The sequence below is a fragment of the Amphibalanus amphitrite genome, unplaced genomic scaffold (genome assembly GCF_019059575.1).
Source record: "Amphibalanus amphitrite isolate SeventyFive unplaced genomic scaffold, NRLGWU_Aamphi_draft 000463F_arrow, whole genome shotgun sequence".
Classification (NCBI taxonomy): domain Eukaryota; kingdom Metazoa; phylum Arthropoda; class Thecostraca; order Balanomorpha; family Balanidae; genus Amphibalanus; species Amphibalanus amphitrite.
This window is the reverse complement of record NW_024881957.1, coordinates 1-59,835: the sequence shown is the minus strand read 5'-3', so window position 1 is coordinate 59,835 and position 59,835 is coordinate 1. Positions and strand designations below refer to the sequence as shown.

The 59,835-nt window shown below is 50.2% G+C and overlaps 3 protein-coding genes across 15 annotated transcripts; 1 reads left to right on the top strand and 2 right to left on the bottom strand.

Annotated features, from left to right (window-relative positions):
• The first annotated feature begins 3,642 nt into the window (after positions 1-3,642).
• Positions 3,643-49,925, top strand: LOC122391949 (transcription intermediary factor 1-alpha-like). 8 transcript variants are annotated; one of them, XM_043386310.1, is made up of 15 exons: positions 3,643-3,728; positions 5,318-5,634; positions 5,914-6,113; positions 6,322-6,411; positions 8,449-8,594; positions 35,069-35,179; positions 40,436-40,630; positions 41,085-41,188; positions 41,639-43,290; positions 43,492-44,398; positions 44,707-45,415; positions 47,186-47,354; positions 47,910-48,056; positions 48,261-48,401; positions 48,727-49,925. In XM_043386310.1, exons 2-15 carry the CDS (start codon positions 5,319-5,321, stop codon positions 48,841-48,843), a joined length of 5,004 nt encoding a protein of 1,667 aa, XP_043242245.1. In that variant the 5' UTR covers positions 3,643-3,728; position 5,318; the 3' UTR covers positions 48,844-49,925. The 8 variants fall into 8 exon arrangements, with proteins under 8 accessions (XP_043242245.1, XP_043242244.1, XP_043242247.1 ...); XM_043386309.1 differs by having other exon boundaries at positions 47,183-47,354; XM_043386312.1 differs by lacking the exon at positions 47,910-48,056.
• On the bottom strand, positions 35,319-39,941 carry LOC122391952 (uncharacterized protein K02A2.6-like). 6 transcript variants are annotated; one of them, XM_043386322.1, is made up of 5 exons: positions 38,591-39,941; positions 38,173-38,492; positions 37,676-37,839; positions 36,844-36,941; positions 35,319-36,007 (listed from the first exon to the last, which is right to left on the bottom strand). In XM_043386322.1, exons 2-5 carry the CDS (start codon positions 38,447-38,449, stop codon positions 35,950-35,952), a joined length of 597 nt encoding a protein of 198 aa, XP_043242257.1. In that variant the 5' UTR covers positions 38,450-38,492; positions 38,591-39,941; the 3' UTR covers positions 35,319-35,949. The 6 variants fall into 6 exon arrangements, 5 of the variants coding, with proteins under 5 accessions (XP_043242257.1, XP_043242253.1, XP_043242254.1 ...); XR_006258431.1 differs by having other exon boundaries at positions 36,844-37,041; positions 38,173-39,941; XM_043386318.1 differs by having other exon boundaries at positions 38,173-39,941.
• A 40-nt stretch (positions 49,926-49,965) lies between the features above and the next one.
• LOC122391960 (C2 domain-containing protein 5-like) lies at positions 49,966-59,488 on the bottom strand (the record flags this gene model as incomplete). Its single annotated transcript, XM_043386340.1, has 15 exons — positions 49,966-50,874; positions 51,210-51,356; positions 52,389-52,517; positions 52,826-52,980; positions 53,361-53,463; positions 54,125-54,334; positions 54,978-55,076; positions 55,934-56,028; positions 56,221-56,323; positions 56,792-56,941; positions 57,307-57,391; positions 57,740-57,858; positions 58,172-58,319; positions 58,717-58,885; positions 59,377-59,488. Coding segments are annotated over 15 exons (1,896 nt in total), but the record flags the coding sequence as incomplete, so codon positions are not given.
• Between the last annotated feature and the right edge of the window lie 347 nt (positions 59,489-59,835).

The following is a 59,835-nucleotide window of genomic DNA, read 5'->3' as shown; positions in this document are numbered from 1 at the left end:
CTTAAAATAGACCCACCAGTGCACAGTGGGGATTTCTCCGATCTAGCGCCTATTAATTCAAAAAATATTTTTTGGATTTTTGTTTATTTTTTGTGTCAGTAGGGCTAAGAAATGTCTGAATTTTTCATATATGGCATTGTTTTATCTGTATGTCCACAGCAAAACTAGGAAAAATGCGCCCAAAGTTCACACTCATGCGTGATTACTCAATGGGCTCAGCAAGGCCCGAAAGTATAGCTCAATTTCATTGTCCTGTCCTGTTGGTTTTAATCTTGCGAGGTCTTAAAGTTGCATATCGTCTGAAAGGCACCTTTATTAGGAATGGAATGGCAAACAGAAAGTACGCCACAACCTTACTAAGGTCACAAAAATGCCCTTTACAAAAAACCCTTACAGACACCATATTGAAGGAATGATATTCTAAATAAATGTAGGAAATCAACAATGTTCTCCACACTTTTCCACTCCGAAATATATCCTATCGAATTCGCCACTTTCTTCTGCACAAGACAACGCCTAGTTTGGCTGCCGAAACTTGCCTGAACACGGAATATTCACATTAGAGTATCTTAACACCCCACTCGAGGAGCGCTAGGGCAAACAGCACGATATAGGTATGTTCCGGACATAGGCGAATAATTTTACTTCGTGATTTATATGATGCATATTTTCTGAGACACATTCATTAGGAATAGGATGACAAGCGTAAATTATACATACCGTAACCTTATTAACCATCGCACTTGTGGGGAGGGGGAGGGGGAAGGGGTCGGATAAAACCCCATGGTTTTCCGCAAATTACTCGCGCAAAAAGCGGCCGATCGCGCGGAAACTTTCGGTACCCTCGAGATCATCAATTTTACATCTAACCTAAAAATTTCATGACTCTGACCCAACTGACCTTTGACCTGCGGCATATTTCTCGAGACCATGTTTGGCCGGAATCGCGATTCGGCGTATGCCAGCTCACATTATCCGCGGTTTCCAGTCTTTTTGTGGTTTTAAACGTTGAAATATGTGAAATGATGTTGGTCCCATGCATAATGGTGGGAGTCAAGGTCACGTGAAGGTCAAGTCAAGGTCATTGACCTTTTGATGACCTTGGTTCACTTTTTCGAGTTTTACTTGTTACTAGGGTAGTTTTTGGTGCTCATTTCAATTTTAGCAGCCATTTGAATATTTACGAAGTAGTTCTAGTGCCTTCGTTTCATATTACGAAGCTATCAGTAGTAGGTGACACTTCTATGGATGGCCGGCAGGACGCGACGCCTACTAATTGATCTAACCTGACCTGACCCGACCTGGCCTAAATGCATAAAGACATCGTCTGTGATCAAAACTAACATGAAATTCGTGATCAGCACCCCAAAATACCCCGTAACACCCTAACTTTGCGAAGTTTCAAGAGGTCTCGATTTCCCAACTTTAGTTGGGTCATTAAACTGACTTGGAAAGTCAGCTTATGACCTTGGACTTTGAAATTGGATATATTCGGCCTAATTTCGTCATAGGCAGCACGCTGGACTTTTCCGCGAAGCTCTAGCTTGATCAGGGGCCAAACGGCTGAGCGGGGGGTCCAATTGAACCCCATATACTATGTTGATTATGCACATTTACAGGTAAAATTCTCACCACGACACACCAGCCAACATCTGTGCACAATCTGGCTACAATTCTACCTATGGTTTGCCCTCTACGAATAAATACGTGCTAGATCGGAAAAATCCCCACTGTGCAGTGGGGCACGGGTTAATGGCCGTTCTTTTATGGTTCATATTAGTAATTTATAATTTGAAGTTGATTTTTGCTTTTGGTTTATATTTAATAACAAAATTCTGATTAAAAAATGTTTCCTAAGTCTTTCTCCTAGTGTATAAAAATACTACATCAGAATGTACCCATATTAGCCGCAACGCACGTGGACCCAGTCAGCCGTTTATTAGGGCTCTGGTGGGTAGTGCCATCTGCCGTCAGACCTAGAAACTCGGACCCACGTTCCCCTCCGTCCTGCAGCTGCATTGGCGGCGGCGCGCCGGCCACTTCCAGGATAATGCCGCCACTTGGCCGCCACCCACCCGGCAGGGAGCGCGCGCCGAGCGGAACTCTCACCGCCGCCGGCGGCATTGACGCGGCGACGGCCGCCACCTGGCATCCTGCCAGCACGCGGTTGGGCTCGGCGTTTCCCTGAAGGCGGCGCGCACTCAGCCGAGCGGCAGGGCCGGCTGGGAACGGACGCGATTGGCTGGCGGCTTGGACGGCCGCCAACTGCGCAGTCACCTTGAGCTCCAGTAGCGGTCAAAGGGGGTGGGGATGGGGAGGGGAGTTGGGCAAGGGGCGGTCGATTCCGGTCGGGCGTTGGTGCCAGCCAGCAGTGAAAAACAGATGAGGCGCCTGGGCGGCGTATGGACTTTGGACTTCGGAGGTTGGACTTGCCGGGAGATGCCGGGGTCTGGACTTCGCGGTATTTTTTGTAGCACCCGTGATGAGTCGTGATTTTTTAAACCAATCTTACAAGAAATTCACTACCTAAGAAAGAGTGGGTTGCCTTATTTTAGGGGTAACCGTTTTTCCACTTTTGCAGCTAAGTCGGCTAAAAAGTTATGTGACGAGCACAAAACAACGATACAATCATTGAGGAATGCCGTGGTGGATAGATAAAAAGAAAGGTGATCGAATTCCACAATATGTCAAAAAAACCTTTTCCCAGAGTAAAAAAGTTAGCCGCGTTGTCTGACTGGAGGTTTCATATTTAGTAAGAAAAGGAACATTTAACATTTATCCCCTTAGAAAATACCCGAGATAATCAAGCAATTGCACTGACCGATCCGGGGAGGGGGGGGGGGCATTTATAACCACGCCCACCCACCCCCCAAAAGACCCGAGACCCAAAAGACATTACGCCCATGACGGTGCACGGAAAGAAAAGGGCCATTTCGGCCATTTGCCCCCCCCCCAAAAAAAGCGTCCGGCTGGATCCGCTTATGAGCAATTGCACACTATGTAAACTCGAGATGGTGATTTCCTTCTGATGCATCTCGCAAATGTGTGCTGCTTACAGCCTCTACCGTGCCTAGCAATCATCTATTATTCTGGTTAGCAAGTGTCGACTAGTCGTTTTTTTTCTAGGAACGAACGCATTAAATCGATCACATTTCAATCAGCATGACTGACCTTGATCGATGTTGAAGTATGGCACTATCCGAGGAGACCGAGAGAACACTTCCAGTTGTTATCTTGACCTGGCTGTGAGTCACTGGAAGATTTATCAGCACAGAGCGGCTCCAATGACAAGCACAACCAGAGCCAGTTTCTGCAAATGTAACCTTGAGACGGCTATCGCCCCTTTTGATCTCTAGGGGCCCGGGCCGGGCCATCCAAGGCCATCTATGGGCCATCCAGTCCGCGCCCTTTTCCGCCGCTATCACCTGCGGTATCAGCCTGGCGGTTATTTTTAGCAGCACATCGCCAGCCGCCAACCAATCACCGGGCGCGCTCTGGAATATGCCCATATTTGGCGAGAGTTCCGCCGCGTCGGTTGACCAATCAGCGCCGACGGCTGAAGTCATGCCCTAATATGGTCTTGGCACAGCCGCGCGCATGCGTACCACCTGCCGATTACGTCATCTCCCGCGCCACCAGGCCGGGAAACGGCAGCAGTCGGGAACGCGCGGCGGTCGGGGTATGAGGTGACCGAGTGACAGGGAAGCGTGAGAGGCGTACGAACTGCGGTAAGTGAGACGGCGGAAAGTGTCATTGCATTAAAAAATGTGCATCTTCCCTATCCAAAATGCTTCGGTATAGCCGTCTTGTGCGCAATCGGTGTCTCCCCAGATTCCGTAAGTAACAAGCTTTTGTTGACTACATTTTGTTTGACGATTGTGATTCAACCATCGTGAAGGTGCACTTAGATTAAATTGTGCGGGATAGGAGAGACATTCTTGAAATCCTGATGTAATAAAGAATTTGTGCTCGCTTATCAAAGTACAATGTTGATTAAAATGGTTATGAAGGGATGATGCGTATCGCACGGCTTAATCAAATGTTCATTTCTTTCTAAACCTGTGGGCATGCTATCTTAAACTCGTATTGGCGATAGAAAAGCGCGTAGTATTATGATGCGTGCGAAGTTGCACCGACTCTCTGAGCATGATGGCCTCATGATTATTTCGTGAGTGTCTGTTGTCGTTTTCATGTCGATATCGCATTGGGACCATTGGATGGGCGACATTTCTTTTGTGCAAGATATTCAAGTCTCCACGAGGTTTGTTTGGAGGGGCTCCGTTGGAAAGAAGCTCTTCGCCTGGAATTGAGATGTTTGAATCCAAGTTACAACGTCAACTCTAAGCACGTCATCTGAAGATGCCTTTTGGCCTTTGGGCTGTCATTGGTGATAAGCATTGTCTGCATGACTGAGCCTCGGTGGCGCACAAGGTTGGTTATAACCAGGTAGTACATATATTCTTGACTGGTGGTGGTAGTAGTGACAAGTGATAGTTTTAAGTTGCGACCCTTGGGCCCCAATGACCACTGTAGTCCGGGCGCCAAAAAGAAAAGAAAAACGAGTCGCGACTCTGATCGCGATCTTTCCAGGGAGGGGCATTGTTGCAAGTACCCATACTTCCTGCGGCGCCCGGCTTCGATAAAAGTAGCGGCGGCGAGAAATATGGGCTCTCAGCGTTCGGAAAAGCAGGGAGGCTAAGCACAATTTCGCGCCAATTGCGCGCGGATCCAGATGTTTGTTGAATAGCAACACACCGTTACTTTTTACTACTGCAATGGTGTATCGACAGTAGAATCTGTTACTACCGCATAGCTGGTCAAAGGTCTGGTAAGGTGTGCGTGCGTTACCGATACTGACTCCACTCTCACAAGATATCATTTATTCCACTGGACAAGATTGCTTGCTTATCTTTCAAGTTGAATGTTGTTTGCAGTGCAACGGACGGTCGCTAGTCATCATAGCTAGTAATGTGTGCATAGCAGCTCATGTGACATGACAAGACACAATTGAAATTGTGGTATGGAGACGCTCCTGTCTGTACCTATCACGGTTGTAACTGCACTTTGCTCTATGATAGCGTGCACATCAGCGTCTGTACGGCGCCGGCTGCTGTCATTCACGAGCACGGGCTTGAGGAGAATGCCACGGCTGATGCAGGTTTAGATGGTAATTCTCATCGTGTAGACTAGAGGTGGGTGACAACATATCTTTGAAGTTTTTTTTTTTTAAATGAATATGGACATTGCTGTGTAGCCAATGGCTCACAATTTGTGTTACTGCCAGTGATTCGTTAATTGCTGCATTTCTTTTTTACAGAATGTCACGAGAAAATGCTCAACCCCGCTTGTCCAGCACGCCCGACGAAGAGAGGATGGTGGTCAGCGCATCCAGCGAGGCCCAGCCACCCACGGGTGCGGCCATTCATAGCCCGGGCCAGCCATGCTCAAGCACAAACCCAGAGACGGCTGACGTTATCATTGAAGAAGATTCCACGGAGGCCGTGTCGCGAGTGAAAGGCCTTCTGAGCTGTTCGGCCTGTGGTGTGCTCCTTCAGCATGGGGAACACACACCGAAGTTGCTGCCAAGCTGTCTTCACACAGTCTGTTCTCGCTGCTCAGAACAGGGCAATTCTGGTAAGTGCTTTAATTCTATTTTTGCTGTCTTTAATACCATTAACCTTTATTTTCTGAATTTTAGTGTATTTCGACTTAGCCAATTCAATTCCTGTTTTGAAATTTTAAATGCCAAAGCGCTTCACATTACTTTTTCTTAGTTTTTTTTTTCTCAAGTTGACACTGCCGTGGTAGGAATTGGTATTAATGCATGTAATTATGAAATGGCTTTTCACTTCAACCAAAGATGTATCCACACAAGCTTGACACAAGCCTTCCTATTTTACACCTGTCTTACAGAAGAAGGCTTCCAATGCGGCCTTTGTATGACTACGTCACCCGAGGTGCTCGATCATCCTTTGGTGGAAGAGCTACTGCAACGGGAGCACGTGCAGCAATGCGGCCAGTTTTGCGGACAGTGCGACGAACGTGGTGAACGGATGGATGCTGTCGGTACATGCGAACAGTGCAATATGGAATTGTGCAAAGTTTGCATCAGCGTAAGTGCTCCCAAAGCAACAGCTTGTTGAAAGCTTGCCGCCTTCATGCTGGGGCGAGGGCCATCTTGTTGTTCATGGCTGTGGCTCTTATTGGCTCTTATGGATGTTTTCTGCTTGATGATACATTCATGTACTTTTGCTTTATTGTACTCTACTTGGTATTTGTGCGGCTACCAGTACCGCTCTAACACTTTAACCCTTTTCACAGGCCCATCAGAGGACCAAGGCTACCTGGACACATAACATTTCCATGTTTGATTTTGTCTTCACGGAGCCACAATGCCCGAAACACAACAAGGTGAGTTTGCCAACAATAATTCTGTTCCAAGTGGCGATAATAATATTTTTAGCGACACAAGCTCCCGTCTTTTGTTTTGTCAAACCCTGCTCTAAAAGTTATCCCTCACTTTTGACCACACTCGTCTTAGCCAACCATATATACTCAAAGCCATGGGCCCAAGGGTCTATTTGTAAAAGTTTCACTGCATTTGACTTAAAGAAAGTAAAGAAAATTGTTAAAATATCCAATTTTCTGATCTCTCCACCATCCATTTTTTGTTACTGGTTCCAGCGGTTTCATGCAACCCCTCGACGCTCTCCGTCGACTAGTGTGCGTCTATTGTATGATGTGTTGTGATCACTTGATAAAAGTGGAAAATGTACTACGATAGAGGCCAAGTGTCGCACCTTTAGATTTTGTCAAAAACAGATGCTCTGGTAAAAACCACTTCTGAATATTGCTGTTCAGTCACTTGCATGTCACATTGCTGTCAAAATTTAATAATGAAGAACCGGAAAGCAGGGTAGATTCAGACAGTAGGGCATATAGGCAAAAGTGACTCAAAAAGTTGGTACGATACACCAAGTTCAAGTTTTTCCGGATTCTAGTGCACATCCCTGTATAGCCAGTGTATCTAAACGAAAAAGAAGAAAATAGAGAATAGCGAGTAGCGTTACACAAAGATAAACTTAAGAAGAAGTCGCTTTCCACGTGTGTGTGCATGAACTTTTAATTATACTTAGGACATTTTGAGGGGGTGAATGATGCGATCAAAGCAAAAGATTCGTCGAAAGATTGCGTGGTGTATAAGGGCATAATAGGTATGGTAGTGTGTTTTATGCGTCCCGTCTAAAACTCAGATTCTTTCCGTAGTTTTTGCAATCAATTTATTCCTATGCTAAAATATCGTTTGTGTTTGTTATATTCATGAGCAACATCATTCCGTGTTATGCTCTCAGATTCCCCCACATTGACCCATGAAAAAATAATTTTCTTTTTCGCATCTTGTGCACGAGTTCACGCGTCGACAAATAAATCCCACCTCCACTACCCCGCCACCTGGCTTATTTCAAGTCACAGATAAGTGGCCAAGAATCATACGTGGTTGATCACACCACCCGATGCGAGGGTCACTCGCCAGCGCCACCAGTGGGCATCCGCCGCCACCAGTCCTGTAGCCGCGTCACTCCCCAGCATTTCCAGTTAACTTCAATCAGTGGGCATCCGCCTGCAGCAGTCCTGCAGCTGCGAGCGTCACTCGCCAGCACCTCCAGTTAACTTCCACCAGTGGGCTTCCGCCGCGACCACCCATGTAGCTGCGAGCGTCACTCGCCAGTGCTTCAGTTCCAGTTAACTTCAACCAGTTGGCTTCCGCCGCCACCAGTCCTGTAGCTGCGAGCGTCACTCGCCAGCGCTTCCACTGAACTCCCTCCGGTTACAACCATGCTTACAGTTAAGCTCAAGTATATTGAATGGCCGATAACACAGGTCTCCAGCCGCCAGCTCTTCGATTTGATTATCGTAAAGCCGAAATAACATCTAATAAAATATTGTTCGCCTTTGTTATAATCGTAAGCAGTAAGTACACATCATTCCCAACTCGATCCGTATCATGCTCTCTCACATCCCACACGGCCACAATTTGGCCACAATGACCTGGGAAATGATGATTTACTTTTTCAAAACTCGTGCACAACTTCACGCGTCGATAAATAAATCCCAATTCCAGTTCCAGGTCACAATTCCTTCTGGTGATTTTTTTATGATATTCACTTTTTAACTAGTGCTACCATCAAAACCACGATTCATTGCAGGACGCTTAGAGTGACGGCACTGTCCGATAACTATATGGATGATCAGAGGCGTCGTAGGACAAGGCGTACTGCATGCGGATGAATCGAAATATGGGTATCTGCTCTTGTTTCACTGTCATTTTTTCCAGGGAATTCAATTGTTTTTGTAGCCTGCTTAAATCCGTTCCCCATTGATTGATGTGCAACGATGCCCATATTTCGGGAGTTTGTGTGCTGTGCCTAACCTAACACTCATTTGTAGGTTTATGACAACTACTGCGACACCTGTCGTGAAATGGGATGCGGTGACTGCATCCTGTCGTCACATAGATCTCACGAGTCGTGCACACTCGAGGCGAAGGACGCGGAGATAAAACGGAGGCTACAAGCCAGTCTGGAAAACATGAGGTAAGCTGGGATGAATTCGAATCGTCGTGCATGTTTGGGACGGCTGCCGCTTACCAATGCCTTACGTGATGGTTGCCAATGAATCAAGAGGGCAATATGCAGTCACTTTTTGTGATATAGGGAATGGGGATTAATGAGGCAAAGCCTGGAAGTCCATTTCCATCACTTTTGGCCTCGTGACGTTACAAGCCCGCCAGGGGTGAGACGTAGCACGTGAGTCCAACGCTGCACAGTCGTCCCGTGCCTTGGACTCAATGTTTATACTGCCGGTCGGGATGTTTACACTGACGCTAGCTGCGGGTCTCGGCAGCGCAACCGGTTGAGTACGTGCAGACTTTAAAAAGATCACTTTGTGCCAGGCTCGCCGCCGCCCTCGCGCAGACATTGTCGAAAAATAAATTCACACTTTGTGCAGGCCCGCCGTCGCCCCCGGGCGCATCTAGACGAGCGCGGTTTGAGCAATGAGAAGACTAGTCTGACGGACAAGCTAATTAAACCCAGGCTGAAAGCAGCATCGAACCGCCACCGCTCATTTTTCGGCCAGTGGTCTAAGGCTAAGGCGTCATCATTACGTCAAAGGGACGCTAGGGCACCACTTAGGCTTTACGTTAGGTTCATAGTTCGGCACTCGGTCACCAGGGCCACTGTTCCCGAGGGACGTTGACCGTTTGCTCGATATTAATACAGCATTCACAGTCAGTACCAGGGCTTCGAAGTGAGAATGGGAGTCTGGGTAGACAATCCTGACAGAAGTCTGTGCTTATTTTGAAAGCCAGAGTCTGGGTCGGAGTCACCGAAAATCCGCCAACTCAGCAGTCAAGATGACCAAAAGCACCAGGGACTCTTGGTCAGCGGAGGATATTTGCTGCGACACCTCACCTGCCGTCACTTGCAGCCTGCAGGTGAAGTGCTGCAAACATGCGATCGGGTCTGCTCTATCCGTTCCTCGCGTCGATCGGCCATGAAACTCCAGACCTGAGGACGGTACGAAATGGCATACTCTGTATTGGTCGCGGCGCATATCTCCTCTCCCGTGCCAGCTCTCTGTCACTGTGCCAGCGGCGGTCCCAACTCCAAGTGGCAGCTGGGGGGGGGGGGGATGGCTCAGGACACCACATCTCACCCCCTTTGCATACAAACAGATGACTCACAACAAAACAAGCCTACCCGTGGCAGACACTGTCAAGCGTCACCCCTGCGCGTATTGTCCATTAGCGCAAAAAAAAAACTTCACCATCGCAAAGGCACTTCCGACTTCGAGCACCGCCCCTGCGCCCTGCGCGCCGAGTGCCTGACTGCGCGCGGCGCCGTGGGCTGCCAGGACGGCCGGTCGGTCCGGCCTCCGCCTGAGACGCTAGCCCGTCAAAGTCTGGCTCACCAGCACCGTCTCTTCCTCCGCCCGCCGGCTCGCCTCTGCCGTCCTCCTTCGGCGAGACGGCTCCGTCTCCTCCGTCGTTCCTCGGCCCCCGGCTAGCCTCCACCGCCGTCTGATGGCTCGGCAGATTCGACTCTTCCGTCGTCTCCGGCTCCTCTGTCGTCCACCTCCGCCGCCGTCTGCCGACACGACGGTGTCAGCGCTTCCGTTCGCCGGCTCCCCGGATGCACTCGTTTGCCGGCTCCCCGGATCTGCCTCCGTCGGCCACGCCGGCGCGCGCATGTGTCTAGGCTCAGCCCGGCAGCGGCAGTCCAATTCGCAGCCAGAAGGGGACGGCTCGGGACACTACAGGGTCCTCGCCAGTCGTCTGCGTAAAAATTGACTAGAAGTCCAGGTGCGACACTTCGCCTGGCTTCACTCCCTCGGTGCGCTACGTGGCATTGCATGGACGGTTTGACCACCACATGCATCGCCGACGGCGTAGCGGGCGCATATATCGATGGGCCCGATGACCAGGTGGTGGAGAGATGACCAGACAGTAAACACCACCACCGGCCGTGTCTTTCTTGTTGCACCTCTGGTATGACGCTCCTATTTGCTGCTGGACGCCTAGTCAGCGTTAATCCGCAGATGACCCGATTGCATTTGGTACCGGCAAGATGGCGGTGCTTGCATGCTCTTACGAGGAGCGAGTTTCGCTGGTGCCACCGCTTAGTCAACATACATACGAGCATTGTGCTAAATGACCTCAATCGGGGGACGAGTGCACTTGGACTGGTTCCCCTCGCACTGTACTCCCACCGGAAACGATAAGGTGGAGACCCTGGCAAGAAAGGCAACGCCCTTAACCAAGAGGACCCCGCGGTCGACTGTCAAGGACTCAAGACGACCCACACGGCGGCATCCACCCCGGCGCGAACTGGCTCGATGGGCGTAAATGATCTTTGAAGTTCGGGCGCCCTTTAAACCCAAACATCAGGCCTCGCGGTTTTCATCGGTGGGTGATCGGCGTAGAGCTGTTTTCGTCTTCCGGCGCTCCGCCACCGCCGCTGCCAGCTGGGGGTCGGCAGCCCACGGTTTGGGGTCCGCTTTGGCTCCTCGGGGGATGTGACGTGCACTGGCGTTCATCATGGTCTCCGCCAGGTGCTGGGCCATCTGATTCGTGGTCCGGTCCGGCCGAGGAGGGGCTAGGAACTTCAATTCGTATTCCTCGATGTACGCCGTCCATTTAGTCTTGTGGAACGCCCAGCGTGCCTTGCGGATCCGGCGGGAGTGCGATCCCGTGACTGTCGCGTTAACCACTTTGGGGAGGTGGTCGCTACCGAGGTTCTCGCCGGTATCCCATGTGCATTGTGTAGCGTCTGGCCATGTCCTGGTGTGCCCCCGTTGGATCGGGAGCCGTGGACGGCCCTCGCCCGTAGCCGTCGCGGGTGGCAGCGCCGGTCTTAGCACCCCAGCCGTTCCGATTGATCCAGTCAGGGATAACGAGACATGGTCCGTCTGGTTCGGCGCAGGATGCGTCCCATGAGTCGTGATGGGCGTTGAAGTCTGATGACTTGGTTCGAGGTTGGGAACGAGTCCAGTGAGAAGTGGTCCGTTCGTTCGTCCGCTTCCCCTGGGCGGATCAGTGGGCGGCAGACGTTGTATATGTCATAACTCGACTTTGTACAAGTGTCCGGTTGAGTCCGATTGGAAAAAGATCCGGATGGCGCACCACTCAGTGGAGTCGTCTTGTGGCTGGAGTGGCGATTGATCGATGGTTATGAACTGGATGCCGTCGTGGACAAAGAGCGCCACGTCTCCGCCCTTGACGGATCCGCCACTCCTCACATGCGCCCTGCGGGTAACCGCAGCAGTCAGGTAACCCGAGAGGGATGGGGTCTTGTTCGCTGCCAGCGTAAGGTGGGCTTAGGCTCGGTCCTGAACGTCCTTCGTTACCTCTTCTCCAGATGTCCTCTATACTCTACAGCAGTGGTGGGCCGGGACGTCTCCCAGTCTTTTTCCTGTCTGCCGCTCGGGCCACTGTCCACTAGTCTAATTGAGCCTAAATGTGCATCGTGGTTTAGGTGAATGCCTCCGCCATTTTGGGATACACGGTGGGTAGCGTGCCCTCGCTGAATGAATCCGACTCCGTTCTCCTAAGAATCTCCCTACCGAAAGACGCTATTGATGCATCCCCCATTTATTCACACTTATCAAATTGCCGAAATCAAGGTAAAGGACTGCCGTGTGCCGAATGAAAACTTTATTCGTACAAGTTTCAAACCGTGCCTCTTAACCCTAACGCTTACCTTCGCCACACGAATTAACCTAGGCCTCCTCCCGGTTGCTCGTTGCGTTTACATGCTCGATTCGGGATGAGCTCCATCATCCGATCCGAGGCTCAACCAATCAGGAGATGGCAACGCACGGTTTCGACGACACCGGCCTCTTTTCCCTCGCTGAATCACCGACATCGCGCTGTACATGCATACAAAAACTAGGGCACAACACTTCTTGTACGTCTGGCACCGGATCATCGGCTCGCAGCCGGCCCGCAGCTCACGCAGCTGGCCAAACGCCATCTGCGCCTAGACGGCAACACATTTCGCTGATTTACCACCACCGTGCAGTACATGCATATGAAAACAAGAATACCGACCTTCACAGCGCCGTTCGCGCTTGAGGTCGCTGACGCGGCACAATAAAAAGCAAAGCCGTTTGCGCCACCTAACAACACCCTACATACACGTGCACCGGTGTGTCTGGTACCAGCCTTCATAGCGTCGTCTACGCCGACCCGGCGGCCGCTGACGCGACACAATCAATAGCAAAGTCATCGCCGTATGCATCACCCAAACACCCTACACCAGCTGGGCTTGTTAAATGGCTACCACGTCCGCTTTTGTTGCGCTTAGCCATCGTTCGAGCTCCTGCTTCTTGGTCTGGAGGCCTACTGCGTTCCACGACACGATGGTCAGGCGGCTTTGCAGTTCAGACGATAGCGGCGCCCCGATCCCTCGCCGAGGGCGCTCGCGGTAGGGGGAGGGGGTGGTGGTGTTCGTTTAGTTAAGCGGGCCGGGGAACGCAGCGACCCGGCCGCGCAGCCTCTGAGCCTGCAGGTTGATGAAGTGCTGAGTGCGTCCCGCACCGGGCTGCCACCTTGGGGCTTGGCTGGGTCGCCGGACGACGTGGTGGAGAGTCGGCCACCGGCGACCCCCCCCCCCTCCAAGGGGCGTGTTGAGCCTCGTTCGGTTGACCGGCTTTACGCTCGCCACGCTGGGGCTGGGGTCTCCACGCTGTCCACCTCGGGAAGGCGAAGCTCTCCATACGTTTAAAAGGTCCAGACGGGCCATCAGGTCGGGGCTTTTGTCGTCCACCACACTGGGGAGGGGATATTGTAGTCGCTAGAAATAGCTACGACCTTTCGCAATCACTCCCTACTTCGTGGAGTACGTATGCGCACCGGTCGAAGAGCGGGACCGTCGTGCCGCTGATGCGAGATGTCAAGGCCATTCGCGTGGCAGCGCCCCTGGCGGCGGAGTGTCGCAACTATGGTCCCTGCCAACAGTGTTGCCTCCGCCTAATGGGCAAGACTTCTTTCCTCGGCTCGGCCTCCTCTAGCGTCCGAGAAGGTAAGAGATTCGCCGTGGCCAAATGTAACTTAAGATGGGAAGAATCAGATGACCCGGCACACTTTTTCGTGAGGATTCAGTTGTCCATCCCACAGAGTTCCCTTTTCCGAATTTTGGCCTCCTAAATCTACGAACCCGATGCAGGAGAATGTCTGCAGCAACGACGTGGTGACAGCTCTGGGGATCGTCTTCCTAGACCTGATGGAAGCAAAGACAGGCTTTATGGATGGAAAGAACTTCACGTCTTATGTTGGAAAACCCAATTTTTAACGCGGAGTAAACATTCACGGTGCCCTCCGCTTTTACAGGATGGGTGGTCTATGGCGCATGATCCAAGTTCAGGGTCTGTCACTTTTAACCTCCCAAGTCCCAGTGGAAGTTAATGGTGTGTAACATGACGTCTCACCAGGAAGTGTGCGAGCTCTGGTAAAACGTAATCAACATTTGTTTCACGACTGTTTGTACATGAACACTGAAAACCAAGGATAACACATGCCTCCCACCAACTACACAAAAGCAGGCAATGCATCTCCATTCAGAGCTGCGCGCCGATCCATCGCTTAGCGTGGCGTCGCAAGTCCGGCGCTGGGGTGTATCGATTTTGCCGCTCTTCGGAAGAAAGTTTGGTCCGCCAACAGCCCGGACGGCGAACATAAATCCGATTTAGAAGTTAGGGATATTGCGCTCAAAGAAGTCGGCGGCGAGCCGCGGAAGCTGAAGCGCAGCCATAAGGGACGTCGCAGATCCAGTTCGTTGTGCTTACTACCTGATTCATGCAAACGTGCCCTTATTTTACCCGTATATGTAGTCGCTCACGGAAAATATGCCGACCACCAGGCAGAGTTTTAAAACTTTTTTTTTAGAGTTTGAGGCTGCTATCGGGTTTTCAGGGTGATGATCCGAGTTTCGTGTTAGGTTTGATCACAGGTGATGTCCTGCATTTATTCCGGCCACGGGCCAGGTCGGGTCGGGTGTGTCAGCTCAGGTCAACCAGTAGGCGTTCTGTCAGCTATCCCGCGCCCCGCTGGGCTATTCAGCCATACGCGCCCTGCTGGGGGGGGGGGGTCAGGGGCAGATTCTGCCCCCCTGTCTAACTTCCGAACCGATGGTCGTAGAAAGATGGGGAAAACGGCAATCGAAAGCTCTCAACAAGGCGGATCTTAAAAGCCTTTTTTTGCTTAAAGGAAATAGTTCACTTTCACGAAATTATTTTTTTTTGCAACGATTTATGATTTTTTATGTTCAAAATAATCAGCAAAGAAAATAAAACCTTTTTATAACAAAAGATTTTTTTCCTATATTTTGATATAGGAAAAACTTTTCAGTTTCTGTAAGGCACACGCGATCCAGTATGAAAAGAGCATGGGTCCCGAAAATTCTTCAGAAAGAGAGAAATTATCGCAGCCACCGGCATTTGGGCGATCTGCTCGATCTGATAATGTTCCCCTGAATGTCCTAATTGATCAGTACGAGAATTTCTCTAGAGTTCTCGTAGATAATTTCTCTAGTTTCTGAAGAATTTTCGGGACCCATGCTCTTTTCATACTGGATGGAAATATATGCAAGGCACACATCCTCAACGCAAGACACCTTTGAAATAGAATATCTTTGCCTAGGGTGATCGTTGGGCTGTAAAAGCTCCTGATTTATGCTCGTCTCAGCCCAAGCTACGGAACTGCTATTCCAGTTCAAAACCCATGTTAAAAAGTGAACTATTTCCTTTAAGTAGTTCAGAGGCCAGGTCAAGGGTACAAAATGCAAGTTTCTACAGTATCGGCCTTGCACCGTAGTTGCCGAAAAATGGACTGAGACTGATTGCCCAAAATGTGTTCTTAGGCTACCAAGACAATATTCGTTGCATATAATATCATTCAAAGGTCAAGGCCAGATCAGGTCAGGTCACCAAAAACAAAATATAGAAAAGGGCATGTGCGACACATGTTTTATGGGTCATTTTATTCATAGAATTCAATAGGCATACTTAATAAGTGATATGGACCACCTCTAGATGAATTTCAGGTCGAGGTCAGGTCAAGTGAGGTCAAATTTTGAAGTTGGTTGTTAAGGCCTAAAAGGTGTCTATCTGATGCAGTTTTTCACGGCGAATCGAATGGTGCTATTTTGGTTACCCTACGAGCCGAGGTCTAGAACTTCAAAAAAAAAATCATTTTTCAAAAAATTTGTGTGTCGTGACGTCATAAAATTTTGAATAACTTCCACATTTTTGAACTGATTCTTCTAAAAATTGGTATGTATAGTTCGTTTTTTTCAAAAGGACGCTGGCTCCAAGTATGTTTTTCGAATAAGCACGCGTTTTAGCGAGCAAAACGGGCAAAAACTGAACCTGAGAAACTCGAACGTCGCCTTATTTTAACAGGTGAATTATTCCCGATAAATTCCATACCTGCGTTTTGGAACAAGAGGTGAGAACAGTGGTGACCTCATGCTGTGGAACTTGCATTGCAATGTAATGTATAACTATCATGGAAAGAATCACTTATTCGTTTCGGGCCTCGGTAAGAGTAAAAAACGAAGTTTTCCCAAAATTCGTTGGCAATTAATGCTTTCGTACGGACATTGGGTGCCAGCTGCCACCAGTGACGTCATCATAGTATGCTCATTTTTAAAGACACAGTTCCCATGTATTTACCGAGCACAATTTGAAATCGATCATTTTTACGGTAAGAAATTCTTAGCCAGACCCTGAAGTTGCCAAAACTCACGTGAGAGCTTCGATAATGAACTTGGAGCCAGCGTCCTTTTGAAGAAAAAAAACGAACTGTAGGTGCACATAGACCAGTTCTGACATATATTCCGTTTTTTCGATACACTCAATATTTTGGATTTTATTATTATTTTCCCAAAAAAGTCAGTTTTTTTCAAATTGGGCCAAAATCCAAAATTTTCAAAAACCGAGATAACCATTTGATAGACAAAGTAGAATCACGTATAACCTTTTTTGTTACGTCTTGTTTCCTTAAAAATGAAGATGTTAGCAGCGTGAAAATTTTGAAATTTTGCTGTTTTTGAGGCGAAAATGGCGAACATGACGTCACTAAAACGTCATTTTCTCAAAAATGTACCTACGGATTTCGCTCAAATTTTCAGGAAATGTCTTAAATTGATGTATGATAAGGTACTGAAAGTTTAACGTCGCTGGCGTAACGCGTTTAGAAGTTATTGGCGAAAAACGGGAGAGGGGCAGATTCTCTCCCCCCCCCCCAGCGGGGCGCGGGCTATCTATAAGAGGTTTCAACCACTATTGACAGCTTCGCAACATGTTACGAAGGCATTAAAACTACTTCATAGATGTTCATTGTTCAAGTAGTTTCGAAATTGGAAGTCAGCTTCAAAAATTACCATAGAACATTTAAAACTCGAAAAAGTGAAACGAGGTCATCGAAGTGCAGTGACCTGACCTTCATGTGACCGTGACACCCACCCTTATGCATGGGACCAACATCATATCACATGTTTGAACGCTTGAAACCACGAAAATACTGCTAATGCGTGCCAACATACGCCGAATCGCGATTATGGCCAAACATGGTCTCGAGAAATAGGTCACAGCTCATTTGGGTCGTGGTCATGAAATGTTAGGTAGGTGTAAAATTGATCAACTCGAGGGCACTGAAATTTTCGTTGCGATGGGCTGCTTATTGCGCGAGCTATTCGCGGAAATCGAAGGGGATCTGTTGGACCCCCTATAATTGCAAGTTAATTCCGTACAACCAATGCTCGTCGTACTGCTTCTCCGCCGCGCGCTCCGCTTAGTACAAGGGGACACCAACCCGCGCCCGGCCGGCGACGCGTCATGCTTTATTCATAACTGTCCGCACTCGCCACTCAGCGGCCGGAGCCGGCTCTATCAGCACTAGCCGACACGCATAGTTACCTTCCTAGAAACACTTAGCCTGCTTGCTGCCAGCTGCACTCAAGGGACTCGGTCTCTAGAACTCGACGACTGCCTGCTGAATGTCCTTTTAATGCTTTAGACGTATTTCCTGGAACTCTGCTGCGCCGAACGCTCTTCAACCACGAGACCAACGCATGATGCACCCTTGGGCAGTGGGCACGAGGGACCGGCGCTGCTACAGGATTATAAGAAGCAAGACGGGCGTTCTAGGATTATGATAGGGCCTTGGGGATTATGAATTGGGTGTTATGCCTGTAGGGCGATCAGCTGTCGGAACTATTCTGATCGAGGCTGCTACATTTCATGCATTCGTGAATGCTCCGACTCGTCGACCATGCAGGCAGTCTTCCATGATTGAAAACGGTTTCTCGGTCTCGGACATTTCGAAACTGTGGTGTACTGCTCTGCCTCGCTGAGGTCACGGATCGGTGAGGTCACGGCTTTCCCGTGACCTCACCGATCCGTGACTAGTTCAGCCCCTATGCGCTGTATTGTTATGGCCCCCTACGATCTCAAAGTTACCATCGATTTTCAAAATCCAAATGGCGTTCGATAGCCCCGCCGGGGAACTACCAAGTGACCAACCTAGATGCAACCAATGACGCCACAGATAAGGGCAAAGGTCGCATTTTTTACCGTTTTATGAATCGAGTAAAAGGCATGTTATGGAAGATAATCGATAGAGCATTGGTTGTCTAATTGGTGCTTATTTTGCTACATGTCACTAATACCAGGTCAGGTCACTAAGGGTGACAATATGAACCCAGCTGTGATAGGGTCGTGTGACGCATGGGCTGTTGATGCCTGCTTAATGGTAAATTTTACATTTCAACTTCAATGATGTGGGTCAGGTCAAGGTGACCATTGGGGCTAGTTGAGGTTCGTTCTGGTGAAGGTCAGATCAGATCATAGTCAGGCCCAAAAGTCAGGTTTTATTAATCAGCATTTTGGCTTATAAAAGGATCTACTCGATGCAGCTCGTCACGGGAAATCCAATGCTTGTCTTAGTTTTACGTTACGTGGTCTAGAACGGCAGCAGCTGAGTTAAAAAAAAATTGGCGTCAACAATTTTAAAGTTTTTTTTCGCCAAAAGTTTGCAAAAAATGGAGCTATTGATCACAAATTTGGTATGGCGATGTAAGACCTAAAGTTCTATTAGATGTATTCTGTTTGTTAAAAAAAAATCGGTGTTGTAGGGTGTTATACCTGCCCAATGAATTATTGTGAATTTTAGGATCAAAATAAATGTACATCCAGGATTATATATTCCCGACCGGGGCTGGGAAAATGCGTTTTATTCACCGAGGTTTTTGTGCGGAGGACCGAGTGCCGGTAGGCACGAGGTCCTTAGCAAAAAACCGAGGTGAATAAAACTGCATTTACACAGCCCAAGGTTGGGAAGAGATTTACCACATGCCGTACCGGCGCAACAGTTAATATAATATTCATTTGATATTTTACACTTTAATCTTAACCCTCGCCCCGTTGGGGGGGGCCATTTTGGCCCCCCCCCCTGTGGTTTTTCCTGAATAGCAAGAAAACGGCGGCGCGCAGCGCCGCCAAATTTTCAGTACCTTCCCGGGCATCAATTTGACACCTTCACACCAAATTTCAAGTCTTAGGTCACCTTAGGTCAGGAGTTATTGAGGTCAAACTGAGGTCATGTTCGAGCAAAAATGAGCAAAAAACATGCAATCTTGAAACGCTCACCAAATCTACAGTTATCAAGCAATTTCAAAGTTCTTTATATGGTCTTGTAGACAAAAAGCGGCGCTACAAAACTGCTATCTCGGATTTTCAAAATTTTTGGTTTTTGACCAAAAAAAAAATCAAAAAATTGAATTTTTTAGAAAAACTTTGAAAAAATCCAAAATTTTTCCGAATTTCGAAAAAAACCGGAATATATGTGATAGTCCCAGCGCTCTTCTATATACATACCAAATTTCAAATCGATATCTCGTTTTTTGGCCAAGTTATAGCGAAAAAACTGTTCAAAAATGATGACGTCAAATTTTTGAACTCAATTTTTAGCAATTCTAGACCACGTACGGCAAAACAAAGACCACCATTGAACTCCCCGTGACGAGCTGCATCGATTCTATACCCATTTTATGCAAAAATATTAACTTTGAAATTTGACCTAATTTGACCTGACCTTGACCTGACCTTGACCTGACCTTGACCAAAACGTGATCTAAGCTGGCCCCAAAGGCTGCCTGACCCATATAATCGCATTTGTCATGTAAAATGGACCATAAAACATGTATCACACGACACTTTCATATTGTGACCCCCCCGTGACCTGACCTCTGTGACCTGACCTGGTATCAGTGACCTCAAATAGCAAAATATGTGTTTGAAGAACATTTCCCCATCGATGATTTTCAATGAAATGCATTTTACTCGATTTTACAACGCATTTCTTGAAGTGCCTGTAAACGGTGAAAATTGGACCTTTGACCTGACCTGTGACGTCATCGGTTTGACCTAGGTCAATAAAATTGGGTCACAAGGTAGTTCCCCGTTGGGGCTATCCAACGCCGTTTACCGCTTGTCGCTATGTTGCGTGGTTCTCGAGATCTTAGGGGGGGGGGCCAAAATGGCCCCCCCCCCCCCCAACCGGGCGCGTTGCTCGGCAGAGCCCAACGGGGCGCGGGTTAATATTGTGTTAATATTATATTAATACTATGTTCATATTTATAGTCACCGTGATTATTTGTTTTTGTTTTTCATTATTAGGCTGCGTTGAGTATGAAAGATGAAATTCCTACTTCCCCCTTATTTAGGGTTTGAAAAAGCTGAGGATGAAGATGGTGAAACGCCAGAAGTTAGAATAAAGATATGGAGTCCAGCAGGAGTGAGGAAACCGTGAGGAAAACTAAAAATTGGGTGAAACGCTGAATCAAACGCGTCTTGGATCCCAGCTGGAACAATATCAAATGTTTCATTGTGGCACGTTAAGATGCTTCACGCATTTAAATTGTTCGTTTTTTGCGTGCATTATGTAGAAATAATGATTATTCCGACCATGTTCTGCAGCAATAAATACATTGGCATTGGAACGATAACCTTGTTTAGTTGAATTACGTTGACATCAAAAGTATGTAAACACGCAGTCACTTACTTTTGCTGTTGCTGTTAGTGAACACACAATCCGCAAATATCTTCTTTGAAATCGGTTCTTCCGCTCAGAATATTCAGTAAAACTTTGTCTGGGAAAATCAAAAAGCCCTAGGGCCGAATCGTTTCCCAAATACCTTCAACATTAGCCGAGGCGGGCCGAAGCCATTTCCCAAATGCACGTGCTAATGTTAAAGGGATTTACCACATGCCGAGATATCCCTTTAACATTAGCACGTGCATTTGGGAAATGGCTTCGGCCCGCCTCGGCTAATGTTGAAGGTATTTGGGAAACGATTCGGCCCTAGGGCTTTTTGATTTTCCCAGACAAAGTTTTACTGAATATTCTGAGCGGAAGAACCAATTCCAAAGAAGATATTTACGAATTGTGTGTTCACTAACAGCAACAGCAAAAGTGAGTGACTGCGTGTTTACATACTTTTGCTGTCAACGTAATTCAACTAAACAAGGTTATCGTTCCAATGCCAATGTATTTATTGCTGCAGAACATGTTCGGAATAATAATTATTTCTACATAATGCACGCAAAAAACGAACAATTTAAATGCGTGAAGCATCTTAACGTGCCACAATGAAACATTTGATATTGTTCCAGCTGGGATCCAAGACGCGTTTGATTCAGCGTTTCACCCAATTTTTAGTGTTCATCACGGTTTCCTCACTCCTGCTGGACTCCATATCTTTATTCTAACTTCTGGCGCTTCACCATCTTCATCCTCAGCTATTTCAAACCCTAAATAAGGGGGAAGTAGGAATTTCATCTTTCATACTCAACGCAGCCTAATAATGAAAAACAAAAAATAATAATCACGGTGACTATAAATATGAACATAGTATTGATATAATATTAACACAATATTAAGATTAAAGTGTAAAATATCAAATGAATATGATATTAACTATTGCGCCGGTACGGCATCAGGGGCGGCGGATTCCGGGGGGCAGGGTGGGCAGCTGCCCACCCTGAAAAATCTCAGGGTGGGCAAAACTATCTTTTTGCCCACCCTGTTCTGGGTGGAGGCCCTTTACTCGGAATAGAGGGCCTGCGGCCCTCTATTCCGTTTTTTTTTTTTAGGACCAGCCATGCTTGAAAGAGGCTAATGGCTTCCGTGCAAAAAATCGCACTTTTATGCAAAAGAAGGTTTCCTGAGGGTCACTCTACAATGTTAAGATGAGGCTCTGCTGTGCCAGAAGACCCTCCCAGTCCCGGCAAAGAGAGGCCCTCCCAGAAACGGAGGAGGAACTATGTGTACGCAGGAGGCCCCTGTGCAAATGGGAGGCCATCCGTGTATGTACAGAGGAGGCCCTTCCGAGCACAGAGGAGGCCCCCTGAACGGATGAGGAACTAAACGTACGCAGGAGGCCCCCGTGCACATGGGAGGCCCTCCATGCACATAGAAAATGCGTAGTATACAGAGGAGGCCCTTCCGAGTACAGAGGAGGCCCCCTGAACGGAGGAGAAACGAAACGTAGGTACGCAGGAGGCCCCCTTGCACAGGGAGGCCTCCATCTAAAGCGGAGGAGTGTCGGATACAAAGGAGGCCCCCCTTGCACATGGGAGGCCCTCCATGTACAGAGCAGGCGCGTACTAAACAGAGGAGGCCCTTACGAGTACAGAGGAGGTCCCCTGAACGGATGAGGAACTAAACGTATGCAGGAGGCCGCCGTGCACATGGGAGGCCTTCCATGTTAGATATGTCAATCGGATACCAACTTTTTGGTATACCGATATCAAACCGATACCAACTTGGTATTTGGTATTTCAAGGCTAATTTATTTGGTATTTTGTTGGCACTATGAATCCTCAATAATGTAAAAGAGGTTGTGAATTTGGTAAAAAGTTGGTATTTTCCTCATATTCCCAAGTCGGTTCGGTTTCGGTATTTTCACATGATCATTGTTGGTATTTGGTTTGGTATCGGTGTCCCGACCTTCTGCCATCCTCGTATCTATTGGCGCCCTCTTGCTGGTCATCGCCCTTCTGATCATTGACGCCCTCACGTTGTTCGGGGCCCTCCCACATACTGGCGCCCTCCTGTTGAATGTTGATGACGTGGCCATCCTACCTATTGCCGGCGCCCTCCTGCTGCTCGCCACCCTCCTGCCTAGTAGTGCCATCCTGGCGAATGTTGATCAGTTAAGATCTCCTACCCTCTGGCGCCTTCATGTTGATTGCCGCCCTTCCACCCATTAGCGACCTTTTCTTGATAGCCATCCTCCTACCTACTGGCGCCGTCTTGTTGATCACCGCCCTTCTGATCACAAGCGCCCTCCTGTTGATCGGCGTCCTCCCTCCTCACAGACGTCCTTCTATTCAATATCACCGTCTTGGGAAAAACGCCCTCTAACTATTGGTGTTTCTGTTTTCCTGTCATTCGCCGCCCTTCTACCCACTGGCGCCCTCACGATGCTCGCCACCCAAGCCTACCTATTGGTGCCTTCCTGTCGAATGTTGATCGGGGCTCTCCTACCTTTTGGCAACCTCCTGTTAAATGTTGATCGGGGGCCCTACTACCTATTTAGCGCTCTACTGATGATCTCCGCCCCCTCAAACATTGGCACTCTCCTGTCGATCACAGCCCTTCTACCTATTGGCGACCTCCGTTGATCGCTGCCCTCCTTTCATTTATCTACTCGTTAAGCTTAAGCATGTTTCCCAGTCCCAGCATAGCCGTTCTCTTGCACAATGTGATGCATTGCCTGTGAAAACTGACACAAAGGAACGTGCATTCAGCACAATGAATGAAGTATACCTACCAAAGCTATTTACGCTCTAACGTGGATGAAACCCGTCTTGGTCTTAACTGATTGATTTTACAATCATGACTGGTATTTCGGAAGATTGTTGCTGCTACGCTGCTGCATTCTCGCTGTGAGCTTGTGCTTTCGCATCTCGTGCTCCGGTGTCGATGCGATACGGTGATTTGGTGTGGATGCCGTCACCAATAAACTTTTTCTACACCGTCACCCATGGGCAGAATGTCTCCAGTCACCAACCCTTATTTTTGTCCCACCAACTTTGCTAAAGGGACACGAAAAGCTTTGAACGGTGAATACATAACAGGTGTGCCTAAAAAGCAGAAAAAAGGTTGTTTTTTGAAAATTCTGCGCGACTTCGGCGCGGCATTTAAAGAGCGTTTGGTCGAAAGAAATTTGGTACCTATGCCAATCACTTGCAACCTTTTTGTCGCGTGTTACCAAGTTTCGCAGCACTGCGCGTCGCCGCCTTCCTTACATACGCAAAAAAGCTGGTGGCGTGGTAAAAAAACGCCCCTCCCCCTCCTGAGCGATCGTTAAGGATTTTTTTTTTATCTCGCCATCGCACGGCGCCCTCCTTGGGTGAGGTGGCGCCCTCCTAACCCAATTGCCCCCCTCCCTTCGCGATATTCTAAATACGCCGCTGACTACAGTTTTGAATTTTGTTTTCGTTGAATTGGCAGGCGGAAAAAGTATGCTTGCAGAGTAGATTATTCTAAGTTGGGTCACTTGGGTGATATACGTTTACCCCTCCTTTCGTTCACTCACCAGAGGCCAGTTTCACCAACAAAAAATAGACGGTTGCGATTATTTTTTGACAAAAAGATAGTCTATAAATCCTATTTACAGGTGAAAAAAGTAATTGCTGACCAAATAATATAGCACTTGAAGGCGAAGTTGCTACATTTTTTAACCCACGCATGACTGGGGTATTTTCCATAACGCGAGTGACTGGGGGGGGGGGGGGGGGCTCTCCAGAGCCCCCCCCCTCCTATCTCCGAAACTACTGGGCCGATCGTCAAAATTCAAACGGCATCTGATAGCCCTGGAAAAACTGTCGAGCGAAACCTATTTTCATTGACCTCGAGGTCACCGATGACGTCACAGGTCAGGTCAAAGTAAAAGTTATCGACATTTTTGCTAGTTCACAATTTAGGCTCTGACCGCCGGACCGCCGGTCCGATCAGTACGTAATTGGTTTACGCACTCCTTGACGGATGCCTTAGATACCCTGAGGGTACCGAACTTTTACTTCGAATTTTTAAGGTCAAGGCCAGGTCATCCTAGGTCACGAAAATTGTATATCATGTATCGGTCACGTGGCGCATGTTTTATGGTCCATTTTACTCGTAGATTTCGAAAATAGTGTCGTCTGTGTTATTTGAGGTCATTGTCAGCTGAATTTACCGGAGGTTAGGTCACTTTCAGGTCAGAAAAGGTCAAATTTTGAAAATGAAATTTTTCAACAAAAAAGGTGCCTATCAGATGCAGTTTGAGCTCAGGAACACGATGGTGCCATTTATATTGCAGTACGACGTCAAAAACGTACTGAAAAATTGGTTAAAAAAAAAACATAAAATTTTAAAATTTTGACAATAATGCGAATAACTTGGCTATTTTTGAAGATATTGGGCTAAAACTTGCAAATGTAGTTCACCAGTGTGTCTTCTATCACATATGTTCCGGTTTTTGCGAAAAGTCAAAAACTTTTTGAAAAAAATCAAAAAATATTTTTTTTTTGTAATTGTAAATACATATTTTTCAAAATTTTGAAAATTTCGAAACTTCGAGATAGCAGTTTGATAGCTAGGTGTATTTGTAGTCCACTAATGCAAAGAAAATGGATCTAGCTTTAAAACTGAGCTCTTGAGAGCGTTTGCCGTAATTCAGTATTTTGCATGAAAATCGGCCGACATGACGTCACTCTGACGTCATTTACGGCCAAACTATGGTAGCTAGAAAGTTGAAATTTTAACACAAGGTGTCAAATTGATGCCTCTGAGGGTACCGCAAGTTTCGTGTTGATCCGTCAAACGGTTTAGAAGATATTGCTGAAAAACGGGAGGGGGCTCTGTAGAGCCCCCCAGTCATGCGCGGGTTAAGTCAGCGATTAGTACTTTCAGCAGTAAATGACATTTTGAGACTATCATTTTGTCAAAAAATAATCGCAGCCGTCTATTTTTTGTTGTTGGTGAAACTGGCCTCAGCCCTCAGATCTAGGAGGCCCCTATACACAAGAGGCCCTTTTTCGCCAGGAGGCCCCCACGATATCTTGCCCACCCTCTCAGAAATGCAATCCGCCGGCACTGTACGGCATGTGGTAAATCTCTTCCCAACCTTGGGCTGTGAAAATGCAGTTTTATTCACCTCGGTTTTTGGCTACGGACCTCGTGCCTACCGGCACTCGGTCCTCCGCACAAAAACCTCGGTGAATAAAACGCATTTTCCCAGCCCCGGTCGGGAATATATAATCTCGGCATGTGGTAAAGCAGTTAATAGCGCTGTTAATCTTACACCTTTTTGTGACACTTAAATGTACTTTTAAAACTACACGCGTGACGGCTCTTCCCGCAATACCTTTTTCTGCCGAAAATGGCGAAAATGGCCGTCATTTTGGCGTCATTTGTTGGCAACTTCTCGTAACCTCTTCAAGAAATTTTTGGTCACAATGTGTTAAATTGATGCCCAGAAGGGTCACGAAAGTTTGGTGACGACATCTGCAATACATCCTTCAAAGATATCGATAGAAAGACAATGGGCCGTTTCGCCCCCCCCCCCCATGGGGCGCGGGTTAACGCTACGAATGTTCACTTCAATTCTCTGAATCATTTATCGTCGAATAGTGTCATGTTCACGGCCCGTTACCCCCAGCCGCGATGTGCCCGACCACTGCGCGCAAGTAACTACTCGCCCACCCCTGAACAAGACCATTTCGCTTGGATCGCAATTCACAGGGCTGCCAGGACTGCACTCGCATGTTCCCCATCCTACTCAGTCCGGGGAAATCCGAGCATTGGCGGTCACCGTTTCGTGATGTCACCGAATGTTGAATAACTCCTACATTTTTTTACTGATCTAAGAGTTCGAATGGAAGATCGTACTTCAATAAACGTATTTTCCATTTTGATAAACTCAGTTTGGATTTATGATTATTTAAGAGCATTAAAAAGAGTGTTTTGTTTTCCAAATATTGGGATCAGAATGAAAAAGAAAGACGAGACACTCACTTAAAAGACAGTATAAAACACAAGGCAGCAAATTCGTCAACTAGTCCCGATAGAAATCAGGTTCATGGGTACCACTACTGTGGGAACGTCCTCAGCTAAAAACCTCGGCGTCACTTTTGACGAGAGCATGACCTTCTCAAATCATGTGACTGATGTAGCCCGCCGATGCACCGGTATTCTGAGCGGCCTGAGTCACAGTAGGCACTACCTACCGAAAAGTACGCTGGCCACTCTGGTTCAGGCTCTAGTAGTCTCATCGATCCGGTACGCCATTGTTGTCTATGGTGGATGTGGTGTCACCCAGATGTCTCGGCTCCAGCGGCTTATCAATTTCGGTGCTCGTGTTGTGTCGGGCAAGCGGAAGTATGACCATGTAAGCGAAGTGCTGAAAGAGTTGCGGTGGCTCTCGGCCGAGAATATGTGGCGTCTACAGTCTGTCACGCTATTAAAGAAAATCCTCGAGACAGGAGAGCCCGAAGCCCTATCCAACGCGATTGTGTCGCGAGGTAGCGTGCATGGGCGTGATACGCGTCAGGCCGACCTGCTCGATTTACCCGTGATTAGAACGGAATCCGGGCGCCGCCGGTTCCTATACGCCACTGTATCGCAGTATAACGCTCTGCCTCAGGCGCTGCGCAATCTCGGTCACAGGCTCTTTCGGAGGGAGTATCGGAAGCTCCTACTGCGTGAGCAACACGGCGACCCGGCCAGTGTTTAGCGGCGCGGTGGCGCAAATGTGAATATGTGTGCAAATGTGATGCGTGTGTGTTGTGTGTAATGTTGTGCCCACCTCATTCGTTTCACCTGACTCGGCAGCCAATAATAGCCATTTTCGGATGGATCGGCTTGCCACGATAAGTACAATACAATACAATACAAATTACAATACAAAATCGCTTACATGCTTTTTGTTACGTCATGACTAGTGGTGTCAATTTCAGAAAACGTATGTCCAAAGTCCGTCCAATGTCCAATGCTTACGTCGATTGTCCGTCCAAAAATGTCCAAGCCAGCCATTTGTCCAAAGATGTCCGACACCTACGCAATAGTTTACACTCAACACTGTTAGTTAATTTGCTTTTCATGTACCGTTACAAGCTCAAAAGTGTTAATCATATCGAAAGCTGAGCTTTCTAATAGCAAATCAATGTTAAACACGACTACTTTTTAAAAATGTTGAGGTGTAGCAAGCGATTGTCCAAAGTTGTCCAAAGCCTGCTGCCATTGTCCAACCGAATTCCGAATTGGACATTGGACAAAATCGGAATTCCGAAGATTCAAGTTCCGATTGACACCACTAGTCATGACTACTTAAAAACTGAAGACGTCATAGGTGTTCTTTTTCTAATTGTTGCACTTCTTTGAAGCGGAAAAGCCTGACTTAAAGGGACTATCCCACCTTTAACATGGGGTTTGAGTTGAGATAGCCAAGTTTGCGGCGAGGTTCAGAAACCACTATCTATCTAGGTTGCAACCCCCGCGGCCTCTTGGTGTTGAAGAAATTCGTTCCCTTCATTTGAAAATGGGCCTTGTACAAGGCCCTATCTTCAACATGGAGCGACCGTTAGTGTGACGTCACCTCGTTTAGTCATTCTGGTTTAAATGGGTTTGTTCGTTGAAAAATCGCTTAAAACTTGGTCTGAACTTTGTTGTGGTGCCTACAGAGTAAAAAGAATCAGCTTTATGACAGTAATGTGGCCTGGGGAAGGAGGTAATTTTGGGCTGTGACGTCACATATTTGAAAGTTTGTGTTTGGAATATGGGAAGCCTAAGATGTTTAATGAAAAATAAATGCCAGAACCGTGTTCCTGGTCATCCATTCTATAAAGTCGGGCACAATTTAACTGGTTTTAACAACATTTTAGAAGGTGGGATAGTCCCTTTAAGGCAATTTAAAGTTCATTTCCCCCCACAATATTCTTGGACGGATGTTGTTCAACTTTTCATTGAACACGTTTAATTGATCTTTGGTCGGGTACCTACTGTAAGCTTGACGCAGCTTGCGATAAATGTTAAAAATGTCGTCCCCTCCCATGGCCGCGTCGCACGAATCGCTGTGTCATCTGTCGGGCCGCCGTTACGCTTTAGCGCCGGCTGAGCTCCACATGGCCAAAGGCACGCTGCCGTCCATTTTGGCCGTCCCGAACCGGGGAGGGGCGGACGGGGGAGGCGGAGGAGGGAGGGGTTTGGGGGTCAGCAGGAGCCGGCAGCCGTCTCAGCCCCGGCGGATGTTATAGCGAGGGAGGGAAGGGAAGCGAGAGACAGGAAATGAAGGGGAGAGAGAGAGAGAGAGGAGGGTGTTTGTGTGAGAAAGAAAGAGAGAGAGCCGTTGGAGGAAGGGGAGGGAGGGAAGGAACAAAGGAGACTTGACTAAGAGACTGGAGTGTCTCGGCTGTACCGTAGACTATAGAGGCTGGGCAGTTTCAGCCCAAGACAGGGTTGTTTTCAAATAGAAGCCCGCTGTAATAACTCATGAAGACAGTGATGAAACGCTAGTCGTTACCCCAGACTGCCTGGGGCCGTGTTATTGAGCACCGTCCCGGCACAAACCGTGGCTCCAGCCGAGGGTCCGGTATAATGCTCACAGCCGAAGCTGGCGGGTTCCGACGCTTTGTTCGAGGCCGCTGTTTAGTTCGCTGCCGGAGGGGACGTAGTGTTGGGTTTGGTGCCGTGATAGACGTTTGTTTGGTGCCGTTATAGACGTTAGTTTGAGGTCATTATAGGCGTTAGTTTGGTCCCATATAGACATTAGTTTGGTGCCGCTGCAGACCTTGAAGTTGGGTGCCATCATGGACTAAGTTTGGTGCCGTTATAGGCGTGAGTTTGGGGCCATGGCCCTTTACACAACTTACATACGTTAGTTTGATACCGTTATAAACTTGAGTTTGATGCCGTTATAGACGTCAGTTTGGTGCCGATATAGTCATATATAGTAGGTATATAATATAATATAGTATAGTTTGGTGCCGTTATACACCTTAGTAAGGTGCCGTTACGGACTTAAGGCTGATGCCGTTATCAGTTTCGCGCGGTTATAGGCTTTCGTTTGATGCCGTTATAGACCTAAGTTTGATGCCATGCCGTTATAATGTAGACGTTATAGTGGTGCCGTTTATAGACGTTAGTTTGGCACCATTTTAGGCGTTAGTTTGATGCCGTTATAGACGTTAGTTGAATGCCGTTATAGACGTTGGTTCGGTACCGTTATAGACGTTAGCCAAGTGCCGCCATAGACATTAGTTTGGTGCAGTTACGGACTTAAAGACCCTCCCACCTTCAAAAAAGTTAATGAATTTGCATGAAAGTGATGTCGCTCGGTTCAGAAAGAGCAAAAACGAATATCTACCAAATTTCATCGAAAAATATTCACCGGTTTTCAAGATATTAGACTTTTACTTTTGTTTATTTTTGGGATCTCCGCTGTTCCTAGCGACTTTGTTTGAAAGTGCGGCACTTGTTGCGCGGAAAGCAGGGTATACCACCGCGTCCTACCAGACGTTTTAGTCAAAGATTTAAAAATCATTAGATCTCCGCTGACGTCACAAATTCTAAGGGGGCATTCCAATGCATTAGCCCCTTAGAATCTGAAATCTGCAAGTTTGAAATTCCATTTCTCCGAATTAAAGCATTTTTCGATGTTGTGAGTGCCCAAGCCGGTATTTGCAGGCCTTGGCCACCAATTCGGCTATCTCAACTCAAAACTAATGTTAACACGCGCACTGCAGCGGGTCTGAGCCGAACACGAACTGCAGGGGGGGGGGGGTTGAAAACAACCCCCCCTGAGATCTCGAAAACGGCGCAACGTAGCGACAAGCGGTAAACGGCGTTGGATAGGTTAAGATGAGATCGACAAGAAATACTAAGATCATTTTTGGGTCAGGTCAAAAACGAGGTCACCAGAGGTCACCGAAGACAAAATGTTACGATTTTCACAACAGGAATTTCGCGGTAGTTTTTCTTGAATAACTTGTCTTGCACACAAGACAGAGGATCGATTCGAACGCCATCGTTCTTAGCTCGTCAAGGCGCATCGAATGATATATAATATGACCTCGAAAGGTCAAGTTAAAAATTTGACCTCAGGTCAAGGTCATGACCTGACCGAAATAGGTCATGTTGCATATCATTCGATCCGCATTGACGAGAAAAACACGATAAACGTCGAACGGAGTCTCTATCTCTACTCAATCTCAAGTTATTGAAGAAAAACCGCTGGTGACCTCAGGTGACCTAAGATGACCTGGAGATCACCTTCCAAAGGTCATAAGTGATATGTTTCGGTGAAATCACGAACAGGGACCTGTAATACTATGATCCTGAGCGTATTGAAGTCATAGGATGGCATTCAGAGTAAGTTGAAATTTCTCCCATTGACTTATAATGGGCCGGTCGCAAAAATGACCTGACCTTAGGTCATCGATATAAAAATTCCGAGATATACAAGTTGTAGCTCGTGATGACTTTACTATTTCCGGTGGGTTTTAAGATCATATCTCAACAACTGTGGGCTTGGTGGGATTGCAAACTTCGAAATTTACGTTTCGAGGTAGGGTCACTTGACCTGACCTGGTGACCTGACCATAGGTCACCTGGGGTCAAAATTTTTACTCAAGGTGTGCAAAAGTTGTGAGAACAGGTATGCAAAATTTGGCGGCGCTACGCGCCGCCGTTTTCTCGCAATTTGCGAAAAACCACAGGGGGGGTTGAAAACAACCCCCCCCCCCTGCAGTGCGCGTGTTAAGGTGAGATCGGTGGGATGGTCACTTTAAGGCTGATGCCGTTATGTGTTAGGTTCGGCGCCGCGGGAGAGGCGTGGTGGTGGGTTCGATCTCAGTTTGGTATCGGACGCTCCGGTGCGTCTCCTGGGAAACTGGGTCACTCCAATACAGGTACTCCTCCCTCTGTCCTTCCCTGTAGCTCCCTCTCACCTTCCATGAAATTACTAATATATGTTGCGGTTATGTCACTAATTCTTTTTTGTTTCGAAACTCTTCTGTGATGTGATGTGATGACAGATGAGCATTTCGAAACTCTTGCGCAAAATAGCGAAGGACGATGCTCACAAACAGCGTTCTGAAAGGCAGGTGCTTATAAATTGATGGTGAACGGTGGCATTTTTTTATTTAAATCTCAAGCGAAAAAAAGCATGTTAATGGCAGAGCATGTTTAGTTAACTTAATTATTTCGTTCGCAACCTGACGCTGTTAAACCCTAAAAAATGTCAGTGTAGATGCGGTAGATCATAAAATGGCCTCCACTCGGCGGAAGAAGACGTCAGTTGTGACGGCTAGGTTTCATGACCGAAGGATACTGTATTTTCAGGGTTTTAGGTAGTTTATGAACAGGGGCGGATCCAGCCGATCCATTTGGGGAGGGCAAAAGTTTAGCCGACCATCGTCGACCCCGACCCACCACCGCGCCAGTGACCAAGTGACTACAACGCCAGTAGGGTAGCCCGGGGCAAGTCGCCCACCTCAATAGAAAATGCATATATCTCATACGTTTTCCTTATTACAAACGAATTTGTGATGCTATTTTATCAATTGGTTATTTATCTTGAATGTATGCAAGGGCTCAGTGTTCCTGATGAAGAGAAGTTGTTCATTTTTGCGATTTACTACAAAAGGTCATGTTACCCATATACGGGTTAAGATGGTGTAAAATGTCCTATGTTAACCCGTGCGCAGCCGCGCTGGGGCTCCTGGATTTTCACGACCCTGGGGGATGTTTGAACAAATGAACACCCATCTACATAACTCGGCTCCTGGGCCACGTAGCAAAACGCGGTAGGCGGCGTTTGAAAGATCGTCAAACATAATGACCAAATAACCCCAGTCACTTTTAAGGTCAGGTCAGAGGTCAGGTCACCAGAGGCCATCAAAGGCCAAATTCGACAATATTTAGGTCCAGTTTCGACAACTTTTGAAAAACCGGCGCATAACTCGGAAACATATAGAGCTAGAGCGCCCCAGAAAAACTGACTTGAGGCCTGTTATTGCTCTTTCTGGATAATTCCCTCGGATTGGACCTCAGATGAATGGCTTAGCCTCTAGGGGGAACTGCCAAAATAGACGATTTTTACGGGAACGGATTTTCTGCGATAACTTTTGACTCAAACCTTGTAAGATTTTACTTTTACCGACATCGTGCTCCTCTCGTCAAGACGCGTCGAATGAGCTATAATTTGATCTTAAAGAGTGAACTTAAAACTTTGACAATTGGTCAAGGTCATGACCTGACCGGAAAAGGTCGTGTTGCATATTATAGTCTGTTCCATATCAAGCTTGCAGTCGGAGTTTCTTCGGCAGATCGCTCCTCCGCTCGAATTTGCGTCTTAAAATGCAAGAGCTGTATATACAGAAATCACGCACTGCCTTCAGCAGGGCACTTCGGCTGCAAACTTGAAACGGAACAGAGTATAGTCGATCCGTATTGTCAAGCTGAACACATCTAAGGTGTTTCTATTGCTCTAGATTGCCTCTATCAAAAGTTATTAGCGAACTGTTGCAAACTGTTGCACATCCTTCGTGACCTGAGATGACCTCAGGGACATAAGAAGGGGTCACGGGTGCCATTTTCCGGTTCAATGTGTCCTGTTTAGCTTGTAACTCGGTATTGTTAAGAATGACGTTTGTTATAAATTTAGCACGAATGTTTGAAAGGACGGATTGACGGAGCCGGAGCCCACGCTAAGCAGAGCTTGTTGCGTAGAGCCCGCCCCCTACCGTCCGATCGCGTAATTCCGGGTGACGGGAGAATTTAGATGCCAAAGTTAACGTGCCCTTCAAAGCCGGACACGGCCTGTCCAATTCCTGACTTCAACTGGCTGCGGCTGCTCCCACCAACCGCAGACCATCCCCGTCAGGAGTCTCAAATGTCGAGCGCCGGAGCGACTCGATCCCGGGCTCTCACTACCGGGACTCCATTGCTGCTTCACCAACTGAGCTAACGGACAGGTTTGCCCAAAACAGGCGCCTTTCAATTTTATCTTGACTCTTAGTGGAGAGGTCGCAAAATTGACCTCGCCTTAGGTCATCAATATAAAAAAATCATGTGATTAACATTTTATACATAGGTAGGTACTGTTGCCCTTATAAACTGCTGAAAGTTTCAAAGCAATCCGTCACTCGGTTTAGCTATGGCAAGCATTGGAGCTGTTTTTAGGTTATGTCACTTGACGTGACTTAGTGACTTCGTGACCTTGAGAGACCTTGGTCTGAAATTTTCAGAATACATGAAAAAAAAAATGTAAAAAACGGCGGCTCGGAACGCCGCCGTTTTTTTACGCGGAACGCTCCACAGCGCTGAAGCTCCCAACAAACGACAAAACTGTGGATTGCTTAGGTAGTTTCGAAAAGGGTGGTGGGCGTCTTACCCGACTGGGCATCTTGCCCTGTGTTACCCCACACCATGGCCACACTGCATAATGCATAATGCATATGCATGCATTCAGTTCAGGGAGTTCCATCTATGTATTATCAGCATACCGACCCAAAATATCAGCAGCCAGTGGTCAGCTCCTTCCTTCGGAATGGCCGTCAAGGAAAGAAGCCCTGGTTTTCGTCCATATCGGCATCGACGCCGTATTAGATTTTCTCATCGCTACATGCTTTGGGAGGGGCAAAAAGATAGTCTTGCCCACACGATTTGGCTTTGGGGAGGGCAAATGCCCATTTTGCCCTCCCCTGGATCCGCCACTGTTTATGAATGATGAAGCACAAGTATCTTCCACATTTCAGCGAAAGGCTTTTTGCGAAATATTCACAAAAATTATAGAGGTTTGCAAAATTTTCCGTTGGAGGCTGGTTACATCGCATTGAAAGTACCCTTACCAAGTTTTGGCGTTTGGTATGTTTTGTAAAACACCTTGTCACAAAACATCATGGTCCGATATCCTGAAAATTATGGAAATTGGTCCGCTGGAAATTATTTCGAGCGGGCCAAGGCACGGCCGGAGTGGCTGGGAGTCAGCGAGTCGGTTCCCCACTGGTACATACAAGCTGTAGGCGGGTGGGGGAGGGGACGGGGCCGGGGGCTCCCATCTGCCGCCCGCCAGATATGGACGCACCCCCGCAGCTGCCCGGCCTGTGTGCGCTATTGTGGCTGGACGACCGATAACGCCCTGCCAGGTGTGCGTGCGGGTGAGGGGAGGGGAGGGGGAGGGTAGGTGTAATGCCCGGTGACCGGCGACAATATCCTGGAACTGAAATTCGCCTTCATATGCTGAAACTGTTACAGTACCCAATACTGATGGTTGTCGTTCTCCTGTTTGTTGTTTTTCGTATCACGACTCCCCTCAACAATGCAATAAGAGCCGACTGTGGACTGGCTTTTGTCTGGTCGGCAAACAAACCTACCCTTGTTTTGTTGTCGACGGTAATATGGCCGTCTTCGTCGTTAGCTCACCGACCGTTCGGCTAACCCTAGTCGTGTCTACTGTTACAGGGAGTTAAGGGCGTCTCTGAGCCAGAAAATGGACATCCTGAAGAAAGGTTTAGCCGAGGCTGACTCCAGCAAACAGCAAGGCATCGAGCTCATCCAGGGGCATCATCAGGAGTGAGTGGCTGTCGCTATAGTTAGCACTGAAAGTTCCGGCGTTCAGCGCTCAATGCTGACGTATTGTATCGTATCACGTCAAACGGGGATGTATTCTGTTATGTCTCGCGGCCCACCATCGACACACCACCGCTCGGTTCCGACTGACTGTATTGTAGCACGGTGGTGGGGACGACAGGAGGGTCATCCCCTCAGGCAGTCCCTGACCTGGGCAGGGACCGACCCAGGTATCACACACACAGTAGCAGGCAACTCACATATCGGCCACCGCCAATGCCCAGGCAGGGGTCTGCACAGGTGTGCACACGGCCCATTACATAACACCTCTCCACCCTATTTTCTTAGTATCGGCCTCGGCCTCAAGTTATAGCGACGCGGCGGATCATCAGGCTGCGGCTGAGTGCTACACTGAGCCGCAGACGGCGGCCGCGGCGGGGACGGCGGCGGCGTCTCGGCGTCCCCCGGCTGAGTGGTCCCTGGATCCGCAGACGGCGGCGGCGAGGGCAGCGGCGCCGCGGACGCGGCCCTGGTCCCCGGCGGCCCCCCGGCCGCGGGATCCCTCTCCGCTGGTGCGGCGAGTCGTCCTCTTCCCTCCTCGGAAAGCGGTGTCCCAGGCGGAAGCGGCTGCATCCAACCCGGCGGCATGGACGGCGTCGGCTCATCGGGCAGCTCCATCTGACGGCTAGACCCGCTGGGCACCACGAAGTCTAGGTGGCGCTGTATCACGCGGCCGTCCTCCAGACGAACAGTGATCTTGGATCCAGAGCGGCTCACGCAGTGTCCCGGGAGCCAGCGTGTTCCCCGTCCGACGCCGGCCAGTCCGGAGACCTGTGACACCCAGACACGCATTCCAGGGGTTAGAACACGATCCTGTGACCGACGGTCATATCTCTCCTTCATCTGCTGCTGTGCGGCTGACACACGGTCCTGTAGGTCAGGCAGTAAACAATCCATACGAGTCCGCAAACGTCGGCCCATCATCAGCTCTGCTGGAGTCTGCGCCGTTGTGCTGTGAGGAGAGGTACGGTAGGTAAACAGAAACCGGCAGATTTTCGTGTCCATGCTGCCATGTTTCTGCTTTCTCAGGCCCTGCTTCACCGTCTGCACACAACGCTCCGCTAGACCGTTACTTTTGGCCGACAGGGGTGCGGTCAGCAAGTGGCGCATGCCCAGCTGCTTGCAGAACGTCTCGAACGCCGGCGCTGTGAAACATGTTGCGTTATCACTGACCAGGGTCCGCGGGATTCCAAAATATGCAAATGACTTGCGCAGCAGCTCCATGGTATTCTCGGCTGTCGTGGAACGGGCCAAGTGCACGTCAATCCATTTTGAGTACGCATCGACAACAATCAAGAGCAAGTGGCCATCGAACTGGCAGTGATCAATATGCACTCGGTCCCAGGGATTTTTCGGCCAGGCCCACGGACTGAGTGGCGTCACGGGTGCCTGTCGGCGATACTGCTGACATGTCGGGCAGTGACGCACCAGTTCAGAGACTTCTCTGTCTATACCAGGCCACCAGACATACATACGAGCGAAACTTTTCGTGTGACTCTCTCCCAGATGTCCCTCATGCAGCATAGACAGAATTCTAGGCCGAATCTTGGGGGGTACCACCACCCGTGACCCCCACAGCAAACATCCATCCTGAATGCTCAGCTCACCTTCCTTGCTTCGGTACTGTACCAGCTCTGGCATCACGAGGTCGCCCGACGGCCAGCCCTCTCTGGTGAAGCGCAGAACGGCACTCAGCACAGGATCCCTGGCGGTGAACAGACGGATGGACTCAGCGGTGACCGGTGACGAGTCGAAGAACTGCATCAGGTGCACCGTCTCAGCTGGAACGGGCAGCTGGGGCGATCCTGCAGACACAGGAAGTCGGCTCAATCCATCACAGTGTCCCTGCTTGATACCCGGTACATATTCCATCTTATACTTGTACCCCGAGAGCAGCATAGCCCATCGTGTCACCCGGGGAGAGGCCATCAGTGATACCGGCTTATTTCCTCCAAGCATACCCAGCAACGGCTTATGATCTGTCCGGATCAAGAATTCACGACCTGCCAAGTAAAAATTGAACCTGGCCAGGCCAGCAATCACTGCCAGACCCTCGCGATCGGTCTGGGAATACCGTCTCTCAGTCTCCGACAGAGACCGCGAGTAGAACGCAACTGGCCTCTCAACATGGTTCCTGTCCATGATACTTAGGACACATCCTACCCCCACCGGGCTGGCATCACAAGCCAAAATGACTGGAGCTGTCTCGTCAAAGTGCGCTAAAGTCAGGGTTGATTTCAGCATACCTTTCGTACTCTGAAACGCCTTCCTCTGAGCTGGGCCCCATTCCCACTTCTGCTCCTTTTTCAGCAGCTGATACAGCGGTGCCAGTTCTGTGGCGAGGTTTTTCAGGAACTTCGCGTAATAGTTGACCAGGCCGAGCCATGCCTGAAGCTCTTTCAAGTTTTTGGGCTCTGGGGCTTTTTCAATGGCACTGACCTTGTCTGCTGTTGGTTTGATACCATCTGCCGTGATGTGGTGTCCCAGATACACCACTTCTGATGCCGCGAACTGACACTTCTTCCGCTGCAGTCGCAGTCCTGCCTCCGACAGACGTCTCAGAACCTCCTCCAGCCGCTGCAGATGTTCCTGTTCGGATCCTGCTGAGACAATGACGTCATCGATCAGCACACCAACTCCTGGGATTCCAGCGAGCAGCGATTCCATGTATCTCTGGAAAATCGCCGGGGCTGAGGCATATCCAAAACCCAGCCTAGTCGGTACCAATATTCCCTTGTGCGTATTGATAGCCATGTACTTCCTGCTGTTTTTATCTAACTGAATCTGATTATATGCGCTTTTCAGATCTAGTTTCGTGAAAATTCTGGCACCCTGAAACAGCGTGAATAGCTCCTCAGTCTTGGGCATCGGGTACCTCTCTAGCGGCGTTACTTTGTTGACCGTTAACCGATAATCACCACAGAGACGGACCTCACCTGACGCCTTCAGTGCAGTGACGATCGGTGCAGCCCACGTGCAGTGTTTCACCGGTTCCAGCAGCCCGGCCCGGATCTGACGGTCCAGCTCGGCGTCGACAGCAGCACGGTACGCCAGCGGTACCGGTCTGGGCTTGTAGAAGATGGGGCGTGTGTCTGGGTCAATCGGGATATCTACCACAATCCCCTTCGCACATCCCAACTCATCCGCAAACACATCAGAGTACTTATGCAGCACAGACTCAACTCCGCTTCCCAGCGTCTGCGTCGTCACCATGCAGATGGTTCTCCAGTCCAGTCTGATGCTCTCCAACCAGTTCCTGCCGAAGAGCAGCGGCCCTGTCCCATCAACTACTACCAGGGACAGGCTAAACGACTCTCCCCGGTACACCACGTCCATCTGTACCTCACCTCGGACCTTCAAAGGCTCGCCTGAGAAGGTGTGTAGGATGAGGCTGCACGGCTGCAGACGGCGTTTCTTCTCCGGCCAGAGCTCTTGAAACCTGCTGAACGAACAGACGGATACAGATGCACCCGTGTCAAGCTCCATCCTGACATCACGCCCATCCAGCGACATGTCCAGCATGATCGGAGGCCGGCTTTTCACCACATGAATCCGCTCCCGACACTGAAAAACCTCCCCGATAAAGTCACATTCTTCAGTGTCTGCCTCCATCACACTCTGCTCTTCCCCAGATCCTGCACCATCGCCCTCCTCCTGACGGACCACCTCCGACCCAACATGTTTCACCGTCCCTGCCCGGTGAGCGGCCGAAGTATGCCCGTACTTGGAACACTGGAAGCAGCGCTTACGTTTAAAGTAGCATTCGGATTCAGAGTGCGTTCTGTTCAAACAGCGCCAGCATCTCTCACCTTCATGCCGCGCTTGCTTACTGGCGTTGTGTCGCTCCTGGCTGGTCCGCTGTGAGGCTGACGGGCCCGTCCGGACACGGTTCACTGCCGTCTCCCCCGTAGCGGACACCACCGGCTGGCCAGCTCCTGCCAGCTCCTGTAGGTTTTGACCTGCTGTTTCCGTTGCCACAGCAATCTTGATTGCCTGCGGCAAAGTCAGCTCAGCTTCTGCCAGCAACCTGCGCTGAATGGGGTCAGAGTTAACTCCACACACCAGCCGGTCTCTGATCATTTGATCAAGAAACGATTCGAATTTGCAATCCCGTGACAGCTGTCGCAGGCGCGCCACAAACTCCTGAACAGACTCTGACTGTACTCGACAACAGGAAAAGAACCGATATCTTGCGACAGTTACCGATGTGGGCGGACAAAATTGCTTGCTCAATGTTTCAACAATCATGACATACGTCACCTCATTTGGTTTCTTCGGTGACAACAGCGATCTTACCGTACCGTATGTCCGAGCTCCCATGCTGCTGAGAAGAATGGCCCTCTTCTTAGCATCGTCCTGGATGTCATTAGCCACGAAGAATTGGTCCAACCTTTCCGCATACTCTTCCCAGTTATCTTGTCCTTGGTGAAATTCTTCAATCTTCCCCAACGGCATGGCTCCGTCCTCACTCCGCTCGTCGCCAATGTTATGTCTCGCGGCCCACCATCGACACACCACCGCTCGGTTCCGACTGACTGTATTGTAGCACGGTGGTGGGGACGACAGGAGGGTCATCCCCTCAGGCAGTCCCTGACCTGGGCAGGGACCGACCCAGGTATCACACACACAGTAGCAGGCAACTCACATATCGGCCACCGCCAATGCCCAGGCAGGGGTCTGCACAGGTGTGCACACGGCCCATTACATAACATATTCCATGCGCATTCCGATGCCAAAATCGCTTGGAAATGTGAAATTACCTGTATGATATCTTGATCTTAATGTAGTACACATTGACGGATACTAAGTACCGTAAAGTGGGGCTATTTGAGACAGTGGGGCTGTTTGAGACAGTTTTTAAAATGGCTGGAAAATGAAGAGCGTTTGAATTTTATGTGATATTTTTGCTCAGGAAGGTGTGGAATCGAGCGGTAAATCGCCTGAGCAAAAATTAGGCATAAATTTCAAACGGTTTTTATTTTATAACAATTCTAAATACTGTCTCAAATAGCCCCACTGTCTCAAATAGCCCCACCTTACGGTATGCTTACAAGACTTGCAATTTTGTCTTCGCGAATTCAAGTAGACCATGTGAGTGCTACCACAGGGTGACGCTATCCATTCCGCGTAGCGTTTGCCTGAATACTCGAGCAAAGGAGCCGCCTAAATTTTCACCGTTCCCTTCTCTCTCCCCTTCAGCTATCAGGAGCGAATCCGCGACTTCTTCAACAAGCAGCTGGTGGCGGCTCAGGAGCGGTACGATATGTACGGCCACGAGCTGCAGACGCTGCTGGAGAGCGTGTCCCTGATGGAGCTGCGTCTGGCACACCTGGACAACTTCGCCCACAGGCTCCTGGAGAACGGCCGGCCGGCGACGCTCGTCGGTAACGCCAAGTAAGGACAGACGCGGCCGATGCGGGGACGCGAGTGTAAGGTTGTTGTTGGTTATGATTTGGGCACGGAAGGGCTGCGGCCCGGGTGCTGTACTTTGAAGTGCTTTGGAGTTGGGACATTGATGACTGAAAACCTGGGATTGTTGGTTGCGGTACGGGGGTCATAGCTGACTAAGCACCACGGAAGGTCAAACATACGTGGTGCTTTTGTTGAAAGTGTTGGTGACGTTGATTTTCGTGCAGGGACGCCACAACGATTTGATTATAACTATGACGCACATGGAATCAAGCGTATGTTTTGCGCTTCTGCGGTTGTGTAGAAATGCGGTAGCAATCGTTGCATTACCTTATTTTCTAGGCTCTTATCCCAGGCCCTGCAAATATTTAGCACGTTTATTTTCTAGCTGTTCTTGCTCCAGTCAAGGCCTTTCAAAGTAGCATTCATTTCTTTTCAGATACATTCTGGCTCTTGCCAAGAAACTGGGAATGGTGGACATCAACTGCCAGCCGGCGAATCGGCTTCCCAAGATGGAGCTGCGACGGATCCTGCCCATTGATCGTGAGTGCCCGATCGAAGGAATGTTGAATGAATTGTTATTGCATGAATGTGTTGTTTGATCCGTATTGCTCGATATTAACATGGTTGGGCGGTGCACTAACTTTTAAAACCCGTAAGTCATTTTCGAAGGCCAACAATCAAGACAACCGGATAAATCGATGGACCGTCATTCGATTCTTTAGAGGCTTTAACAACATTTAGCAGGTAAAGTCGGGATACCCGTACTTTTCGCAAGACATTACCCGCCAGGATCGTTCCAGTTTTGCTCCTTTGATCCCTCACAAAATATGCTATCCATCCAGTCTTTCCCAGCTGCGATCGTTTTGGTAAGACTCCGTCCCTCCCTACCCTTATTCCTTTCAACATGCCTCGAACTGATCCCATCTTCTATCCCTCCGCCTCTCCTCGAGTCATCATGACCGCAGCCCTCCCTCCCCGTCTCTCCGGCAGGTATCGGCGACATGATCTCCCTGGCGCTGTTCGACGACGGCAAGTGCATACAGCCCACCCTGCATGACGCCTGCGTCAAGGCCTTCCTCGTGACCACCGCCCAGATAATGTACGTCCAGCTGCGCTCCCAAACAGACTTCGGCGTCAAGTACGTGACGATGATGTTCAGGGAGCTGATTCAGCTGCCCAGCATGCGGCCTGAGCTGTACAACATGATCAAGGAGCTGCATGATAGGGTGACCAGGAGCATGGTGCAGCAGGGTGCACCCTCACAGGGCGTCCAGCAGCCGGGTCAGCCTCCTCCCGGCCAGCAGCACCATTTTCCTCAGCAACAGCAGCAGCAACAGCGTGTACCTCAGCAGCAACAACAGTATCAGCAGCAACGGCAACAGCAGCCGCCACAGCAGCAGCAGCAGCAGCAACAGCGTGTGCCTCAGCAGCAACAACAGTATCAGCAGCAACGGCAACAGCAGCCGCCACAGCAGCAGCAGCAGCGTATGCCTCAGCAGCAACAACAGTATCAGCAGCAACGGCAACAGCCGCCGCCACAGCAGCAGCAGCAGCAGCGCGTGCCTCAGCAGCAACTGTATCAACAGCAGCAACAGCAACGGCAACAGCAGCCGCCACAGCAGCAGCAACAACAATATCAACAGCCGCAGCAGCAGCGGCCTCCTCAGCAGCAGAGGCAGGCGCCGTCCTACCCTCAGCAGCAGCAGCAGCAGCCGCCGCCGCCGCCGCTGTTGCGTGTTCCTGTTCCGTCATCAGCGGCTGGCGCGGGCAGGCCGCTGCCGCCCGGCTATATGGCCGCCGTCAGGGTCCCCGCGCCGGCCCCCAGCGCTGCACAGCAGGGCGCGCCGCCGCCGGCCGGCGTGCCTGAGGAGGCGGCGCCGTTCTCACTGAACCTGCAGGAGCAGGAGCTGGTCCAGCTGGTGGGTCAACAGCTGGGTCCCATGCCGCAAAGGTCCGTGCTGAGCGATCTGCTCACTGCGCCGACTGAGGGCCAGTCGAACCAGCAGCTGCCGCAGCAGAATCAGCAGCTGCCCCAGCAGGCACAGCAGCAGCAGCAGCAAGTTGTCAATGTTGAACTGTTATCGGGTGGTGGACAACAGTTCCAGCAGAACGTCCAGCAGCAGCGGGTGCCGCCAACGTCAGTTCCACCGCAATACCAGCAGCCTGTTAGTCAGTGCCACATGCAGCAGCAGCAGCATGGACCCCAGATGTACCAACAACGGCAACAATGTCCCAGCAGCATGCCTCAACAGACGGTGGAACAGTATCAGCTAGCGCATCTGCTCCAGCAGCAGCAGCAGCAGCAGCAGCCGTATGGACAGCAGCAGCAGCAGCAACAACTCCCAGCGCAGTGCATTCAGCAACAGCAACACTGGCAGATGCAGCAGCAGCAGCAGCCTCATCCGCAGTGGCGGCTGCAGCAACCTCAGCAGCAGTCACTGCCTCGACAACCTCCGCCTCAGCCTCAGCCGCTACCTCCTCAGCCGCCTCCGCAGCAGCAGCAGCCGGAGCCGCAGATCCCGGTGAGCTGGCACAACCCAGCCACGCCGCGGCCGGCGCGGCCGGTCCAGCTGTCCCTGGACAAACAGTTCCGGGTGCCACTCGGCAGGAAACGCATGCCTTCTGGTGGCGACAGCCCACAGGTGCGTAGCTGGTGATACCGCAGGGGAAGTTAAGGCACTGATAAGACCTATTGATCATGTTTGCACGACTTGTGTAATCAAGTATTGCGATTCGCTGTGCTTAACGTCTCGACGCAGCGTACAGACCGCATGCTTCAGAAATAGCTGAAGAATTGGTACAAACTATTGCCAACTTTAACTAAGCCGTTCATCTTTTCGCAGTCGACTGATGCGCCATCGAAGAAGACTAAGTCCAAGCCGAGGAAGCCTGCGGAAGCGAAGCGAGCGTCCAAAGCCAAATTGAGCGCACCGGGCACCATCACGCCGGATGTGACGATGACCCGGATTGTGACTTTCCCCGACGCCTCGACGAGCGGTACTGTTCTGTGCGCCTCGCTCGACACGCCTGCTAGTACAGCCGCAGCGCAAGGAAACGCGAGTGATGGGGGACCCGCGATCCCTCCGCTGGTGTCCCAACCGCAGTCATCGGCGGAGGCCGACCCGCGGGCACCGACACCTTCGACTAGAGCGGCGGCTATGCTGTCGGGCAGGAGTGGCATCACCCTGACGCCACTCTCGACCGGACACGTGAACCGGCCGCCCAGTCAGCCGCAGACACCGACATCGCTGCCCTCCCCTAAGCAGGAGGCACCGTCTCCGTCTGCGGCGAGGACCCCAGTCCTGCAGCCGCCGATGGTGGCTCTGTTTCAAGAGCAGCCGGCGCGGCCGCGGCCCGACGGTGGCTCACGGCCTGGAGAGTCGCAGTGGCCTCAGTCGCACCCCATAGACACACTGAGGGAGTGGGTGGAGTCGGGAGATATCCGGAGGAGTGCCAGTGTGGAGGAGCCGCCAGTCGTCTCGGCTGAAGCGGCGCGGAAGCGGGCTCACAGCGGTGGTAATGAATGGCCTGGTGCGAGTGGCGTCGCAGCCCAGCCGCGTGCGGCGGAGAGGCTGGCTGTTGAGGACGAGGTGCCCAAGAAGAGGCACCGCAGCTCACCGACGCATGCCCCACCTCCGGCAGACACTCAGAGCTACCTCAGCAGCGGTCAGGTGAAGGCACCTTCACCACCGCAGGACTACCTACCGTCATCGGCGGGCCGGCCACCATCGGCATCCCGCACCTATTTACGTAAGTATTGGCGTATTACGGGTTCCATACATGTGTAGTGTACACGCGATTTATTTTTCGGATTCGATTGTGTCGTATTGCATCTCGTCTCATAACGTTGCATATGGTCGTTGATATTGGGGAACCGGGAGGCTTGTCATAAACGTTGTGTGTCCTTTTGACTTTTTGTTATGTCTGGAGATGGAATATGTTTTCGTTGAACTCCAAGTAGGTCCCTAGATTGTCCAATAGTTCCCAATCATGTTTGCTGTCTGCTTACTAAGACACCGACCTACCCTATGGATTGACCAATAAATGACCATCCCCAGGGTCGTCGCGAGATGAGTTCATTCTGCAGAAGTGCGCGCCGCGGGACCCGAGCGAGCGGCATAGCTCTGGCGAGTCTGGCTCGGGCGCCGACGCCGGTCTGGAGGTGAACATGCAGGTAGAGGAGCCGGCCGAGCAGCCGCAGCTGCAGACGCCTCAGAGCGGACCGCGCCGGAGCCCCGCCCCGGCCGCCCCACCGGCCCCCGGCGGGGAGATGGGTGGTGTGGCCATCGAGTCGGCTGGGACCGGCACGGCGCAGGGAGCGACTCCAGCCGACACTCCCACCATCTCCGCCAGCCCCCAGCCGGGGCCCAGCCGGCGAGAGTCCTCAGAGGGCACTACTCGGAGGAGGTCCTCAGACTCCTCCGGACGGCGCCCGTCCTCGGAGCAGCCGCCGGACCGACTGGTGCCGCTCAGTGGGCAGACGCCGGCCGGCGTGCGTCCGGAGGAGCTCACCCACGTGGTGCGCGTGCCCGAGTCGGTGGCCAACGGTGAGGCGGCCCTCGACTGGGAGCCGGCCAGAGACCCGCTGGGTATTTGCTTCCCGCGGGGGATGCTCTACGAGCCCCCGGCGCGCGGTCCCACGTCTCCCAATATCAGCTACTGCGTGCTCTGCTGGGATGGAGGTGACCTGCTGCTCTGTGACTCGTGTGAGCGTGCCTTCCATCGGGAGTGCTACGTCGGACCCGCCGGCGACGAGGAAGGAGAAGAGTAAGTAAAACGGAGGAGGGAAGAGTTGGACGGGGAGGCAAGAGAGGGAGAAGGCGTGGGTAGGGAAGATAGAAGAGGGGTACTGGGTACTGAGTCAGGCGAAGGAGATATAGGGAGTAGATGGTTCGTTGCATTAACCAGGGAGGTACTGGTTCATGGGGCTCAAGATCACTTAACTTCATTGGAACTCGGGAATCGTCGATTTGTAATGGAATTAGTCGATGTACAGGGTGTCCCATAAGTTCGTTCTCACCTAAATTTTACGTTTTTAGGCTTTCTTGCTTAAAGGCACGCTGAAATTGGTTCGTAACTGAGCTTACATGGTTGCCATGGCTGGTAGAAATATGCTCCACAGTAGCTAATTTCTGTAGACAAAATAGTTTTTGCTAGAGAGCCCGCTTCCTACAGAGACGGCTAACGCCGCAACATAGAGGTCTCCGATACGGGTACGTCTCAGCATTTAGTCAGCACGTGACCATTCGCGACGATTGAGGGTGATTGAGGCCTACCAGTCTGTAGCCAATATCCATCGCTAACTGGACGCACAGTCAGCAAGTGACGCCGATGATTTGTTGGGAGTCAATCACTGCAAGTTTATCCTCTTTCTAGCCAGCCCTCAGGAATGAGCCAAGTGGCCAAAACTGTGTGGCGTCAAAGTGGCCATCAAAAAGGTCAAAGGGTTAGAAAGTTGGTAAAGAGACTTTTCAGGATGGATTACCAGCTGTCTAAGAGTGTTCTTTCGGGGTACATAACTCAAGGTGACTTAAGCTTTGCTTACCGGAGGGCACAAAACAGTCAAAAACGTCTTAAAATGGCCAAACATGAGTTTCGTTATGCCTGAGGCTAAACAAAACTAGAGGGCTGATGACATCAACCAGGTCATCTGGACTAACTAGTCCACGTTCGAGATGAAACACCCGTCCAAACCCGAAAACAACCCCATAAGGGCGAAGGAGGAGGCCTTCATTTCGTCCCGTTATGTTCCTATGCAAAAGGCCAGGGTCACTGTGTTGTGGGGTTATAGGCGTTCTGGAGTTGATCAAGTTACAAGTGGCAACCCAGAAACAGTTTTGGGAAGCAGAATGCTTTTCCAAGAACATCTAGGAGGAATTTCAGCCCTCAAGCTGAACTCGAACCGCGAGTATGAACACATTTATAGAGGAGAAAATGGCATCCGGGAGGTCGTAGGCCCATCTTCAGGCAAGACAGTGCATCAGTGCACAGGTCAAGCAAAGCTTAAAAGCGGTGCAAGGAGACTGTGACAGGCGTTTGTAGCAAGATCACATGCCAGGCACCTCATCGGATCAAAATTTCATAAAAATTTGTTGGTTATGCTGAAGTTGAGGCTCGTCGAAGCGTAGCGCTGTTCCAGCCTCGAGGAGCTCACGGCGCATGTCAAGTCAGTCTGGGTTAACTTTAAGCCTGCTATGCAGCCAAACATGCCGGTTGGCATGCCGCAGCATGTATTCATGTGTTTGCCTATTAAATGGGGAGCACATTGAGGGGTCATAAATATACCAAAACGCAATGTACTCTGTCTCACATGCAAACATAATGTGAGAACGAACTTATGGGACACCCTGTATAGTACTGTTGCCGGTATTGCTGCTTGGGGGGGGGGGGACGACGTAACCGAACCTTTCTTGGCTTTACCATGGTTTGTTACTTATGTGTGCTTCATGGGTGTTACCGCACGTTTTCGCCATGTAATTATCGTATGATTCTACTTCTACATCACCTCTAACCCCATCCCTCCCCCGCCCTTAGCAGCTGGCTCTGCCTAATGTGCCGAGTGATGCCGTCACCCATGAGCCCGCTGGACCGCCGGCCGGGCGATACCATGAACGAAACCGACATGACGCTCGCCAGACGACTGTTAACCGAACTCTATGCCTGCTACTACCCGGCCATGTACTTCAAAAGCCTCCAGAATATGTCGGTGGGTGGGGAAATGTGTGTGTGTGTGGGGGGGGGGTATAATGTGTTTTGTACAACTGCCGGAGGAATGGAGGAATTGTACATAGCCGGAGCCGGAGGACAGCTGGCGGTGTACATGAATGATAAACGTTATTGTATATGCTGTATAGTATAATGTGCATATATTGTCGCATGTGTGGCATCATATGCACTGCACTGCACCATAGCATCGAGCTTACTGCTCTTGGAATGCGCACTCACGCCCTCTCATAGCCTGTCTCTAAGATTCACACCATTACGTTGGATCTACATTATATCTTATATTCATGTGACCATCGCCTTTTGCCATTGCATCCTGATTTCTGCATGGAAACTTCTTTTCCGTCCTGTGCACTCACAGTTAACTCTCGCCTGTACCATAAATGTACCATATCTCTGTTCACGTTATGCAAAATCATTTTCATATTTCTAGAGACGTCGTCTGCCTGTAAAGTTCTTTAGCCCCTAACACTTCTTCCAAACCTAAGTCTCTACAAGTAGTTCTACTCCTAATTCGGGAACCTGTCTCTATCCGCAGCTGAAGCGAGGCTTGAACAGCAGCTTTTCCCGAGCTTGGCTGAAACGTATCCTGGTGGGGGCCAAGGCAAAGGTTTCTGACGGTTTCAGCAAGCGAGGCGCTTTTTACCTCAGTCTTTATACAATTTGTCAGCCGTTTGTTGGCAAGGTGAGACCCGTTAGAATCGGCATGCGCTCTTAACTTGCATCCCAAATTTCCATTTCCTAATTCATTTCCTGTGTGATTCTATCAACCACACTACCTGTGCAGCTCGCATGACTCACTTTGCACTCACCAATTTACCGTTCGTGTTTCTGTATTCGACTGTCGGTTGTGTCGCGTGCCGTGACTGACGCCTGCGTATACCAACAGAAACTGCCCGAGTTTGATGCCATCGAGAAGCCCGTCTGCCTGGACGGAATCAAAGATCGACTGCTCAACCACGAGTTCGAGACACTCATGGGCTTTCTGCGCACCACCAAAAAACTGGTCGACCAGATCCGCTTTTTCAAGGTAGGTCAATACTGACAGCTGTAAGACGTCCTGACCAAGTTAGTAGTTATTACACTGGGGCTTTTGGATCTGGGCGATGCCGGCCTATCTTACCCGAGTTATCGAGGAGTTTGATGAAGTAACCGTTCGTGCACTCCTAACGTTAAGCTGGGCTGTTAATACCTACCGTTATACGTTTGTTATGGAGTTTGAATAAGCAAAATAAGTTTCTCCTGGTAGTGTTTTGTAGTGTACACTACTTTGTATGTTATCAGCTTAAATGTTTGCCTCCTGCGTTACTGTAGGGTTCTCACTAAACCGAAATCTTCCTTCCCTCTTGTTGCAGAGGGGCTCACCCGTGCACAAGTACCTGAGGGAACTGGATGAGAAGTTCGAAGAGTTCCTTCAGCTTCACATGAAGGACTTCTGGCTCCAGCTGGATGACAAGGCGCTCAAGCGTTGAACAGAAGTCCGGTGAGACGCATAAATGCTTTAAAGAAAAACCAACAGTTCATTCAGGCTCAGAACTGTTTTAGAGAAGCCCGGCTGATAGCAAGATGGTATACAAATAACAAGTACTCAAGAGAAGCCCATTCGACGGCAAGGTGCCCTAAAACTTGTAAATAATAGCCGGGCGCTCAATTAGTACTTACAGGCTCAAGTACTTACGGGAACACGGCGGTCAACAGGCCATGTGATGTATGTCTAACGCACAAGTATTTAGACAAGACTGATCAATAGCGAAACGCTTCAGTACTCGAGAGAAGCCTAAACGCCGGGCATGCCACCCACGGCGAACTAGACCGTCGGTGCAGCAGCAGCAGGGCCTGTGATGTCAAGTCCAAGCTGTACTCGCCAATTTTCATTTCTTCGCTTTTGTTTTTTACTTTCAGTTTGTTCGATGGACATTTCGTGCGATATTTGTAGGTACTGGTTAGAAGCTCATCAGTGATCGGACGGCAGTTGGTGACATACAACCGACATGCAGACAGGCAGATAGAGCCACAGATACTATGTAGAGGGAAAACAATACCATGTTAAATAAGAACAAAGCAATATCGAAAGCTCTCTATCGTCGCCGTGTAGCAGTCTTGCTCGGATGATTTTCATTGACGCGGTTGTACCGTAGCTATCAAATATGTCAAGTCGGCGCGTTCGATGTCCTGCGCGACATTTCGTGACACGGTTAGACGCTGGCCGTAGTCTCAGGCAGGCTGAACATGACGAAGTGTATATTCCTTTAACCTGGGTGGTTGGGGGCTCCCTAGAACAGTGGAGTGCTGGCCGGCACTGGATGGGACCCGGCTGATCCCCGTGTATCTGTGATAGTACCCGCTGATCAGATTTGTTATCTCACGTTGAGAGATGTGTTGTCTAAGTCAAGCGTTGTCTAAGTCACGAACTGTGCGTTGTAGTGTGGTAGTTACGCGTTAAGACGCTAAATATGTGTGGTAGTGAAGGGAGTTGAGTGTACAAACGCAAAGCGCATCTCAATGTTTTATATTCGAGTGTATTAATATTAAACAAGTTCCTTGCCATTTTTAAGTTGGTGTTTTATGTCTCGTCCCGCCCCTAAAAGAGCGTGTAGCGAAGGTAATATATTGCACTTTCGCGGCACGGCCGTCGTCACGCAATAGTGACTGGTCGTCAGGACAAGGCGACAACAGGCAGATAGGCCGGGCCGGCCGCACCATTTAGTGTTCCAACGCACCATACAGGCCCAATAGTATACCCACCGTACCGTATCGTAGCATATCGTACTATGCTGCACGGTGTATTACTATATCGTGTCATACAGTGCCGTACATTACGATATGCGGCACCGTACCAAACTGGCGTTGCGACGGTCGGCGCTCGATGTCTTTAATTGCATATACTGGTGCTAGTCTTTTCAACATTAACTTACGTTAACCATCGGACTCTTCTGGTCCGACGTCCTACATGCGTCAAAGAAGGCCCACATCTCAGTCTAACAGCCAACAGTCATGGCAACACGAGCCACCCTGGCCCGAAGGTCACTGACCAATCTACTCTGAGACAAATTCGCTGACTACACCATACCCGAAATTGAGCTCAACATGACACTCCGTTACTGCAAGGGACCCATAACATATTGAAGGCAGAACATTAAACCGTTCTATAATCACTCGCAATCGCAAATGCTTTCGATGGTAGACTATCAAAGGCGAGAACAGCGGAATAAACGGGGCACTTAACGAGTGAGCGATGGATGCTTCCGCGGTCACTAAGCCATCACGAAGCTCCACTGGCCGCTAATCTATCTTAGAAACAAACTTCGCTGGCCTGACTCACGCAGTCCTGTGGTCAGAAATGTCTTCCCGTGACCGAACGGGCGCTCAAACTGTCCCACTTCCCGAGCTGTGATATTGCGAGCCTCCACCGCTGCTGGTGGCACCCGTGCTCATCCGTCGTCGGAGCGAGCGGCGTGGCCGACCAGCACTGCGTCGCCGCCGACATTGACAAGGCACTGCGCCTGCGGGGTGGAGAGGGGGTGCCGTCAGAACCCTATCCCTAAACACCAGTACACCGAACCTGGACGATCGAAAGGCACACGAAAATAGTTCCAGTCGTCTTTTATTGAAGGTAGAGAGACAGGTCGCATTGGCATAAATGGGGTGAAAGCATATTGTCGACGAGATAATGGAATATGAAGTGATGGTCAACACGGAAGATATGCGGACTGCAGCGATTCATGAAATCCATACAGCAAAATAATACATGTAACGGACCTGATTCTTTGCGAAAGACTGACGGCAACCGGCAACTAAATTTTGTAATTTGTGCGGGTTTCGCAGCTGAGTAGCATACCTGGTTTTTGTGCGGGTTGGGCAGCAGAACACACTGCGACATGAAGTAGGAGACGAGTGCGTTCCCTCCAAGCGAAGTGACGTGTGCGCGCACCACAGCCAGCACCTCGGTGACCAGGTCCTGCATGAAGCCGTTCAGACCTCCCACCTGTCCCGAAAGAGGAAGACGTTAGTCAAGACCACCTTCCTGGCCACACGGATGTGACACATCGGTCATAACCAGCTCACGCTCGGGTGGCAAGGATTGTCCGCCGATTGGGAGTCATGGCATGCTGTGATAAAAACGCACGAGAGAAAACATTCATGGCTTCATGGCAGGATTGCATTTTCCCCACCGGTGCATTCCACCATGCACCAGCTGGCACAACAGAAGACTGTTACCCGGACACCGGCGGCGTCAGCCGTCACATCATCTATCCAAAGCCGTTCACATGGCGACCATATATGCCGCGCCGAGCCGGGAGTCGGCCAGGGGTCCACTATTACAAATGACCTCGCTATTGACGCGCCCGGAAACCCTATCCGTGGACTACCTGGGTCCCACATGGTCTTTGAATTTCGAAAACATCCGTGACGTGGGGGGGGGGGGCTGACCGGGGGTAGCGTCTCCTACCATTAACCGGTGTCCACTTCAGCCCTCAGCAAACACTACGGCATTCCACGATAGGAGCTTCAAAGGAGACCGCGACCACGTGGGCAGTTAGGGGACACCTGAACAAACAGCTTCGTCGGTGACAAACAAGAGGGTGACTATCGGGACAGCTGACGTCTGGAGAAAGCAAGGGAAGGAAGATAAATGAAAGGAGGGAGGGAAAATGGGAAAGGACAGCTGGGGTGGCGGGGAGCGGACGAGGCGGCGAGGGGAGAAGGGTTGCGAGAAAAACAACCGGCAGGTGAGGTAACATTAGACTGTTGGCCAGATGAGGTAGAATATAGAAAAACAGGTCCGTCGTTATCTAGATATTTTTAGTAGAATATAGGAAAAACAGGTTTGTCGGTAACCGGATATTTTTGGTCATGGGTCAGGGCCGAAGGTTTTACGTTTTTGCAAAACGTTGAACCACAGGCTTTCCGAGCGGCAAGCCGGCAATACCACTTAGAACTTCATAACTCACGCTCCGACCAGTCTTCGACCGTCTGTCTTTAAAGCTACGACAGCAGGTAGCACCACGGCACTCACCTCTCTGAGTCCGGTGCACTCTCGAATGAAGAAGAAGTTGAGGTTACCCAGCCAGCGCTCCACCTTTCCGCCGGTGACGTGCGGCAGTGGCGTAATAATGACGTCATAGTCGCCGCGCCACAGTGAGTTCTGACCGGGAGGGGGTGGGAAAACGACGTCAGTCGTCATATAAACATCAAAGTAGGGCATCAAAGTCATCATGATAAACTTACTACGAACACGACAATTTTGCCCTTGCTCTTTCAACTACGCTTAGCGATATATCTCCAAAACCTCACGTGTGCCAGGATTTCTGGCAAATTTAGGATAGAAAGTAAACTGACTGGCAGGTTCAGCTACAACACCTAGGTATTAAGTTACAATTCTTCACCGCTACAACCGCAGCACCCACTCTCCCACTGCTCACTATACTCCCCTAGACTTCACCCTACACTCACCTGAGCTTTGAGCGCGCCGGTAACACTGCCGGCCCGACCGGCCGACCTGTCTCCACCCGGGCCCTCCCCTGTGCCGTCGGCTGAACCGTTCTCCGCGCCGGCCGAGCGCAGAGACGCCTGTTTGCTGAGAGGGGCGCTGACGCTTAGCGCCGCACCTACGGGGAAGGGAGGTTAGAGCGAGAGGAGTCAGCGGGGATGACAATATGAACGGCAGATGTAATTCGGATATCAGACATATAATAACCAGAACCTCAGGTGGCTGGAAATACGTGTCTTCTGACTTTCAACGACAGTTTGCTTGGATCTAAGATTGGTGCTTAGATAACTGATCTCACTTTCCGACTAGGTCCTAACGCCTGATGCTTCCCATCTAACCTTATCGATATATGAAAGCGATAATTTGACAAATAGTTACGCAAGTTTATGACACACAATAACTGCAGTTCCCCCGTAGCAAATAGTCTGATGTGAAAGAAATGCCAGCAGGCACTATCTGAGAACCACGAGCCGTCCGCCACCAGGCGGCGCCACGTACCATACACGGATATCTGGATTTCGTCGTCCTCGGGCAGATCGACGCTGAACCGAAGACCGCACAGTGCGCAAGGCGCCAGCTTACGTAGTTTGAAGTACAGGCCCTGATGGAAAGAGGAGAGGGAGCGGTCGGACAACGTTCTTTGGTGAGCTAACGTTCTAGTTCGGTCGGTCAGTACTGTCAGTAGGCACTGGGCATAGAGAAAGGTAACAGGAGAAATCAGCCAGCATGCTCCAGATGGCAATAAGTGAAGCAAGGCCTTAGCATAAATCCCCACTAAGAGACATTAGACAGAAACAAACAACGAGGCAGCTTGTTTCGTCCGAACTGACCAGCGAATTTACATTTTTTCCCTACATCTGGTAACGCACAACTTCCTGTTTTCTGTCCCTCGTCACTACAGCGCTCACACATAATATAAGATCTTCCCCACCAATATCACCATCACCATTCTTATTCTACCCTCTCCCGTTCACCTGTATGATCTCGACAGACCCGCCTCGGTCCAACGTCACCCACCTGTATGATTTTCTCCACCATCCCACGGCGCCCACCTGTATGATTTTCTCCACCATCCCACTGCGCCCACCTGTATGATTTTCTCCACCATCCCACGTCGCCCACCTGTATGATTTTCTCCACCATCCCACTGCGCCCACCTGTATGATTTTCTCCACCATCCCACGTCACCCACCTGTATGATTTTCTCCACCATCCCACGTCACCCACCTGTATGATTTTCTCCACCATCCCACGTCACCCACCTGTATGATTTTCTCCACAGTCTGCGCCAGCTGCCGATTGGAGGCGCTGCTCAGCTTGGTCCGCACTATCCGCGTGAACAGCTGCCTGTCATCCAGCAGCAGCCGCTCCGGCACCCCGGGCACACTGCTTGTCGAGACTAAGTCAAAGAGCTCCGGTGGTGGCCGGCTCATCAGCATAGAGAGCAGGTCGGCGTCCTCTGTGTCGTCCATCTGACAGGGAGCAGGGGTCATCAGGGGTCGGCATAGATCACCACAGGTCAGCAAGGATCGTTAGAGGCAAGAAGAGGTCACCAGATGTCACCAGAGGTCAGCAGGGGTCACAAGAGGTGAACAGGGGTCACCGAGTCCAGAGGTCAACAGAGGTCACTAACTCATCAGCATTGAGAGAAGGTCGGCGACCTGTCATCCATCTGACAGAGGTCGGCAGAGGTCACTGAGTTTCATACACGGGAACAGGGTGGTGGAATCCGAGTAGGAGTTGCCACAGCTAACAGATTACACTAGTGTCATTAGCGCAGCAAAAAGAGGTCACTGGTAGGGCTCAGCCCGGGTGATTCTCTAGGGTGCCTGCCCAGACCAATGTCTCCCCCTACTTCCTATCATCCTCCGGCCGGCTCTACAATGGTCTCAACGGACCGAGAGGGCCTAACCCAACAAAACAAAGTTTAGAGGTCACTAGAGATAACCGCAGAACATCAGAGGTAATATTACCAGCACCGGCCACCAGTCAGTCGGGACCACCACAATTACTACAGTCAACACCCCTTTACCCCACCCTGCCCCAGCCGGCACCCTAAGGCCACAGAGCAGCTATTGCCCACTAAAGCCACAGCTCTGCGCCGTTCGCACCCACCTCCAGTATACAGGCGTCCTTGTTTCCGGCAGCCAGGTCCAGCTCGGGCTTATCCTCCTCATCCTCGGATTCCTCGTCCGACGTCCTCCCACTCTCATCCTGAGGACAGGAAGATCGGATTACAAAGGTTAGTCCTCCAATTCCTCGTCCAACGTTCTCTCATTGACTACTGAGGACAGGAGAATGAAAAGATGGCTAAGGGTAGTCCTCTGATTACTCGTCCAACGTCCTCCCACTCTCTTCCTGAGGACAGAGGAAGGGATAATAAAGGGATGTCCGCTCACCACTGATTCCTCGTCCGACGTCCGTCCTCTAGGTACCAACTGCCTCCAGGACAGGAGGAAGGACCGTTGTCAAAGCGTTCGTATCATTCCTAATGCAGGGTATAAAACAAGTTAAATTGAGGGAGAGAAGTGTCAGTCTGATACAGGGCATGGCAAGCGCGGAGTGGAGCGGGGATGCGCCATACACACCGTAGTTACCGATACGGTCCATGACAGGGTGCCGCAATGATCTAAGGGACATAGAACGCACGAAAGACGCAGGAGCAAACGGTAGCCATAGAGAAAGGCAGCCCCAGCGAACAAGGCAGCCTAAGAGTTCCGATCGGGATAAAGTGCTGAAGTATAGTAATACGCGATCGCCGCATGATTCACGTTGGTTGTATTTCATCAGGAGGCCTACATGCAATTCCGTCCTTTGATAAAATCTGTGAGCGTCGTGCGGCGCTCTATGCTGCGCAGAAGCCATGCCACCTATTCATCTCATTCACGGGAGCCCAACCCAGACTCAATGCGCCCGTCAATACCGGCCTGAGGCCGCTGGATCAAAACTAATAACGTCGCGCTGGCTCCAATCAATGATCGACACGGGCGTCTATTGGCAGCGGGACGGGGCGTTCGATGGACGCCTGAGGCGCAAAGCGGCGTGGGGAGCGCGGTGAGGGGCACACCTACCTGGTCGGAGATGTTGAACGCCTCCCGGTTACTGGCCACAGTCTCGGTGATTCGACGCTGCGTCTCGGCGAGACGGTCGGCGCTGTCATTAACGGCTGTTGATGCAGAAAGACGCGAAGGTCAGATATCGCTCGACTAAGAAATAGGCATTGACAAGCATACAAACAGACAAACAGGTAAAAAAAAACATGCAAATCTTATCAGACTCAGTCAGAAAAAGAGACAGACACTCTGCCATAAATACAAAACAGACATCCCTCCCACGACTTTGTCGCCCTTCCACTGACCTGATGTGACACGAGGCACCACGGGCGGCGGCAGGGCAGACAGGTAGACGGCAGTCGCTGTGGCCACAGCCACCATAATCTCCTCACCAATCGACAGCTGAATCTGTGTACACAAAACAGTTAACAGAGGGAGGGTTAGATTACATGGGGACGCGGGAGAGAGAGAGAGAGAGAGAGAGAGAGAGAGAGAGAGAGAGAGAGAGAGAGAGAGAGAGAGAGAGAGAGAGAGAGAGAGAGAGAGAAAGAGAAAGAGAAAGAGAAAGAGAAAGAGAAAGAGAAAGAGAAAGAGAAAGAGAAAGAGAAAGAGAAAGAGAAAGAGAAAGAGAAAGAGAAAGAGAAAGAGAAAGAGAAAGAGAAAGAGAAAGAGAAAGAGAAAGAGAAAGAGAGAGAGAGAGAGAGAGAGAGAGAGAGAGAGAGAGAGAGAGAGAGAGAGAGAGAGAGAGAGAGAGAGAGAGAGGGGAGAGAGAGAGAGATCATGCTTCGGGAATGAAAAAAATTGTTCCAGCTACGCTCCCTTTTCCCTAAATAAACAGCAGCCTTTCGCTCATGTCAGATCAAACTTCCAACGTACCGTCAGGTCAAATAGCGCATTCATGCCGAGAATCCTGAGTTTGGTGAGCAGCTGCCGGTGCAGTTCGTACTCGAGGAACGGCAGTCGGTCGGAGACCTCCTTGGCCAGAACTTCAGACTTGACGTCGGCTTTTTCTCGACACACGCGGGCCTGGAGAACAGGTGTAAATAAAAAGGCTCGTCATTTACAGAGCGTACACAGACTCGGGCGAGGCAGCGACGCGGCACGTTAAATTGCAAGAAATCGCATACTTTGGAGGCTATATTACTGAAATGATATGCAAGTAGAAAAGAAAGTTCATAAGTGTTTCTAGAGCTATAGAAAGTGACCCATTCACTGAGATGAGATCTCGACCCGTCTTCTAGTTGACCCCGCTAATGATTTAACTATCGCTATAAATTGATATGCCGTCATCCGGCGTCAACGGCCCTTACTTGGACCAGCCAGCCGTGGCCAGTAACCGGCAATCCCCCGGTGGTTCAATAACCAATCACACGGCCCGCACCACCGCTCACCTGAACGAGACAGCCACGGCCGGTGACTGGAAGACCCCCGGGGGGTTCGATGGTGCTGAACACCACGTCAGGCACCTTGCTCTTTCTGGAATGATGACCAGAAGGGTATGGTCAGAGCTCCGCGGGTTGCCATCAGTCATCGGGTGTTACAGGCAGCCGGAAACTGCAGACGGGCCGCACTGGCTCCAATGGATTGGTCTTGACGTTGGTCAGTCGTTTTATAGATGTAAAGCAAATAGAACAAGAGAGCCCTTCAGCTTCGTATATACATGCATGGTCCGATCTATTTTGGGAATGGCGCGCCTGCACTTTCAGTGCGCTAACGTTCAGCTAACCTATGTATTTTCCCTTGTCTGACGGCCCTTACAAACCTCTTACAAACCTCACATCATTGCATACAGCCCATACTACCCTATTGACGACCCGTACATACCTACAGACGGCGCAGTTGAACTGGAGCGCCGATGCGGGCGCGCTGCCCTGGCTGTAGGGCAGGTGACACGGAGCACAGTTGGAAACCGACGAGTCGGGCTCCTCCAGAATCACCAGCGCCTGTGGCGAGAGCACGGGCGATAGGACATGAATGGCGTCGGCTGGTTGGGAAGGATCGCCCAAATGTAAAAGGCGGACATGTAATATTGGCAGACTGGTGCTGCCGGAAGGACCTGCCAGTGCCTGACTGAAGTTGGAAACTACTACAATCATACCAGACAAATAGGCCTGGCAGCGTCCTCGATATCCGGCTAGGTGGTTATTCGTCATACTCGTCCCTGGGCTGCTCTGTGTAGCAGTCACACTCGTAACTGAATGGTCAGTTTATCCGCCACCTTCCTATCTGGCTGATAGTGATTTACCACGCTCGTACCTGACTGGTCAGACTGGCGTCCAGCCGCAGTGCCGACCGCACCTCCCGGGAGTCACAGCGAGCGGCCGCCAGCGGCTCCGACAGACCCAGCGCGGCAAAGTTGACCGTGGCTGCCGTGCCGTAGGCGCTCAGCACGCATACGTCATCCCTAGGGACGGGGAGGGGTGGAGGTCAGGCCCGTCTCATAGGCGCTCAGCACACACACGTCATCCCTGAGGAGGGGGAAGGGTGGAGGTCAGACCCGTGCCATAGGCGCTCAGCTCAGCACACATGCGTCATCCCTGGGAGAACGGAAAGACCGTTTTTTATGGGTCACAGCCTTTATGGCAACATTAAGTCTGTCAGTTAGTCTTTGCACGCATGAACAAGCAAATGCGAATTACAAACGGACTGATTTTGCATTGAGCTTAGGTATCCGTCTGCAAGACAGTTATTTACTTCGCTCATCACTTTGTGGTAAGTGATCTAAAGTAGCGAGAGAATAAGTTTTTAATTATCATCACTGCTACAAACATCTGATCACATCTCACGCCACAGTTCCTCACCAAATAGTTGTCGCCTCTTCATATCCGAGCACGACGTTGCAGGCTAATGACTTGCAGTGCGAGCGGACCTCCGTCCGTACCTCAGCCCACCAGGCGTCTCGCGTCTCACTCTCCTCCGGGTGGTGGATACGGTCGAGAAGCTTCACAGAGCGAGCGCTCACCGTGCCGCCTGGGGGAGGGGTCGGATGGAAGGGGGTTGTTTGCTAATTGGGGCTTTAGGGCGCGCCGACTACAGAAGTCGGCGCAAAATGACCTTAGAATCTAAGTTCATTTTGCGCCGGAAACGATGCTAAAACGACGACGTGAAATATCAAGTAGGACGGCGATATAGTCGGAGCGATGAGCAGTCAACATAGGTGTACACAAAGTGATTCGGAGAGAGCTAGGCGAAACAGAGAATCAAATTAAAATATCACACCAAGCGGCGAACATCACACTGGCCACCCATTGCTTCAGGCTACTTAGCTTAATCAAATATTTGACAACATAGCTCCCATATACATCGGAAGTCCAACTCAAGCATGGCGAAGCTGAGGGTTACGGGTACTGCGGCACATTCAAGAAAAATCACTCCAATGACCCCAATCGCTCCACACTGAGTGAAGACGCACACTCAGTGGATGCACAAAGTGTTGCAATTCCACCCCCGTCCCAACTCACCGATATGCGTGATGAAGCCCGACGGAAAGGTGCGCAGTGTGATGAAGGGAAACTCTGCCGACTCGTAATTGTCCTGCTGCTGGCCTCGCTGCTGGGCTGACGTGGTCACCAGCTGGCCAGTAGCTTCGTGTCAGCGCCGCTGGACGTAGTGCTGCTTGGGCTTCAAGGGAAGGAGGAGAGCGTAAGACAGCATTCGCTCGACGTAGTTCTGCTCGGGGCTGTGAGGGGAGGGGTCAAACGACGGGCGGCGGGCGGCGGGCTGAAGGCTGAAAGCTCGAGGATGAGAGGGGGAGGGCGAGAGTCGGACAAGGGAAGACGGAGGACAGGCGACGTACTGCCAAAAACCGTGGCCAGTGGAGACGCAAGGGCGAGGGAGGATTCAGAGGCAGATGATGAGGATATAGCGGTGGATGGTGGAGAAAGCAGGGTTGTCGATGGCCTTCACTATACATTGAGCAC

Coding starts and splice junctions, on each gene's coding strand:
- LOC122391949 (XM_043386309.1), top strand. CDS start 5,319: ATGTCACGAGAAAATGCTCAACCCCGCTTGTCCAGCACGCCCGACGAA. Junction 5,635..5,913: donor CTCAGAACAGGGCAATTCTG/GTAAGTGCTTTA, acceptor CCTGTCTTACAG/AAGAAGGCTTCCAATGCGGC. Junction 40,631..41,084: donor ACGCTCGTCGGTAACGCCAA/GTAAGGACAGAC, acceptor ATTTCTTTTCAG/ATACATTCTGGCTCTTGCCA.
- LOC122391952 (XM_043386318.1), bottom strand. CDS start 39,811: ATGACCCTCCTGTCGTCCCCACCACCGTGCTACAATACAGTCAGTCGG. Junction 37,840..38,172: donor CACTGCACTGAAGGCGTCAG/GTGAGGTCCGTC, acceptor TCATTGTCTCAG/CAGGATCCGAACAGGAACAT. Junction 36,942..37,675: donor TCAAACCAACAGCAGACAAG/GTCAGTGCCATT, acceptor GTTCACCGCCAG/GGATCCTGTGCTGAGTGCCG.